The sequence below is a fragment of the Heteronotia binoei genome, chromosome 9, assembly GCF_032191835.1.
Source record: "Heteronotia binoei isolate CCM8104 ecotype False Entrance Well chromosome 9, APGP_CSIRO_Hbin_v1, whole genome shotgun sequence".
Taxonomy (NCBI): Eukaryota; Metazoa; Chordata; class Lepidosauria; order Squamata; family Gekkonidae; genus Heteronotia; species Heteronotia binoei.
The window spans coordinates 79,349,873-79,421,961 of NC_083231.1; the positions used below are offsets into that span (position 1 = coordinate 79,349,873).

The following is a 72,089-nucleotide window of genomic DNA, read 5'->3' on the forward strand; positions in this document are numbered from 1 at the left end:
TGGAAACAATGGGAAACAGGAATGCCAAGTGTTCTGGGACTGGAATGACAGCCCCCAGCGTGGAATGACAGTCCCTATGAATAGCAAAAGTATTCTGGGAGTGGAATGACAGGCCTCAGGGGGAAAAAGTGTGTGTCCAGGTCTTTACAGCATGATCCTAAAGACATGTTGAAGAAAGCCCATCGTTTACCACCCTCAGTCCATGCAATTGTATTGGAAGTAAGTCCCACAGAACTCAATGGGTTGACTTACTTTTAATCAAGTAAATATAAGCAGGACAGTCATACTTAACAAACAAATCAGCTGGTATCGTAATGCCCCTGTATAAATCGATGCTGTGGTCTCATTTGGAATACTGTGTACAATTCCAGTCACCACACCTCAAACAGGATATTATAGCATTGGAAAAAGTCCAGAAAAGGGCAATTAGAATGATTAAAGGTTTGGAACACTTTCCCTATGAAGAAAGGTTAAAATGCTTTATATATATAGGCCACTGTGTGACACAGAGTGTTGGACTGAATGGGCCATCGGCCTGATCCAACATGGCTTCTCTTATGTTCTTAAGCAGAAGTGTGCGATTTTGCGAACAATGGGAGCCGCTCAGTGCAGAAACTTGAGTTAAAATATTCTCGAGTCCCAGACTTTCATCTTGAGTATGATTCAAGCCACCCCCGCCAATTTGGGATAACTTGGGACAGGGAGGAGCTGCGTTGTCAAGTCAGAAGCCAACGTCAACGCCCCACCCTGGAGCACGGCTGGCTCTAACGGAGAGTAACCAGGGGCGTGGCTAGAGCCAAGGGTAGGAAAAGCCGAGCTCAGGGTGTGGCAGGCAACCGCAGCCTCGGGAGTTTCCTTTGGTCTTGTTTCTCAGCGCCCGTAGCAAGAACCGGCGAGCTGTTGTTTGGTCGGCATCACTATCCGCTCAGTTACTTCGGTGAGTGCCTGGGGGAAGGCGGGCGAAGGGCGATCAGACGCTGGGGCTAGTCAGAGTCCGGGACTGGGGGCAGGAAAAGGCTCGGGTGGTACGCAGCAGCAGAGGCCAGCATAGGAAGTTAAAAGCTTACTAGGCGTTTAATACATTGTTGCTCTGGTGGAGCGTTTCTTTCGGTCTGGCACTGCTGGGGTAAGCGGATGTGAAGGGAGCCAGCCACCGGGGCGGGTTCCTGGATTTGGGATGTTGGCCCAGGACTCTCGTCCAGAATCGGAGTTTCCCAAAGTTGGGGCGGGGACTGGTATTGTCAAGTTTATCTGCTTTGAAACGTGCCTCTTTCTGACGCCCAGAGTGTGCGGATAAATTGCCTAAAAATTTGCACCAATTTGAGCTCTCCCTTAGTAGTTTTTCTTGTTACGGTTTCTTGCAGCTTCTTTTGCCTGATCAACCTCCCTGCAGCCATGGCGAAGGTGAGTCAGATCTTCCTCCCTCTCGCAGGGCAAAAAAGTGGTCTTTTATTTTGTTGGCGCCATTTTGCAGGAGATCAATAAATGGCAGTGTAATCTCGTCCTTCCTCTAAATAAATTACGTCGGCCGCCGCAGTTTTGCCTTTCCCAACAGCCCTGCTGCGAGATAGTATTTAAGTGGATTTGCTTTAAAACAGTATGGGGGTTGGTGGGTTATGATATATACCTCGTGCATACAATGACCTAGTACTATAACTTCGGCCAATTTTCGTTCATTTCCCTTCCCCAGCGGTTCTGGAGAGGGAAGATTGGCCACTGGCTTCATTGTCTAGACAGGGCTTGCAGAGTTTTGTGGGTGGGTTTTTACTTGCACTCTTGCTTTCCCCCCCCTCAGAAACTTCATCCAGATGCTTTAAAAGTTATTAATGCAACCTCTCTGTGAACTCATCCTGGTCATGTGAAGGCTACGTCAACTTTTTCTTTTTTTCTATTTTCCACCCCTTAAGCCAAGTTTCCTGCACAGCAAATTTGTGCTGTGAGTGGGTGAGCGTAGCAGCTGCTAGAGAAGAACTAAAAAGGGGGAAATTAACTCGGTGCCTCTCCTTTCCTCCAGCATTCATTCCTTGTGGGTGGGGCTTCTTTATCCTTACACACTTTTTGTTTTTTTCTTGGTAATATCTTTGAGTTAGTTCTTTATGAACTTGAAACTGTATTTGTAAAAATAACAAATTACAAAGAGAATATAGGATATGGTTGAGAGGAGTGTGTAGATTATGATCAGAATGGATATTAATTCAACTTTTCTGTGCACCCAGGATAACTTTTTCCTTTTACAACCTAGTTCTTAATTCAATTACTATATCGCATATTGAATTACTATATTACATACTTTCTCACTAAAGGAGTTTGCTGAATAATAGTTCCAATTCATGGAGAAGTTGAAGACTGTTTGGAAACTGGAGTTGGTACAAGAACGCTATCCATTTCTAGAGAATAATACCCTAGCTATAGTTGTTCTTATTGCTTATAATTGCACATGGGGAATACTTTTACTACGCTTTGGATGTGAGGGGAGAAGTATAGTTTCTCGCTTGTTTTATCCCCATACTATGGTTTGAATGCTATGAGATTGTGCTGTCTCCCCCAAACCTCCATATCTGTCTTGAGGGAAAGCATCTAGAGGGTGCTGGAGAAATGAATAACTATGCATTAGTGGAATAAAAAGAGGTTCATTTAAGAAAGCTCCTGATCTTATTTCCCATTTCTATAGAGAGGTTTAGTGCAGCAATTCAGAAATTGTCTTGAACTGATCTCGATATAGCAGTATTATGTACTTGACAAGTATACTGAGACATTTACAGATGATTGTGTAAACTTCCTCCACTGGAAGTTATTGAATTGGGTCCAAAGAGCCAAAAGCAGAACTCTGCTCATGGAATGGCTCTGTCCTGCTTTCCTCTATATTCTGCAGTCTCCTGAAAAGCTGCCTTCTCCCAAGGAGTAAAAATATAGGAAGAATTATAAAGAAAAGTTGTTGCCTTTCATGATCTTTGGCTGCTGAGCCAGCTGCAGCCATTCTTCAGCAGGAAAGATCTTTCCACTGTGGTGCATGCCCTGGTAACATCTAGGTCAGATTACTGCAATGCACTGTATGTAGGACTACACTTGAAGACTGTTTGGCAGCAAATGTTGGTACAAGAATGCTAACTGGATTGGGTCATAGGGATCATATCACTCTAGTCTTCTTTCATTTTATTCTGTTTTACAATTTGCTTTTGGGCTCAACTCAGGGTGCTGGTGTTCATGTTTAAAGTTTGTATAGCTTGGGACCAGTATGGCTAAAGGACTGCCTACTCCCATGTGAACCTTCCTGACCATGCCAGTCGACTTCAGTGGCCCTGCTTCTGGTGCCTCAGCCACTTGTTTCAGATGGTGACCCAAGAAAAGGGCCTTCTTGATGGTTGTGCTGGAACTCCCTCCCCAGGGAAATTTGTCTGTCTTCATCTGTGATTGTCTTCTGCCAGTGGGTAAAGAGTTTTTTTTGTTGGTTTTGATGTTTCTTCACTAAATTGTATTCATCCTCCTCCACCCCTTTTGAAAAGTATATGTTTTATTAAATTGTTTTACATTGCAGCAGAACGCTTATATCTTAAGTTCAAGGTTAAGGTTAATAAGGGTAGTAACAGTTGAACAAAATTTCAATTTTTCTGAAGGTTGCAATGCTCTGTGAAAACCCATAGAGGATAAGATTGATAGAACTGAAAAGTGGATTTAGGGGAGGGGTGTGTGTTCTCTTTAAAGCTGAAGGAAGTCCCTGATTGCAGAAAAAATTGAAATCACAAACAAAACTTCAAAACCCCCAGGGTTAAAATTCTCCAAAATAACAGAAACAATGCCTGTAGCTTTAAGAAAATAATGCCCACTGAATTGTCAGTGGTTTTGCAGGTTGCTAGGCAACCACAAAACTACTACCAGGTCATGGTTTCTGTAAAGCAAAATTAAATTTAGAATCTAACAGCCCTAGAGACAGGCCCAGTGGCGACTACCGGAAATTCGCTACACACACAGTTTAGCCCAGCCTGGTAGGCATGGCCACTGTACCAGTGGGCTCATTCCAACAGTGGCTGGGACATGCCTTAGCTGCTACCATGCAACACTGGTAGATCACTGAACTAGTGGATGGGAAGAAGATGTGAGGGAGGGAAGGCAAGCAGGCCTGCCAGAGAAGAAATGGAGAAGATACAGAGGATAATGAGATCACTCCCACTGGTAATATATTCCATGTTACTAAAGTAAGACTGGCTTTGATACCTAAGTATGTTTTGCATGGTTTTACATTTTTCCCAAAAGGAAAAAGGTAGGAAAAAAGTCTTTCTCATGACTTCTAAAGTTCTGAAAAACTTACCAGATTTTGTTCTTTTCCATTTTGCTTTGAATGGACAACAGCCCCCCAAACAATATAGACATGAAACATCTCCAAGTCTTTTTATACTGAAAAGAAATGACAGAGCAGTGGATGTGGACAACTTAACATCCCCTTATTTTATTTGCTTACAATTACTTTTCCTTCAGGTACTGCATCCTTATATTTTCCCTGGAGGTGGGAAAGCAACTGATAGAAGGCCGTTTGGGGTGGAAAATTATAGGAAGAGAGAATTAAACAGCTTCTCCCAATCTCCTTTGTTTTTCTGTTGACCGTTGCAGTGTCCAAGGCTGCCTTCCTGTGGGGTCTTTCTCCATTCAAGTCACACTCCTCTCAAGGAGGTTTTAGAAGCATGAGCATTCACACGTCTCCTTTGCAATATGTAGTTTGATCCTGTTCCAGGAATTCAGAGCAGCATTTCAGAAGATCAAATGAGAATGAGAGAAGATAGCAAGCAAGATGTGACAGAAAGTTAAGCAATACAATTCTGAGTCTCCACTCAAATTGGGATATAAATGAAGGAAAAGTAAAAATTCAGTTTTATGGCAGATAACACCGGATGACACATTATAAAAGTTACTGACACTTGTTCCCTTTTCAATGCAACCCTATGCAGTTTTACTGCATATTCATTGGGGCTTGCTCCCAGATAAGTATCAGTAGGATTGCACAACTAGTCTTTTTCCACTGAAGAAGTGCCTGCCTCTACCTGCTTGGTTTGAACAATAGCTGTAGTGCTCTGTCATAGCACAGTCACCTGAGGTTTAGGGCAGCCTCTGAGTTGCAGTGCTTACCGGCTTCCTCTGTAATTGGAGGAGGTATCTTGATCTGGCTTGCCTTTCCTAACAGGATTGTTTCTATAGCAGCGCTGGCAGATACTGAAACACATGGTGTGGTATGCAAGTGGCCTAGCTGTAGTTCATTTTCCCTTTAGCTTAATTAGTGGCTTTACATTGTTCAGTTCTGACAGCCATCCTAGGTTATGAAATTTGGGACAGGCTGGTAGATTTTGGTCAGAAAGAAGCTGTATCATAACTACTTAGATACTGCTGTTGTAAAAACCTTTGCTTGTTAAATGGATTCTCAATTCCACTGTTTCTCTTTCACGTAGTTGTATAACCAAAATTAAGTATGTATATACTTGGATGATCAGTCCTTTAGTAATCCAGGAAGTTGAATCAGGAGGCTTTTTTATGTGTAACTCTTCACATAGAACTGAGTCTTCAATTACTTCATGCTTTTTTCTTGTATGATTTAAAATCTCTTTGACTTAGCTATGATATGTCGTGTGACAGGAGCTAAGAATTCATTGATGAACATCCACATAAGCCCTGTGTAACTCCTGTTAACTAGGTATTTTGCGAGCAACCACCAATTTTACTATTTAATAATAATATAATTGCAACTTTAAAAAGGTAAAGGTAATCCCCTGTGCAAGCACCAGTCGTTTTCGACTCTGGGGTGATGTTGCTTCCACAAGGTTTTCATTGCAGACTTTTTATGGGGTAGTTTGCCATTGCCTTCCCCAGCCTTTTACACTTTGCCCCCAGCAAACTGGGTACTCATTTTACTGACCTCGGAAGGATGGAAGGCTGAGTCAACCTGAGCCGGCTACCTGAACCAGCTTTCGCTGGGATCAGGTTGTGAGCAGAGGACTCCGACTGCAGTACTGCAACTTTAGTCATATGTAATTTTTCAAAATTAAGATCAAATATAAATGAGACTAGAAAGGTTATTGGGTACATAGTATATATTTAAAAAGTGACACTGTGATTTACTGTACCTTAGTATAGTAGTTGAAGTTAGACTAATCATAGTTAGTTTTCAGCTTGTACATTACCAAAGTGAGATCAGAAAAGATTTTAAAAATGATTCTTTATGTATTTATATGCTACTTTTCTCTCCAGTGAGTGCTCAAGGCAGCTTACATTGTTTTTTCTGCCTGCTTTTGTTTTATTCTCTCAACAACAATTCTGTGAGGTAAGTTAGGCTGAGATTGACTTTCATAGGGTCATCCAGTAAACTTCATGGCAGAGCAGAAATTTGAACCTGTGTCTTTTAGTTCCTAGTGCCATCTACTCCTGGAAAGGGTGTTCTACACCTTGTGGCCGAGGTTTGCAGAAGAAGGGAGATTCTGAATCTGATGATTTCCTTGCCCTTGCATAAGCATGAAATCCTTTGCTCCCAACTGAATACTAGATTTGAGAAAAGCACCTCACATTGCAGTCTTTAAAAGTTACACCCTTCTAAGTCCTTTAAAGCCAGTGGGGTTAGAAGAATGTAACTTTGATTAGGATGGCACTGTGAATCACTATTGTGCCTCACTCTCAAGTATGTGACTACTTTAAAAAGAAGGACCAGGGAAATGAGAATCAAACCTTTCAAGATCACTTTAGGCTGAGTGAGGATCTTTTACCTACCTCTCCTGTCAGTCAGTGTAGTGTACTGGATTAGAGTTTTGGAGCAGGAGCTGGTTCAAACCCCCACTCTTCCATGAAAGTTTGTTGGGTAATCTTGGGCTGGTCATGCTCACAAAATTGACAGAATTAAATGGAGGACAGGAGAACAATGTTGTAACCCACTTTGGTTCTCTGTTGGAAGGAATGCTGGGCAATAAATGAAGCAAAAGGTAAAGGTAGTCTCCTGTGCAAGCACCAGTCGTTTCTGACTCTGGGGTGACGTCGTATCATGGCGTTTTCATGGCAGACTTTTTACGGGGTGGTTTGCCACTGCCTTCCCCAGTCATCTACACTTTACCCCCAGCAAGCTGGGTACTCATTTTACTGACCTTGGAAGGCTGAGGCAACCTTGAGCTGGTTACTTGAACCCAGTGATGATGACTGATTGTATGGAGATCTTGTGTAATTTCTCCTCTCTCCTGAGAGATAAATTGCATGAGATGGGCCTCTACATGATTCACTGTTATTTTAATGGGGAGTTTGGTCAGAGGATGAAGGACAGCCATAATTTTCCAGTCCATAAAGTGGGCTTTATGCTCTTGCATTCTCCTTTCCTTCTCTCTGACATGTGAGCTGTTCATGAGAAGCCTGGGCAATACCACAAAAGAGTTCTGATATGGAACGCAGCAGTCTTTATAGATTGCCTCATTTTGATAGAACATTTTAATACAGGCTCTTATTTCCCATTTCTTGCATTAAATCTACTATGTTTCCTCACAGTGATTTATTAGAGAAGATGAGCTAATGCTAGAGAGAAAAAGAAGTAAAAGCAAAGGCTTCTTAATGTTTAAATATTCAGCATGTTTGAGAAAATATTTATTAGGAACAGTTTGCTGTGCAAGAGCTCTAAAACAATACATGATGATTTTTAGTACTTAATTTTTCCATGGACGTTAATGACCTGTCCTTTCTTAACCCTTGCCTGGAATTCTAGGGACTTCAGAGAGGAACAACGTCTGTTGGTAATTTGCATACTGAAAGTGTGCTGCATGTTGGGAAGAGGCCGTGTCTCAGTGGTAGAGCACCTGTTTGGCTTAGAGAAGGTCCCAGGTTCAGTCCCCAACATCTCCAGTTTAAAAGATCAGGTGGTAGGTGATGTGAAAGATCCCCTATCAGAGACCATTGTTCTTGGTGGACCATTGGTCTGATTCAGTATAAGACAGCAGCAGTGTCCATTTTGTTGACAAAACCTATGTTGCATATAGCTTGGAAAGCATTCTTATATTTCAGATTGGTCATTGTATCTTGTGTTGTGATTTTATGCTAATATGAACAAAGATGGCAGAGAGGTAATAAAAATTATTTCTTCCAGTACGCAAGAGGCACTGTGAAGGATTTCCCAAACTTTGATGCGAAAGCAGATGCGGAGACCCTTCGTAAGGCCATGAAAGGCTTGGGTAAGAGCTAGCTATTCTGCAGATTAGGAAGGTATTATCAGCATAGTCTGGTATGTTCTGGTTGCTGTTCTTGGCATCTGCTTACTGATGTTTACATGATGGTTAAAGTAATGTGGCCATTCAGTGACTAAAGTCAAACAATAACTAAATTTTTTGTAGAAAAGTTCTATTGTACTCTGAAGAGTTATATAGGAACAATTGAATCTTGTTCCAAAAGGTGTATTAATAGTTGTTATTTTACTAGAACTCATGAAATATTATTGATCCTCCCCTGACCTGGCTTCAGCATTAGAGCAGGGCAAAATGGAAACCATGTTTCATGGAAAATCTGTGCAGAATTCTCTTCCATCATTTTGTTGGTAACTTTGGAGGGGGAGGGGCTTAGGAAGGGAATAAAATGTCTTCTCATATGAGGAAGCGCTCTCATTTTGATTTGGCTTCATAACCTTATCTTATAGGCAGGTGTTATTCTTTAATAATGTAATGTCATTGGACAGGTTGTGTGATTCCTGATTAACTGGGATCGCTTCAAGAAGTCCTTCATTTAAAATAAAAAAGGATATTGAAGTATAGATTGGCAAAAGAACCATCTGTGAAACTACTGTGCATGAAAAATGGAACATTTCATCCTGGCATGATTATTCTGCAAAAAAATGTCATGAGCAAAACTTCAGCAGAGCTTTACTAAAAACAAAATAGCTATCAACAATAGTCTATGATATGGGTAGCCAACGGTAGCTCTCCAGATGTTTTTTGCCTACAACTCTCATCAGCCCCAGCCATTGGCCATGCTGGCTGGGGCTGATGGGAGTTGTAGGCAAAAAGCATCTGGAGAGCTACCGTTGGCCACCCCTGGTCTATGAGTTGGGATACTGTCTTAAACTTCTATGTGTGGAAGTGCAGCTTCCCCCCCTCCCCCTTCTGCTGTAGCCTGAAAGTCACTGAAATGCTGAGGGACTGGGGAGGGCAGGCCACCTGGATGATCAGCTTGATGGGACAAATTGAAGGGCTGCCATAGGATGGAGTAATTGGTAAAAAACACCCCTTCCTCCTTGCGTATGCAGGTCTTGTTCCTTTGACTCTGGTTTGTATTGTTGAGTAGAAAAATGTTCATGCAGTGTTTTCTCAATTGCCTATTTTCATTGTTGTTTGACTCCATCATCTAAAATACTGATTTATAATAAGAGTTAACTGTGTTTTGTTTCATTCAAGGGACTGATGAAGAGCCCATTCTGAAGATCTTAACAAGCAGAAGCAATGCTCAGCGTCAGGAAGTTGCAGTTGCTTTTAAAACCTTATATGGCAGGGTAATGGGGTTTCTTTTGGTTATAAGTTGGCAAGTATGTGTTTGTATGCATGCTCACATACTTGCTCAACCATATAATACATTTTATAATAGGTAATGATTTGCATATTTTAAGTTTTGAATTCTGTATTCTTTATGCTTCCATGTATATGCTTTTCTTCACTTTCTCAGTGTGCTAGTTTGTACGATTGAAGGATTTTGAATTTTGAATTGCTTTCTTTATGAGGCGCTCTTCATTCTGTCAATTAGGATCTGGTTGATGACCTGAAATCAGAACTGACAGGCAAAGTTGAGACTCTGATGGTCAGTTTGATGAGGCCAGCACGGCTTTATGATGCTCACGCGCTGAAGCATGCTATTAAGGTAAAATGAATGACACAAAAGGAAAATGTAAATGGAGTTTCGGTTTTTCTAGGAATGCTTCTTCTCCTTTCTTTGTCAGGTTTCCTATTATGCTGATTACTCTACTTGATTATTTATGATGATTGCTTTCATTTTAATGGCATCATTTATATTCTTATCCATCTGAATAATTTCAGAGAGACTGTAGTGATTAAGTTTTCAGTAGTCTTTTGTCTTCTCAACTAAGTACATACAATGACTGGCCAGTACTGCACATGCAATAAGCCAAGTGTTCTACTCCTGATTTTCTGGATTACAATGCGCATTTCATTTTCAATGTTGCTCTCTATTAAATTTATGATGAGGCCAGTGAAAGTTATGGAAGTTCTTAATAGCTGTTGATGGGTCTGATTTGTGCTTCAGTACATTCTGTATGAACATTTTCTGGGTAGGAAAACTAGCTAAGAAGGTAATATAGTTTAATTTATCTAGAATACTTGGAACTGGCAATGATTTTTTTGTAGGCATAATTTGCTGTTGTCTTTAAAATAAAGCACATTAAGCTGGGTTGAATAAAAACTGATTCCCCTGAATGTTCCATAGAAACCTTTGACTCATCTAATAATGCTGAATTTGTCTGCTGCTTAGTAAGTTGGCACCCACAAGACTCCCCCAGGTTTGTTTAACTTGCTGTTATTCAGCAACAGTTCCAGTGATCTAATCAGTCTTAAGCAGAGTATTCTAGCCAAATATTGACTTTTCAGCTTGGCATTTGTAAGAGGAATGGGGTTTAACTTCACTGAAGTGGCTTAGAAAACTAAAAGTCCATGTCGATTCAGGAGATGAAAATCAGTGAACTACCTAAGAGGAATGAATTGTTTTGGTGAGGTTTTTCCCCCTCCTCCTGCATTCTTTTTTGTTCACAGGTAACTTAAATAAAAATTTACATTAGTAGTTGTGTGTGTCATTCTGTGACTGAATGACCTGTTAAAACAACTACGTTGGTACATACAGTGAGTAAAAAGCTGTAGAGTTTGAAGCCGTTTAACAGTCATTGAGCCCCCTGCCTTATTGCTCGCTCATTTGTTTATTTCCTTGGTTCAAGGATAGCCCTGTGTATATGACAACGGACCCAGTCAGGAAACCCACTGGCTATCTTTCCCCCCTAGTCCTAAATATTGAAGAACTCTGTCAGTTACAACTAAACTTTTTAAAAGCAGCCTTAAAATTCTTTGTGTGCGTATTTATTTGCTCTTTGCCTTTTTACTGGGCATATATTTGTCATCAGAAAAACCTTTGGTACTGTTCTGAAGGCTCTTAAATTGTTCCTTTACTTGAATGTTGCAAGCTGTGCTAGATGAGTGAGTTTCATATATACTAGGTTCAAACTCATTACTTTTCTGTATGTGTTGGAAGAAATACTTTGAGCTCAATGTTTCCTCTGTACTCCACTAAGTTTTATATGGAATGTTCACATTTGGCAAGGCACTAGAGAATGATGGCCAAGCCATACTTCTTGAACTAAATCCAGCCAGTCAGCAAGCCTACTACAAAAATGGAATTTTTTAGTTTTGCTAGAAGAACTGTGTTTGCACAGTCTTTTATTTGAGCTGTTAAGTCTTTGCTATGGGCATCCTGTGTGACTCAGTGCTTATACATTAAATTCATGTGGCATTCAGAAGAGAAAATAGAGAGGCATGAGGATTATCAGTTATTTCTTGAATGTACTGAACTAAGGTAAAGTCTTTATTTTTGAGGATAAATGTCCTCTGCCCAAGAATTCACCCCAGTACTTACGGTAAATTATTGTGACTGCTCTCTGTCCATGTACGGAAGCCCAGGTGCATACTAGTGGCTGGCAGAAAACAGGATTTTAAGAAATGAGCTCTCAAGCTCCTAGCATGGAGCAGTTAAAGCTTTTGGTTATTCTGATGAGTCTGGCTAAAACAGGGAAATGACTTACCTCTCACTCTGCTCTCAGATCACACCCAAGGGGGGCAGAGGCTGCTAAGAACCAAATGGCTAGAAAGTAAAGTTCTTTTGGGGGCAGGAAGAGCCAGATAACCTCCTCACATAGATTATAAATTCTCAGAACCTGCAGAAGAGCGTCTCTTGTTTGCTTTCTCTTGCTGTGACTTCTATTTTGGGCTGCTCTTTGAATGGGCACAGGCCATGATGGGCTAAGCTTTTATGTAGGACTCCATGTCAGAAATAACGGAGAGAAGACCCACCTCAGGTTATGGTGGAACATCTGCACTGTCAAGTAAAACTAGCCTGTACTAATTAAACATCTTTTGGGAAGTACCTAGTGTTGGTATAGAGGACTCTGTGTGTTTCCCCTTTTCCTTTGTTCCCTTGCTTAGCCTGAAAGCTTGAAGAGTACATGTGCATTCTTCGATTTGTTTATGAAACTTCCTTATATTTTGAAAGCTATAACTCTGATCTCAAAAAACCCACACATTTAATTGGTCTTGTTGTCTGAAATATGGTAATGGGTCATTGGGTCAGCTTACCATCCCTGGTGCATGATACAGTAACCCCGGTGCAAGGTTAAAGTAGATCACCTCACGCTTGCCTGTAGGGATGAAGTGGGAGACATAGCAACGAGGTGGAGTTTTTAAATGGCAGTGCAGGTACAGAATGCTAGTCATATGACTTGTGTTCAGCAGGAGATACTCTCAGAGTCATTGGCGGCAATGGGAACCCAGTTAGTTTTTGGCACCCCTAGGGAGTGAGGGGAAAGGGCATCATTGTCAAGAGATGTGAGATTGCTGCAGAGTTTTTGGCCTCCAAGGGGCCAATCAGAACAAACAAGAAGGGCCTGAGGGGCTGTTTATTCATTATTAATTTTTTTAGATATAAAATAAAAAGAAGTGAAATTGGAAAGTTCAAAGGTGGCTGGAGAATATAATCTACTTTTCCATTCATCTGTGGCATTAAAGAAGTGTATATGGAACACTTTTTTAAACCATCCATTAATTCTTACATTACAGGGGGCAGGAACCAATGAAAAAGTCCTTAATGAAATTCTTGCATCCAGAACACCTGCAGAAATCAAGATGATAAAGGACGTTTATCAGGAAGGTAAAATGTAGCTGTTCAGTATTTGCAAAAAAATCCTTAAGGATATAATTTTTCAGTTTGGAGAAAGAGTAAGGGAAGAGAAAAATGACTATAATATAGCATCAATCTAATGCTTACCAAGTGAAGAACATTGAAAGCTTTTCATGTTTCTATGTAGATCCTGTGCATAGCCTTGCACAATATAATTGCATTTGGTCCCTCAGGCATTTCCCTTGTTGAGCAAATGAAATTACAGAGGATTTTTACAGTAAATGGAAGGGGAACGTAGCACTTACTTGAAGCATATTTTTAACTGCTTACAGATCTACTTGTACATCACATTTTTGGGGGGTCATCTGAAACCCACTTTATATTTGCCTTGTACATTTAAGAGCGTCTCAGTGTCATTAGTATTTTTCAGGAAGGAACAAAGTTGGAGTCCAGATGCACCTCTAAGACAAACAAAATTTAATTCAAGGTGTGAGCTTTTGTGTGAAAGTACACTTCATCAAACAATGGAATGGAATTAACAGCCCTACATATAGAGGATGGGCAGTAAATTAGTTTGCAAAATAGCAAAGGCGTTCTTTCTCCCACAGGAGGGAACAATAGAATCAATAACAATAAACAATATTGGCTTATAACTATTCCATTTCCTTTAAAAGGTTCTGTGACCAAAGGTCTTAAGCTAAACCAGAATGTATCAATTATCAAACATACATACATATACACTGGGCCTTTTTTGTAGAAAAAAAGCTCAGCAGGAACTCATTTTCATGTTAGGCCATGCCCCTGACATAACCATTGTTTCACACAGGGATTTTGTGTAGAAAAAGCCCAGCAGAAACTCATTTGCATATTAGGCCACACCCTGATACCAAGCCAGCCGAAACTGCGTTACTGTGCGTTCCTGCTCAAAAAAGCCTTGCATATACATTACTCACAAAATTCACAGAATTTGAAGGTTAAAGTCTAAATATTCAAATCTAAAAAGTATATTGGCTTATAACAAGATTGTACACCCATCAACATCTTTGCCTGTTCTGTCCCCTTATGTGCTGTGTACAGACATAAATACTTCTCTTCCTTCTGAATTACAACATGACTCTGCTGATAAGGGTTACTATCAGATAGTAGTAACTCTGGTTACTCAAGTATCTTCAAATCTGATGTAGCTGAAATTTTGTTCAGTGATGGATATATATATATCTTCATTGCAGAATATGAAGCTAACTTAGAAGACCATATAACATCAGATACATCTGGTTTTTACCAAAGGATGTTGGTAGTTCTTCTTCAGGTAAACTTTTAGAGCATAAAACTGGATGCAGTTTATTACTGGAAGGCTGTATGTCATGTGAAGTGGCCCTGAGCATTCTATAGCTGGAAGAAAAAGGAGATATAAATAATTGGCTGAGGAAAATAACTATTGATTTCTTGAGAGCAGTAAATATGAAAAAGTTTGCACCTAGGGTGAGAATATGTGCTTCAAAGATTTATTCCAATCTCAAGCCCAGTTTTATCCTCATTCTGTCTGTCACTTATTTTCATTGCTCCTTGGAGCCTTTGCTCCAGTATGCTAGATCTAGAATTGCAGTGTGAAGGTGCTGGTCCTTGAACCAATACCTTTTGACCAAGCAAATTGGAAAAATAAAACATGTCAAATTAAACAATAGGTTTAATTTCCTGGTAGTGTGTAAATAGGCACTGGAACATGTGGGTCTGGTTCAGACGCTCACTCCAATTAAAATGTATCAAGAAAACTTGTTTTCAAAAGATAACTAGATTTCTCTTGTAAATAAATTATCTCACCAATAACTGCTCCTATCAGGTTACAACTTCAGAGTTGCAGGAATTGCATCATCAGCAAAGTGGAAGTCCTGAAGATTCCTGAGGGTGTCTTCATCCAAGTATCTTTATCTTAGCATCAAGATATCTCCCTGCATCTGTGCATGTCTGAGCTTGAACCTGGACTTTCCTTGTAGTAACCCAGCTGTCATTCCCCAATTGGCTACCCAGTCCCTTTTTTACTTAATTAAGATCTTACGAGCATGGTGGATCTATCAACTGTCACTAGACCCAGATTGGTAGCTATCAAAACCAATTGATTTGACAGTTCTCCAGCTGAGGACTGTTACTTCCAAATACCAATAACTGTGAACAGGAAATGTTATTGGCTACTTTAGATAAATCCAGAAGACACTTAACCATAGGGTGTCATTTGCATTTGAAAGGTTTCAGCAACTAACATAAGACCAAACATTTAAAGACAAATGGCAGTTATACAAGTCAGTTTTTTGACACAATGGATGGTATTATTTCAAGGTCTGCATCATTTCAATAGTTTTTCATGTTTATTATGTTGACTCAAGGGTCTTCAGTGGACCTTCCAATTCATAACATCCAGATTAAAAATGCACATGGACCTGTGCATGGTTTGATTCCTTCTAGTACTCAATCATGTATTGCAAGCAAGACATCATATGAGACATCCACAGAGTGCACAAAAGACAGTATGGATAACAAAATACTGTTTGCCCCATCATGCCTCTTTTAGTGGCACTGACTTTCATATTAAATATAGCCACAGTTTTGTCTCTTTATGTTTGCTGGCACCAACTTACTTTTGCCTTTTATCTCACTTTAGGCTGGTAGAGATCCTGATGGCCCAATTAATGAGAGTTTAGTTGAGCAGGATGCTCAGGTAGGTGAAGATTCCCTTAATCCCTTTGTCTCACCACTGAAATGTATAAAATGTGTTTTAAGTATATTGAATAAAGAAAGCAAGAGGGATTTCCCTTGAGGGAATGATTCCATTGTGGAAATATTTGCTGGTGGTGAAATTATGAATGTTTCATGAACCTTGGAGATAAACAGTCTTAAAGAATAAGGAACATGCATGTGTTAGTTTTCTTGTACTTTAATTAGTGAAACATTCAAAACTAGGCAATAGATGAGCATTGTTAGTGAGCAGTTGGCTGAATTGTTAAGAATAATTTTAAAGGGAAGGTTATCTGGTTTTAGTATACATAGTGGAGATCTCTTTAACCTTGCTATGAATCCACTTTTGCGCTAGTGAACCATGTCAAGGGTTGGTCGTGCTCCGTTGTGATGTACAGCCAACTCAACAGTTCCAAACAGCAGGGCAGAAGTCTGGAGTTTTCAAAGGGTTTGACATGATTTCTGTCAACCTTCCTTTCATTGTTGCTGTTCATTGACAACCGTAAAGAATCCAGCTAGTATTTTAAACTTTTCACTTACCTTAAATGGGGGTGGGGAGAGGAAAGTTTCAGTTGAGCCCTGGCTGTGGGAAGATTGTGCAAAATGTGTAGCACTGATCACTTGATCGCTTGATTTTTAAACTTTTCTCCAAGGATTGTGAGATGTCTATGGTTCCTGACATTTTCATGATAATCCCATGAGGTAGATTAGGCTGAAGGATGGCAGTGGACCACTGTCCATTGGTGATTGTTGCAACTGAGTGAGGATGTGAATCTTGGTCTCCAGAATTTTAGTCCACATTTAACCAGTACATTTCTGGCCCATGTCAAGTGTCCCTGTAATCCCGTTATTCTGATAAGGATGACTCATAAGAAGGTAGAGCATTAAAGCAACTGTCGTAGTCTTTCTTTAATACGTGTATTACAGAGCTTGCTACTGCATGTGACTGTCTTAAGACTCCTCTAGGGAAACAGATGTTTTTGATGAATAACGTTTTCCGTGGTTCTGCCTTCTTCCCTTTGAGCTGCTCTACAAACAGGAAAAGGGAGGGCTAGGAACAGAATTACCACTTCGGTTGCACTGCATTTGAGATCAGACTGGCTTTGTGGTTAATTATAGTAATCTTTTTTTCAACAGAGAATTGCTTTGTCAAATATAATCTCTTTCCCTTTCAAATCATGCTTTTTGATAGAAATGTGAGTGCAGATTTCACTGAAAAGGAATGACAAAAAGGAACATAAAATACAGTATCAGTTCAAAAGGCTTTAACTGGACTTGTTCAGATTGTAGGAAATGTGTGGTGCGCATATTCATCAACTTCATGCTGGCTTCTGTAGAGTAGGTTAAAATTTCCCACTGCAGGGCCCCAAATTCTGCACTAGAAAATAACAGGGAAATTGGCAGCTAATTTAATCAGTGACTTGAGTAAACATTTCTCCCTTTGAATTGAAACTGTTTGTTTGGAGCTTTTGTTTCTAAATGAACTTTGTTTATTGGAGCAGACTCTTATTAATCAGTTACTTGGTTAGAGCTCATGAGATGTAGCGAATGGCACAACACAGTGGCCCTGGCCTTTAAAATCACATTGATCAGGACTTTTTGCATTTCAGCTTGAATTTGTAGCTAACAGCAGATTAGAGCATGCGTTGATCCATATTGTAAATAGTAGAGCTGTGGCTCCGTGTAACGTTGAGATAAAAAGGCTGAGGAAGAACTAACTATTGAAACAGTGATGAGTCCTTTTAAAAGCGGTTCCTTATTGCCCCCCCAGTCGGAATGAAGAGACAGACACAAGTGTTGGGTGTAAAAACTGGGCCGCTTTATTAAATAACTTATAACCAATAACTGGCAGGGATGGGACCTGAACCCCCTGACCCCGCCTTGTCCAAAGGGCGAGCCACCCTGCCCCCAGCACAAGCCCGCCGTATTTGGGTTGTAGCTGAGCAGCCAGGCCCCCAGCCATTCTCCACCTGGGCTAGCATCAATCCCCCATGGAAAGATCCACCCAGGTGAGGCTCCCCGTGATCTGCATTCCCCGCACTGAGCCATGTAGCCCATCTGCGGTTCATACAGACCACCGCACCAATGGTGCTAGGCCATAGGTGCTCCCCTGAAAACCCTGTGGCCAAACATCCTCCAGCCTGCGACCATATTAAAACTCCTACCACTGAACCTAACACTACCAGGCAGTACAAGGTAGGCGAAAAACACCTCCACATGGACCAATTATGTGAAGGTGAAAAAATTCCTACCTGGCCCCTAATAAGGCGACAGGTTGAAGCCTGTACTGCCAAAGGGAGGGTGGGCGGGCAGAAAGCCAAGAGAACTGCAACGTTCTGGGCGGGGCCGGGGCTTATATAGCCCCGATGCCACGCCCAGCTCAAGACCTGGATACTGGGCCTATTGCTCTGTTGCTCCCTCCTTCCGAGGGGGCAAAGACGGCCCCCAGCCTGAACGCCGGCGAGCCGGCTTGGCTGGGAAGGGGCCGGACCTTGCCCCCCCAGTCGGAATGAAGAGACAGACACAAGTGTTGGGTGTAAAAACCAGGCCGCTTTATTAAATAACTTATAACCAATAACTTGGCAGGGATGGGACCTGAATGGGACAAGCCCTGGGGTCACCCCCTGACCCCGCCTTGTCCAAAGGGCAAGCCACCCTGCCCCCAGCACAAGCCCGCCGTATTCGGGTTGTAGCTGAGCGGCCAGGCCCCCAGCCATTCTCCACCTGGGCTAGCATCAATCCCCCATGGAAAGATCCACCCAGGTGAGGCTCCCCGTGATCTGCATTCCCCGCACTGAGCCATGTAGCCCATCTGCGGTTCATACAGACCACCGCACCAACGGTGCTAGGCCATAGGTGCTCCCCTGAAAACCCTGTGGCCAAACATCCTCCAGCCACCGCCAATGCCAAGCCTCTGCTTAGGCATTAGTGCCGCAACGGACGGCCCAGAGCCGACCGCAAACCCTGCCGTATCTCTTCTAAAAAGGCCTGGTTGCCCAACTCAGAAAGACGAACTCCATCCGGCCGATACAGGTCCGCATTCTCAACCCATATGGCCGGATGTGGGAGAAAAATCCCCAAGCCATCCTCCATGGCTTTCTGAAGGGCCCTATTGGCCTTGTGCCTAGCATGCTCAATCCCGCCAGGTGAAAGGGCACACCTCCAAACCCTGCGTGGCAGCATTGCTGACCACACCAAGATCACTCCCGGTCATCTCCGCTTAATTTCCTGGAGATCGGCCAGCGCCTGCTGCGAGAGAGCCTTCCCTTGCAGCAGCCCCAAGTCGTTCCCTCCCAAGTGAACGACTAGAATGTGTGGGGGAGGTGCCACCCTTTCCCTAAACAGCAGGGGCATAATCTCAGGCCAACGCAGGCCCCGACGACCCAGCCACTCCACAACTGCCCACGCACTGAGGCCCAGCTGGGTGCCCACTGGAGACCGCCTGGCGTGATGGGAAGCCCAGAATACCATGTTGTGCCCGCAGATGAGAATACGACGCCTCTCACCACGAGCCCCAGCACCTGAAAAAACAAACTGTCAGCAACAGATAATTACAGAAGGCAACAAACCGACGCCCGACCACCGACCCCTTAGGTGACCAATGGGCGCACATAGGTTTTATAAGCCGCCGACCGCCACCGGCCAATGTGCCGGATGGTGGAGGGCATGTAACCCATCGTAGCAGCTGTGGAGGCCGCTCCAATTCGGAATGAGTGCGTCCCAAACTTGACGCCCTTTAAACCCAACCTAGCCAGGGCCCTGCTTGTCACGGCCCAAAACTGATATTTGGTGAGGGGGGATCCCTCATCATGCCTAAAGAAGGGGCCCCCAACTTCGCCCCTAAGCCGAGCATTATGCCTGACAGCCTTAACCGGACACAGTTCTGGCAAGGTGCGCTGTCCGATCGTGATGATGGATCCCCTCTGCCGTTGATCAGTCTTGGACCGCCGAATTGTCAAAACAATCTGACTCTGTTCAATTTTGACATCCCCGGCCTGGAGCGCCCTCCCAGAAGTATCAGCTTTAGACTGTACTACCAGCTCGCTAATACGCAAGGCGCTGAAAAAGGCCAACAACGAGGCCGCGTGAAAGTGCCGCCTCGAAAGGGGAAGAACATACACTTGGCCAACTCCCAAACAACCCCTTAAGAACAGAAGGGGATATGGGTTGCCTGGCGTCCACCCGCGGACCGTGCTCCCTAGCCCGGCCCTCCAACATCTTCCTGACCCTGAAATCGCCCATATTCTCCGCAAACCCATGGGCTTTACTAACAAAGGCCAATGCCGCCAGCTGGCCCCTGATAGTTTTCAACCCCAGGCCTCTCCTTTTCTGGTACATGCTAAACTGCATGATGTGAGCTGTCGGAATAGGCCAACAATCCTGCAGTGCAGCGGCACTCCTAAACTCCCGGAATTGAAAAACTGCTCTATCGTATGTCCTTCTGGTACTAGGTGCTAAAGCCAGCTGAATGGCCCTACCGGCTTCTGCTTCCCAAGTTGCCAGAGGTCCAAGGGCATTCGCGCCGGCCGCGGGTCTGCTTCTGGGGCCAATCGCCGAAAACGCTCCATCTGTTGGCGAGATAGAGCGTCTGCCACCCCGTTGCAGACTCCGGGTACGTGCCTTGCCAGGAATAAAATATTCAACAGGAGGCAACGAAGAGTGAATGACCTGACCAGGTTCATTACCAACACTGACTTGGAGGACAAGGAGTTGATAACATGTACTACAGCCATGTTATCGCACCAAAAGAGCACCGAATGGTTGGCAAGCTGCTCACCCCAAAGCCAAATGGCAACCAAAATAGGGAAAAATTCTAAAAATGTCAAATCCCTACAGAGCCCACTTGCCAACCATTCCGCGGGCCATTGCTCCGCGCACCAGTGCCCCCTAAAGTATACCCCAAACCCGCTAGCTCCAGACGCGTCCGAAGAGATCTGCAGCTCGGCTTCGATCTTCAGATCCTCCCTCCAAAAGGAAATGCTGTTAAAAGACTCCAAAAACCCCTCCCAAACCTCCAGGTCTGCCCGCATTCCAGCGGTCACTCGGACCCAATGATGAGGGAGCCGCAACTGACTCATAGCGTCACAAAGACGCCTCAAGAATGCCCTACCTGGCGCCACCACTTTGCATGCAAAGTTAAGGTGACCCACCACCTGCTGTAATTCCAACAATGAAACCTTCCTCTGCCCCCTCAGGGTGGCTAACCGGACCTTAATATCAGCAACCTTATTCTCCAGCAGCCGGGAAGCTTGCTGATGGGTGTCGAGCTCAATGCCTAAAAATGTAAGCACCGCACTGGGCCCCTCGGTCTTCTCGTGTGCCAATGGCACACTGAGTTCGAGGGCTAATTCTTGGAAGGAGTGTAACAACCTGGTGCATTGTCCTGAGCCCGCTGGATCGACGAAAAGGTAGTCGTCCAGATAATGCACAGTATCACTAAGCCCCGTCCTGTCCCTCAACACCCATTCCACAAAGGAACTAAAGCGCTCGAATGCGGCACAGGATACCGAACAACCCATCGGTAGGGCACGATCCATGTAAAATTTCCCTTCAAAAGAAAAACCCAGGAGCTCGAAATCCTCGGGACTGACAGGCAAGAGGCGAAATGCTGACTTGATGTCTCATTTAGCCATCTCAGCCCCAACCCCGCAGCCCCGCACTACTTTGACCGCCTGGTCAAAGGAAGTGTATCGCACTGAACATAATTCCTCAGGGATGGCGTCGTTCACAGACGCCCCCCTGGGGTAAGACAGGTGGTGAATAAGGCGATATTCCCCAGGCGCCTTCTTAGGCACCACGCCCAAAGGAGATACCCTCAACGTGGGTACAGGCGGCGTATTGAAAGGTCCTAAGATCCTGCCCTCATGTCACTCCTTAGCTATCTTGGTCTGAACTACGTGCTCGAGACCCACCACCAAACGGAGGTTAGGAGCTAAAAAGGGGGCCCTTGTCCCCTGGTAAGGAATCCGAAACCCAAAAGTAAACCCATCCCGCAAATACCGGCCATCCGCCTTATGTGGGTACGTTCTCAATAACCTATTGAGTACCTTCAGACAAATGGGGCTGGGCCCCTTTACCAGGGGGCTGCTGTCCGCCGCCGCCCCCGGGGCGCTTACCCCCGGCCCTAGGCTTTGACCTGCTACAGGCGGAGAGGGCGTGAGCCCCACTACAAAGTGGGCACTCGTGTTTAAACTTACAGGGTTTCCTGGGACACACTCCCTTAGATGCGAATTCCCAGCATAACAGCCGGGTTTGAACCGGCTGGCCCGCAGTAACGCGGGCCCCTGTAGTAAACTGTTGTTGTTGCTGTTTTTGTACCAAATGCCCACTATCGGACCTGTCCCCCGCGTTTGGCTTTGCCGGAGACATCAACTGCAGCCACAGCTGCTGGTTGATCTGGTCCCATGGCAGCTCCGGGTTAACGGCGGCCCTCATGTGGAAGGCCTCGTCGTATTGCAGCCATGCCACACCGACGAAATCCGTATATGCCTGGTAAACAATGTCTATGTACTGGAACAGCGTGGCCGCACGGGCCGGCTGCACCCTAGCAATGACACCAGCGTAAATAAAAAATCCGGGCAACCAGTTTGCCCACGTCCTATCCACCTTTCTACGTTTTAATTTTTCTTTTTCCTTTTCATCGAGCTTGTCCTTACTCTTCTTTTCGAGCTCCCTGAAAAGGAGGCTGAACACGTCAACATACTCCCTACGTAGGATTTTTTCACGTGTAACAGCTGTTAAATGATCCCCCAGAGGCAACGAGGTGTCGCCATAAGGAAGGATGTAAAAAGGAATACTGGCATAAGGGTTTGGTGGGTAGTACCACCCACCACCCGGGACACCAGGCCACACCCCCTGCCCTTGAGCATATTGTTGCCCGCCCCAGGGCAAAACGCCAGGGGTGGGCAGGGCAGCGGGGACTGCAGGTGTCGCCACCAGGCCCACCTGCTGGCCAACGGGTGGGAAACCTGAACTACCATGGGGGGCTGCTCCCTGAAGACCCCAAGCCCATGGCAGCCCGGAGCCCCGCTGCTCGGACATCCCGATCTGCCCGATGCCCCAAGCCACTCCTCCCGTTGCTGGCGGGGGGAGGTGCATTTGTATAGGGTCCCACGGCCACCCCTGCACCGGCTGAAGAGGGAGCTTACCACCATCACCCGGGAACACTCCAGCCCCTTCAGGGGTCTGTCGCACACCACCTCCAGTCGCGCTGCCGCTCATCAGCTCTCCCGACGTACCCTCCTCTGGGTCCTCCTCCTGGTCCGGTTCCGGCCGTGGTTCAGGCCCAGGTGGCCCATCCTGTAATGCAGATAAGCGGGCCAGCACTTCTGACTCAAAAGTCAGCCACGCCGACCATCCGGAGGCATGGCGACGCCCCTCCCAAATGGGAGCGCCCATAGCCACCCTTTCCTTCTCCAGGGCCTCCAACTGGTTCATGAAGGCAAGTCGCACCAGCTCCCCTTGCCCCGGCTCCTCAGCAGGATTTATTTGCTGGCCCCGCCCCTGGGATGGGCGAGCGGGCTGCTTTCCTTTGGATCTGCCCTGCCCCTTCTTAGGCACCAGCAGGATGCCCTTATTCAGCCACCAGGCCACGACACTAGCAGCACTTGCCTTCCCCGTTGACCAAAAACTCCCCCAGCACACTCCCACAGAACAATGAAACAGTAGACAAAGGGGTGCTATAATGGTGAGTCAAACCCCTATCCACTCGCCCAGCCCAGGGAAAAGGAAAGCCCAGTCCAGCCCTGAGCAGCCGCCCAGAATCCAACAGGCTCAACGTACTTAGCGGGGGGGGGGGGGGCGCAGAGGAAAAACTGACTGGCAAAACACAAGCTTCGGCACTGCACTGCACACCTTTAAAACAGGGAAGGTGAGCTCAGGCTACCCTGGCCTGGTGGGGTGGGGGTGTGGGGAAGATATTAACCACCCCCAAGGACCCCGCACTCCAGTTATGATTACTAAAAGTTGTAGGCCCAGACTCCTTGGAAGCAAACAAAATGGCCACCGCGCGCTTTTAAACTCCCTTGCCGCCCAAATGAAAGGCAACTGTCTTAAAATGGCCGTTGCATGCGAACTGCCCGTTTAAAACCCGCTGCGCACTTCACCCGGTCCCAAGGGACGAAGAGCAGCTGGCCAGCGCTCGCGCTACTCAGCAGCCGCTTGCGCTCCGTTGCCGCCAGCGCCACACAGCCTCCCGCTCTTCCGACTCCCCCCAGGCACCGTCCACGCCGAAGGCCCGTTCTCCGCGCGATACACACGTGGCTCTCCGATCAGAGACCCAAGAGAACTGCGATGTTCTGGGCGGGGCCGGGGCTTATATAGCCCCGACGCCACGCCCATCTCAAGACCCGGATACCGGGCCTATTGCTCTGTTGCTCCCTCCTTCCGAGGGGGCAAAGACGGCCCCCAGCCTGAACGCCGGCGAGCCGGCTTGGCTGCGAAGGGGCCGGACCTTCTCTCTGTACCATCACGGGTGGAACACTAAGAAATTAAAGACTTCACCCACGTCTTCATGAAGTCCTATTTGAAGAGGCTGTTATTCTCTGGGACTGTTGAGAGACTTTGTGGGAAAAATTTCAAGAATATTCAGAGTTCTGTTTTTGTTTAATTTTACTAAAAACGCATATTTACACGCTTTGCGTGAAAGTTTATTGCTTGCGGTGGTTATTTTATATCGCTTGTCTTCCTTCTATTGGCTGATGCTCCTCCCCCTCCTGGTCCCCTGGGGAAGGAAGGACAGAGCCAGAGCTTCCTTTGCCTAATTCCCTGGATCCTGTGAAGCACCTTTAAGCCCAATGTGTTCTAATGTTTTAAGCATGTTTTATTTTAATTTTTCTTTTTTAAAAAATCCTCAATTGTGTTTGTCTGTGTCCTTTATAAAATTTGTTTCTCTTCTACCTGGCATTAAACTGTATGACACACATGGCCCAGCTTGACAAGGTCTCATTTATGTCAGATCCGGCCCGCATAACAAATGAGTTTGACACCCCTGAAGATGCTGGGAATTTAATCCTGCTAGCAGGAGTTGGGGTAGATGATCTTAATGTATCTTTTCAAACCATACCCAGGACAAGCAACATTAATTTGGTTATAGATTAAAAAAGGATCATGCAATTGGAGTCAAATATAAATATGCAGTCTTTTTGGTAGAGCATTCTATTAAGAAAAGAGACACAACGAGTCATTGACATTTATGTGTGAACCATTCCTATGTCAAGAAACAGGTTTAATGGATGGTACTTGGTAGATAATAATGTATTATCATTCATAAATAATTATACTTATAACTGATTGATATCCACTTTCAGCCATTCAGATTAATGGTGTGCATCAGCAGTCATTTGGTATTAGAGGCAATACAAGTTAACAAAGTCGATTGTAGTTTGGGAAAATTGAAATCTGAAGGGGAAAAATGAAGTCTGGAGTTCTAGATGTGACAGTTTCAGATGGGTGTTTTAAACTTTTTATAACCTCCAAAACATTAACATCTGTGGTTGTTGCCTCAGAGAAAATATATTCTATGCAAAGCTTATGGTTGATTTGGTTGATTTTTTTCATTTTACCAATACCTGGTATTTCATTTGGGAAATCATATTGTAATTCTAAACAGAGGAGCATGAATGTTAATCTTGACTGACCCATATAACCAGGAACCCAGAAATTGGTTTCCCATGGTCTGTCTACTAAGCTTGTACAGCTGCAAGAATGAGCCATTCCTTGTCTATAAGTTGAAAATGGGTGAGGGAGTTGATTCTTACATACAGCTTCAGAGGTCCAAAGCCATTCTTCCCAAAACTGGTGGAGGCCAACAAGTGGCTCACTCCTCTTCAACTTACATTTGGGGAGAAGGTGGAGAAGCTTATGCATAACATCAGAAATGATATCTCAGTTCTCAAGGTTATGCACCATTTTGATCACTATCAAGGCCAGCCAAAATTTGTGGATATGTATATAGCTGCTAGGAGCACAGATTTCAAGATTTGATGCTATCCTTTTGAATATACTGTATTGTTCAGTTGAACATGTCATGTATTTTAGAACGGACGGCCATGAAAATTATTCATTATCTATGTTAACTCCATTGCAATTCAACCAAGATGAATTCAAAATTGCAGCAGTTTAATATGAGCAAACCAAAATGTTGGTGGCAGCTAACTCCTGTTCCTCAACAACTACTGATGATAACTGGGATAGAAGTAACCTGGCAGTAATAATATTTCTGTGTAAAATAATTCAAGAATGGTAGCTGTGTTAGTCTGTTACGGCAACAACAAACAAAATGTTGACTTTTAAGTTGCCACAAGATCACAGTTTTGTGAGGCTATAGAATTTTTTTTGCATAAATACAGTGCGATTGGTGGATTTAGGCTTTTTTTTGCCACCCATTATAGATATATGGTACAGTTATTGTTTAATCTGTGATCTACTTTATTAAAAAGGCAGTGTTGCACAAACCAGCAGTGCCAAGAGTTGAGTCCCCAGCCCAATTTAAGAGACTCAACAGCCAGAGTTCTAGGTGAGGTGATCTGGAGATCCTTTTGTTGTGTATTGATAGCAAAGATGAAAACCAACTCTTGTCTCCCTATACCAACAATCATCCCTGACTTTTTCCTCAGCTTTCCTTCATAAAACATAACATATTTATACAATTTTGATAACAAAACAGGCCTAGTTGATTGGTCACGAAGTTCTAGCTTCTAGTCTTTTGGTGCACCTCATTGGTCCAAAGGACGCTCATCTCTGTTCTTAGAGATAGATCACCCAGGATGAGATCATTCCCTGGGGGGGGGGGCTCCTTTGATCCATACGCCAATGATAGTTCACTGGTATTAGGACGGAACTTTGTGGTTTTCTAAGTCAGGGATGTTCTTTGTTTGGATATTTGGCCCAGTTCCAGAAAATGTGTGAAAAGCAGAGCTTCTACCATTGCAGGGTTGTTATGACCTTTCAGGCTGGGGTGTCTCTCTGGAGGTAGGGAGATTGTTTTCCTTTACAGAGGATGTTTACAGAACATAGTCTTCCATACTCTGTCTAGCTTCAGCTAATGGAAAAATTCAGTTCTTTATTTTGAAAAGGCTTTGTAATATGCTCAATAAGAAATCATATCTTTCTTCTGGAAGACTTAAGGCTAAGATCATAGCCCATTCAAGTAGGATAGAATAATACTGATTCATGTATGTTAAGGCGGGCTCTATGATTAGAGTTAGTATAGTATGTTTGGCCCCCTGTGCATGTTCTAGTGCAAATCTGAGTCGACATTCTACAGCAGCTTCTGTGTTGTGGCTGAATATTTTCACTCTGTCAGTAGCTCTATTCTGAATACACAAAAAACTTCCACCTGTTGTTTTGACAAAGAAAAATTTTGGATATTTTTCCTTTGGATCATAACAGGAGCTGTTTAGAGCTGGTGAGCTGAAATGGGGAACTGATGAAGAAAAGTTCATCACCATCCTGGGAACACGAAGTATTTCTCATTTAAGGAAGGGTCAGTAGAACGAAATTTTGGACTGCTTGACAGAAACTGTGGCCTTCTTGGTTGGTTTACTGTCCTCTGATGGGCCAGCTATACTACTACTTGTTGTCTTCTGTTTTTTACAACCATTTCACACATTGCAGTGTAAGCATCAATGTTGCCACTGAGTGTATACTCAACAGAATCACAGTCTATCCTAGCCCTTCAATGCATGTCTGCTAAACATGCTTTCAGAGCCTTTTTTTGATCACATTCACATGCCACTTTAAAAAAGCTTAAGGTGTATATCAAAATACTGTAATGTATGGTAAGGTCCTTTTGTGGGACTTTACCACTCCAGTGGAGTTAGGGGACTGCCAATTTGAATGCCGTCTCACCTCAGCAGTGGCTATTGAGATGTAGCTTGACATTTAATTATGTGCTTTATTGTGCTTGCTTGGAGAAGCTGAACAAGAGTAACTGTAAATAACCAGCAAAAATACCTGTTTGTTTTTCAGTCTTTGATAAATACATGACCATTGCTGGCTTTCACATCGAAGAAACTATTGATCGTGAAACTTCTGGGGAGCTAGAGAAGCTGCTTCTGGCAGTTGGTAATGAATGCTCATCCTACCTATGCACTGTGTTTGTAAAAACTGCAAGTGAGGTTTTGGAAGAAACTCCAGTATGATGTGTCCATTGAAGGAAAAATGATGTGCTGTCTTTGGTAACCTGATTAACGGCCTAAGTGGAGGAGATGCTTCCTTTTTAAAGCTTGTGATCTTAACGCCTACTCCTAGCCATCAAGATGATTAGGTCTGTGTATGTTTGGCCATGTGACTTGTAACTACATTTAATCTGTGATTGGATGAAATATCCATTTCTGGAAACTCTGAAAATGATAGAAAAGTTCTCTCACTTGTTCTGGTACAGAAATGATGAAGCAGCTTGCAGTCTTTTATAGCAATATTTCACTATGCTTTGCCTCATAAACACAAATAAATTTTTTAATTCCCCCAGTGAAGTGTGTCCGAAGCGTTCCTGCATATTTTGCTGAATCGCTGTTTTATGCAATGAAAGTGAGTGACTTTCTTTTTTTAAAAAAGGGAAATGTTTGTTATATTCACATTTTGTTTTCTGTTGTCTAGTGCTCATCCAAACTAATCTTTTGGTTTGTTTTCTTCTATCCGAGTATTTGAATAGCTGATTCCTATGTCTGTTTACTTAGAAGCACATCAGCCAAGTGTACGTAGGACTATTGCTTTAGTTTTCTACTGGAAATACCAGGAGAAAAGTGTGTGTATGACAAATATTAACAGAGAATTCCAGTTCTATTTTATGTGTGCAAGTACAGAATCAGAAAGTGATAGTTATTGATAATTCTGAAATAAAATGACGTGATGCCATCAGCAATAAATAATGTTTTGGAGGATACCAGCAAGAGAACAAGCCCCAGATATGTTGATATCTGGATCAGTGCCTTCTGCTTAATTTGTACCAGTTTCTCTTCCTTTCTTCCAATTCTTAATGGACAATCACATGTGTAGCTTCTACTAATTCATCTCCTTGGAGTCTGTCTTCATTTACTGACAGTTGACTAACTTTGATGCAAGTATTTTCATCTGAATGATGAAATACTGCCCTTGAATAGAGCCTGCCAAGGTTCCAGTCAAATATTTTGCTTGCCATGGAATATTAATAAGATGTTTATTGACTGGCAGCAGATAGTCTGTTCTTCTGTGTGAGAAATTTTTGTTTTCAGCTCATTCATGCATTCCCTCCCCCTCCCCCCAACACTGGAAAAACTTTTCACCACTTGCCAACAACATAATTATAAAAGAGATGCTGCTAAAAACCCACTGAAATCTGTGAGACTTGGCAATGCATAGACTAAGTTGGGTCATAACCTTTAGTGGATGGCATCAAATGGGACACCCTTTGTTTTTTTCAGGGAGCAGGTACTGACGATGACACCCTGATCAGAATCATAGTTACAAGAAGTGAAATTGATCTACTGGACATCAGGCAGGCTTTCAGAAGAGATTTTGCAAAATCTTTGTACCATGCAATTCAGGTTAGTCATTTATAAATAAAATTGATGATTTCAGTTTCTAGCAGTTAATACTGTCAGTCTATGCAGCCATTTTCTCTCTTTTTTTGGCTTTGAAATTGTCACAAAACCATTTGCAAAAATAAAGAAGGTATATCACAGCATTTGTATTGGTGCGTCCCCATCTGCAACACTTAATGCTGATTGAGATCCATTTGCTATGTTTGGGGTTATATCATCTTACATAGAAGTACTCTGGCTTGACTGATTTGTGGTAGGCTTCCCAATCCCCAGGTCCCAGCGAGGGATTCCCCAGTTTTACAGGCTTCCCCCCCACCCCCAGCCAACTGGCCGGAGGGGGCAAGCCTCACCCCCCACAGACACCATTTACCTCTAGATCTCGGACAGGTTTAGAAACCTGCAAATAGGTTCTGTTTCAAAATGTGTGCGGGTGCCGTTAAATAAGAGCAGGAAGCAGGAAGTACTTCATTGGGAAGGGTCAGCAGCAGACCTCGTTAAAGCAGAGTCCCTCCTTTTGTTTTGCTTTCCTCTTTGGTTTCAGAGCAAGTAAGTGTGTTAGGGTTGCCAATCCCCAGGTGCGGGCAGGGGATCTCCGGTTTGGAGGCCCTCCCCCCACTTTAGGGTCATCAGAAATGGAGGAGGGGAGAGGGAAATGTCTGCTCGGCATTTCATTATTCCCTATGGAGACTTACTCCCATATGAAATAATGGAGAATTGATCTGTGGGTATCTGGGGCTCGGGGGGTGGGGGGAGGTTGTTTTTTGAGGTAGAGGCACCAAATTTTCAGTATAGCATCCTGTGTCTTTCCCCAAAATACCTCCAAGTTTCAAAACGATTGGACCAGGGGGCCCAATTTTATGAGCCTCAAAAGAAGGTGCCCCTATCCTTCATTATTTCCTATAGAAGGAAGGCATTCAAAAAAGATGTGCAGTCCTTTTAAAAGTGATGGCCAGAACTCCCTTGGAGTTCAATTATGCTTGTCACACCCTTGCTCCTGGCTCCACCCCCAAAGTCCTCAGATATTTCTTGAATTGGACTTGGCAACTCTAATTTGTGTGTTGGGCTTCATCTTTGGAATGGTCACTCGCTAAAGGTCGGGTTTGGAAGTATATAGTCTGTAAGTGAAAGTTTGAAAGTATATAGTCTGTGATATGGTTCTCTGTATTTTTGTATGTGTATTGTAGACAATGAATCACTTGCCAGAGACCTTTTAGAAACATTTCTGAATGGATAGTCATACCAATGGATTTCCTGTGATGGAAAAGCTGTTATTTGGCAAGAATTTTCCTTGGGATTTACTGATGACTCATTGCCATTTGATCTTGTGTTTTATTTGTAGAAAGATACATCTGGAGACTACAAGAAAGGCCTTTTACTGCTCTGTGGTGGTGAAGATGACTAAGGACAGTGGACAGAAGGATAGCATCTTATTTCCTGCCTTTTGGCACTTTCCCTTTCTACAACTAAACTGTATACTTGCATTTTCAGTTGTAGCTCCCTTTGCATTCCAGTTACTATCCTTATTGCCAGATTCAATGTATATTAATGTTAGCAAAGTGACCACCGCCTCATGCTGAACCTCCCCCCCATCCCAAGACTGCCATTTTAACTCACAGTACTGCCTCCCTCCCATTTGCTTCAATTACAGAAGTCTAGATTTTACATTTTATTAAGAAGTTCATATGAATATCCTTAACCTCAGGGGTGGTCAAACTGGCTCGAGAGCCACGTGTGACTCTTTCACACATATTGTGTGGCTCTCGAAGCCCTCATTGCCCTGTCAGTTAGCTTGGAGAAGTTATTTGTCTCTTTAAATTGCGTCTCCAAGCCAGCAGGTGAACCTCACGATTCAAGCCAATCTGCAACATTTTTAGCCACACAACCTGGTGGCTTGGAGAGTACATTTAAAATTAAAATCCCTTCCTTTCCACCTCTCCCCATCTATTTGTCTTTCTTCCTGTCTTGTGACTCTCAAACATCTGACATTCATGTCTTGGGGCTCTCAGACATCTGATGTTTATTCTATGTGGCTCTTATGTTAAGCAAGTTTGGCCACCCCTGCTTAATCTGGGAGTTCATATGAATATCCTTATCAAAAAGACATTTTTAAAAGTGCCTAATAAATGTACCCTTTTTTGTATAACTTAAAACCATAAACATGTTTTTTTTCATGTTCACAGAGGTAAAACACATTCCATTAACCAAATCCAAGCACTTAGTAATTTGAGCTGTAGTTTCAGTCTTTATTTATAGCTTCTACTGATGGCCTTACAGATGTGAACTATGCATGACCTGTCTCAATGTATTGTATTTGGTGCTGTTAAAAGAACTAAAGCAGTAACTGAGTTGTCATTTAAAATGTAAAGGACCAATAAAATAATGTGCATTGTAAAAATCTGTAATTTATTACGCAGTTCTTCAAAGTGTCTCATTTTTTGCATAGATTCTTGTTTAGTTGTTAGTTCAGCTCCAACCAATAGAAATCTTATTTATCATCCTGTAATTTATTGAACATTTAACTTCTGTATTTCAACTCAAAAGGTAGAAATTGAATTTATTTTTTTAAAAATCACACTTGTTTAGGATGCTCAATTCTTATCACATTCTGCTTTTTTTGTACTTTCACAGAATTGTATTTAATATCCAGTCTGAGTTACTGGAGCCCAGCATAGTGTTGTTAGTGACTAGGAATCATAATGTTTGTAGTTCTGACACTTTTCTAGCATGGATGTGCTTCTGAGATGCAGGTACCTATTTGCTTAACCTCATTTTAAACACATCTTGGGCATTGAATCATTCCGTGGAGCATTTATATTCCTTGATATCTGGCCCTGCACTATTATTTGCCCAGGGCGAGACTAAATACTGCAACAACTTTATGAACAAGCATGTTAGGTGGTGTGGCACACATTCTTGCCAAAGAATTCTTTGGAAGGGTCACAGATGGGAATTAATACCCTTCAAAGAATCCAGGTGCAGTGGCTGTCAGATACTAGAAACTGGCCTGTAGAATTATTCTTAAACTTGAGGAGATGAGATATATTTTTGAAAGCTTAGGTGGTGGTTAGTCATTTCAGGTAATGTGGAGAAATCTAATTGGCAGTTGTTTAGTCAGCCAAAGTCCTTGCCATTCAGCCAAGCAATACGTTTCAGCCCTTGGGGAAATATTTCAACTGTCGAATCAGTATCTACCCAATGATTGAGTTAATAGACTTGCTGCAATATTCAAATTTCATTTGTGTTTTGGTTTTACAAATTCAGGCTTTTGGAGGTCCTTTTAAGGCTATTTTGGGTTATAGCCAGTTTGTATGTATTAGAATGGCTGCTTAGTCCAGTTTTTTGAGCAGCTTTATATAAACCATCAGATTGCTTGGATGTGAACATCTGTTTGTAGGAGTTGTTTGTGCTCCATCTCACACAGAATTGATTTACAAGGTTGTTTGAGAATGAAATTTAATGGTACTGAATTGGATCTAGCTATTTACATAGCATAGAAGTGGGTAAAATGATTGAGGGAAGGATCATTCATACACACACCAAAATACTATTTGAAGAAGAGGAATTGGTTTTATACCACATCCTTTGCTACCCGCAGGAGTCTTGGAGCAGCTAACAACCTTCCCTTCCTCTTCTCATGACAGATAAACAGTGAGGTAGGTGGGGCTGAGATCTGTGACTGACCCAAGGTCACCCAGCTGGCTGCATGTTGAGGGGGGTGGGGAAATCAAACCTGGTGCTCCAGATTAGAGTCTACTGCTCTTTACCACTACACCACAGCTTTGATTTCTAGGCTTATTGTTTTATTGGCTTCCATTTTAATGAAACACGCAGACTCCATGCCAATAATAAATCCTCCCTCAGGGGTTTTTTGTTTATCTGTAACCTAGACAATCTCCAGAGAAAACCAGTCAGTCTGCATGAAGAAGTGTTAGCTAGGAAGAGACATTTCTCCCTTTCTGGAATGTCAGTGAAATAAATGCTGAAGTCTGTGTCCTGGGAGAAGTTTGCTCAAGTGCATGATGCAATTCTGCCCTTGCCTAACCTTGACAGGCTTTTTACAAGCAGGCTCTTGTGCTCTTTCTCGGAATGATTTGTGTCTTGGATTGGCAACTCTGGTTTGGGAATTTCCTGGAGATTTGGAGATTGTGCCTGGGGAGGGTGAAGTTTGGGGAAGAAGCTCAGCTCAGCAGGGATGTGATGCCCTTGGTCTGCCCACTAAAACTGATGTTTGCTTCAGGGCAATTGATCTGTAGGAGAACTACCTTCTGTACACTGCTGGAATTCCTCTTGGATGGTAGCTCAGAAAATACATGGTGGACTCCATTTTGAAAATTTCCAGATATTGATGACATCAGGAACTTGTACAAGATGGAGCTCTGTCTGGTATTTTATATTTTCTGGCTAGTTTCCTGGTGTGTAATCTGTATTTTGGTATTTTTCTTTAATGGCTGGAACATATTTTTGTCTTGAAAAGCATTTTTCCTGTTGACATACATGCAGGGAGAGAGTGTGCTTAAATTTGCTTGGTTTCATGCTTGCCAGAAAACGTGATGCAGATGCAGCTGTGTCTCATTTGATTGTGGAGGGGGCAGCATCTGAGCCAAGAACAGGAATCTTGGCTAATGGACTTAAAATGCTGTGAAGTCTTTTACTAAGAACTTTACCCTCATTCAAGGAAGTTAAAAAACTGGTAGGAAAGACCTCAAAGGCTTTCTCATATAGCTTTACCTGTTGGATCTGCAAACAGATGCGACTTGCATAGGATTCTGGTGCCATCTAGTGGCTGCTGACATGATTAGTGTTCTGAAACATATATCCATAAAATCTTTTGAATTAGCAACATCAGTAGGATTTATTTTTGCCACATAATGCCAGATTTTTAATGTCAGAATACTTGGTGAACAAGAACAATACTGTGCTTTAAAAGCTGTCTTTCTTTTGAAATGGCAAGGATGATGGAGAATAGTTGATAAGCATATATATCAAAGTTGTACAGCAATACTAGATACTTTGCCATTTGTTCAGCATTATTATCATCTAGTCATGTCTGATTTCTTGAGTTCCCTTTCTGGAATGGCACAGAAGCAATTTAAAGATACAGGAAGCAAGCTATCTAAATTCAGGATGACTTTCTTAAAATAATGACTTTCTTAAGAGGAAGAAGTATGTGAATGGAATGGAGTGGGTGGAGAGAAGAGCAATGAGGATGGTCAGGGGCCTCGAGAGCAAGCCCTATGACAGGATGTCGAATGTCCAGCCTATGGGCCAGAACCAGCCAGCTCAGGGCTTTAATCAGGCTTGCAGCTCTTTTTTCCCTCTCCCCCTCCTGTCCTCATCCTTTGAAGCTCTGAGGCTGCCAGAGTTCCCTGCTACTTCTGCTTTGTCTTGGCCTGCTACAGCAAGAAGCTCTTCTAGGCTTGCAAAGCTGCAAAGAAAATGCAGAATGGATTTTCCATTAAGGACTCTGGGCCCAGAGACCTTAATGGATAAGCCATTTCATGTTTTCCTTGCAACTTTGTGCTGCAGTGTCAGCTGAAGTTGTTGCTTCCTGGAGTTGTGCCCTTGCAAATAAAGGGCAAATAAATATTGTGTCCTTGCAAATATGCTTTGAGCCAGCTTGTCTCTGCTGAATGGACCTGAGAACTGGTGCCTAGCAAGTATTCTACCTGGGGCACCCACAGCCGGAGGATATTATATTGGAGAGCCATTGCCACTCTTGAGTAGACCCAGGTGGGGGAGAAGCTTGTAATGCCCCAGCCATTTCATGTTTTCCTAGGCTCAGAGCATTTTATATTTTTAGTTTATAGTTTCTGCTGTGAACCTTGTGCTTTTCCTTGATATTTTAAAAATGGCATTGCCAAATCTCACTATTCTCCCACCTTTCCATTTTAAACAAAATACAAGAATTTTAAGCATGTTTGTATTTTAACATATATGTGTGTGTGTGTGTGTGTATGTATATGTATATATCTTTGTGTTTCTCTGTATACTTAATACAGTTTGTTTCCACTACCTGGCATTACATTTTACGACATGCATGGCTTGGCCCCACAAAGTCCCATTTATGTCAGATCTGGCCCTCATAACAAATGACGCCCCTGTCCTATGAGGAAAGGCTGAGGGACTTGGGAATGCTCAGTCTGGAGAAGAGGAGGTTGAGGGGGGGACATGATTATTTGAAGGGCTGTCACTTAGAGGAGGGCAGGGAACTGTTCCTGATGGCAGCAGAGGAGAGAACTCATAAGGGGTTTAAATTAAGGGTGGGAATGTATCAACTGGATATTAGGGAAAACTTTTTAATGGTAAGAATTGTTCAAAAGTGGAATCAGCTACTGAGGGAGGTGGTGAGCTCCCCTTCACTGGCAGGCTTTAAGCAGTGGCTAGACAAACACTTGTCAAGAGACGCTGTAGGCTGGTTCTGCACTGAGCAGGGGGTTGGACTAGATGGCTGCTTCCAACTCTGATTCTATATGCAGAAGGAGAAAGTGGGCATGGAAAAGAGGACTGAATGCGTACATCTCTGACTAATAAAGAAGCTGAATTTTTAAAATTGGCCACCAACTGTCACCAGAATTGTCTTTTTCCAGCCTCCTACGGTTAGGTCTTCTATAACACACCATCTGCTTTCTCAAAGTGCTGCATACACCCATCTATGTTGGTTAACAGAAGGTAATGTGTATCCATATATCTATGCTGCAAGTGACGCTAGAGATCCTGTTAGATGACTCACAGTGGTATGTTCATCACAGTATTAGTGGATAGCCATGCCTGGTTTGCAGGTGGCTTCTAGTGTGTCCATGGAATCTCTATATTGGTCTTCCTTGCTGAGTCAAGATGATAATGTGTGTACAGTGTGTTCTTACTGAATATATATATGCTGGATGTCCTATGCTTGTGTCAGCAAATACAAAATATGGACTGATTCTAACAAAACATATCTGCAATATTGACTGATACAATCAGATGTCTCCAGTACATTTTGCTTCTTTGCTAGCAAACGTTTGAGAACAAATGGCTAGGATTGACTAGGAAGAATCAAAATGTTCTTCAACTTTGTCCAAAGAGTATGTGTTTCAAAAGGGTATAATTTTCTCCTCTCAAAATCAGTTCTCATTTGAATTTTCAAAAAATTGTCTAATGAGGGCTATTCTCTACCACATTTCAACATTCTTCAGCTATTTCAGTGCCTGGGCTGACTTTTGTCTTGTTTACAAGAACACATTACAGTGAGGGTGGTTTTCTTTGAAAAAGTCATTTGTTCTCAAAGAAAAGAATTCATCCATTTTGACTGACTTTCCAAAAGGAAATAATGTACTGTATTTTTTGAATGAATGAAAGGAAAATTTGAGATTAAATGAACATCGTTTGAAAAGTCAGTAAAGGCCTTGGGAGATGGTCTTGTTTTTGGCAGTATGGAAGAAGGCAATGTGGTCTAAGATATTAAGAAATGCTGGCTTCTTTTAGGTCATATGGCTGCTTAAAAGGCAAACCTTTCAGTTTCATGTGCTACAAAGGAACTCAATAAACATGAAATACCTGGAAATAAATAGAATGTGTTCATGGGTGCTTATCTGTGCGGCAAGATTAATTTCTTAACATTAGTTCCTTGCATTTGCTATGATGGTGAGAAAGCAATTTGTTGTTTAGTTGAAAAAGGAATGGCATTTCATTTTCACATGCTGCTTTTGGCTCAGCAGCCTCTTGCTAGCTGTGCCAGGTCCGAGTGTCTAGTTCTGTCATCCTTCTAAGCCTTATAAGGGACTCTGACCCCAATTGACTTATGGAGACCACAGCAATGGGCTTGCTCATTGAGTGAGAAGCAGAGGTTGTTTCCCATTCTTTCCTCTGCAGAGTCATCCTTGGTAGTCTTCCATCCAAATAACGAACCTTGCTTAGCTTCCAAGACCTGACAAGACCGGGTTATATATACCATGCCACCTCCCTCCCTCTAAGCCAGGGGTTTCGAACTTATTTGTTATGAGGGCCAAATCTGACATAAATGAGACATTTGTCAGGCCAGACCATGTGTGTTATAAAGTGTAATGTCAGCTAGCAAAGATATAAACTTTATAAAGGACACAAACACTTAAAGATTTTTTTTTAAAAAAACTTAAAACATGCTTTAAACATTAGCACTCCATCAATATTTTGTTTATGTAATAGTCTCTGATAACTGACACCACTTGCTTTGAATTATTGCATCAGAATCTGGAGACAATGTGTTGTAGCAATCTTCAGTATGCTGTTCAGGTGTGTATCTGTAAGTTGCAAACCTAATTCTGATTTATTGTCATTCATTACAGAAATTTCATGGTCAATGCTCTGTGCCCTAAGACCCAAGGGAAAACATGAAATGGCTGGGCATTGTGAGCTTTTGTACCTAAGTTGCTTAGTGTGCTGGTCAAGAACATGTGAAGGCACCATGACACAGACTGAGGGTTATGTGTTTATCTAGTAGCTATAGTCTTCCTCAGAGAAATAACTCCTATGAGGCGGTGCAAAAATAGAGAAACAGCAATCTATAGTGGTCAGTATCAGCCTACTATATGGAAAGCCTAAGTTCAAAATCCCTAGTCCCTACCTCACTGGCTTTTTGTTATTCCTCATCTAAACAGTTCATATTACTTTCCTCCCAAGAAAGATTGGTCATGATGATGTGAATACAGTGAAAAGGAGGAAGGAACCCAGATGCACCCAGGAAAGCCCAGCTTAACAAGACACAGAAAGAAAAGCAAGGCAAAAAGCTCTTACTAACCTTGAACAAAAATATGTTGATCTTAAAGGTGCTTTAAGGCAGCTGAGGAAAGCAGCTCTCTCTTCCTCAAGGGAGGGGGAGGGAGGAGGAGTCTCAGATGATGGAGGAGCTTGGCTGTAGCTCTGCTGTATGATTGTGAGAACCTGGCGCAGCTTGAGCCTTGATTGGGAGAGCTGTAGCTGCACCAGAGTATCTCACACAGCAGAGCTACAGAGTATCTCACACAGCAGAGTTCGTCCATTGGCTGAGAATCCTCCCTCCCCCTCGGGGAAGAGGGAGGGGGAAGAGGGAAAAAGCAAGGAGAGGCTGCTTTGCTGGCTGCCTCAATCCCATGGAGAAAAAAATGGCAACAACAGAAACAGGCACGGGAGAAGGAAGCAGACCATGGCGGGCCGCATAGAAGCCCTCTGAGGCCAGATTAGGCATGCGGGATGGGCATGTGACACCCCTGCTCTAAGCCTCTACAATTTATAACCCACCCAGTCAAAAGTATGACAGAGCTTATGTATTGTTTACAACAGCACCTCAACTTTTTAAAAAAACAAACAGAAAAACTAGGAGTTTTATCACATATTGTTAACAGGAATTTTTTGTAGCAGTACTCATGGCACCTTTGTGTGTGTGTGTGTGTGGGGGGGAGACCTGAGGGAGGAATTGGTGGAAACCTGTCCAACCTTGATATGAATACAGGCGGCTTTTTAAAAAAGCAGTGTCTGACAGAGAATTATATGATAGGCTTGTTGGGTCACAAGTTGGCCAGGTCTGTCAGTAAGTTCAGAATTACTTTTGTTATTTTATAACAAATTGTGCAATTGTACTTCTTCATTTTAGAACTGAATCTTAAATAGGTAGAAAGGTAGGTAGATTTTTTTCAAAAAAACCCTCCCCAATTGCTTGGTGTTCCTTTTCAAAGGGAAAAGATTCAGTTGCTTCTTCACAAAAGCCTGTAGTGCTATTTGAAATCTGATTTGCACCTGTCACCATGTGAGCCAGTCAAGTCCACAATACCTCTTGGTCTCCGTCGTAAGAAAACAAATTTCAGACAGACTTTGGACTTTTCTATAATACTCTGAAACATTCCCCCCATACTTTCTGTACTTACTTTAGAGGCTAAAGAATTCTGGGAAATTTGAAAGCTTGTGTTCACTATTTTGTAATATTTTGACTAGCTTCAGTAAAAACAAAAAGATACTACATTACTTTATCAACAATGTTGTTTCTTTCTGTTCTGTATTTTTCTTTCTGTTGTAAATTGGTATAATTATGCGGTCAAACTGTAGAGAAAAAGAGCTCCCTGAATAATGATATTAACATCATAATTACTTCTGCTTTTCAGGATTCCATTTGTTTATGAGAATATTTGTACCCCACCTTTCTTTTCATGATCAAAGTGCAATATTCCCATAGTGAATAATGATGACCAGGGACATGATTCTGTGGTTTCTAAAAGCAAATAATCAGTGAAAGAAGGGAGACAGATTCCTCAGGATAAAACCAGCCAGCATTTTCATTCAGTCTAACCCAATTAAGAACATAAGAGAAGCCATATTAGATCAGGCCAATGGCCCATCCAGTCCAACACTGTGTCACACTGCGACAAAATATATATATATACACACACACACACACACACACACACTGGCTAATAGCCACTGATGGACCTCTGTTCCATATTTTTATCCCCTCTTGAAGGTGGCTATGCTTGTGGCCGCCGCCACCTCCTGTGGCAGTTCCTGTCCTAATAATTCACTTATTACAGTCCCTATCTTAATTGGCTTTTGTTCATGCGAGTTCCACAATCCCCCCCATCAGATTCTTTCTGATGTTTAAAGAGGACCCTTCCTATCTTTTGTCACTACCAGGAAAAAAAATGATGGGCTCCAACCCTTAGACTGCAGACATTAGGACAGGAACCTAACTAAAGGCCAAACTACACAAGTCTGTGGTAGAATTGCTATGAGATCTCAATTTGTTAAGTTACAAACAGTGGGAGTGGGAAGGCAACCTGAGTTGGGCAAAGGCACGGAGGGAAGTGGGATTAATCCTCTCTGAGTCAGTTGCCCAGCATTTAAACTAAATTGTATGGGGGGACAAGACAATAATTCAAGCCTAGTATGATGCCAATAACTAAAGATAAGAACGCTAAAGTTTTGCAGGAAGTGGCACATAGACTAGGTAACATTAACTCACAGGTATGTAAGGAAATGAAAACCTCCAGGTGCATAAAACATGGATTCCAATGTCTCTGCACATTCCAATGTGCAGAGTATAGGAAACAAGCAGGAGGAACCTGAAGTCTTAATACAGGAAGGGAACTATGACCTAATAGGCATTCCTGAAACTTGGTGGGATGACACAATTAGAATATTAGGATTGAGGGCTACAACTTATTTAAAACAGACAGACAAGGAAAGGAGGAGGTGTAGCATATGTGAAGAAGGTATATACTTGCAAGGAAATTCCACCAGAAGCACAGACCCAGGAAGGCTGAGTGGGGGCAGCGCAATGGCAGGTGTGCTTGGAGGTGTTTGGCGCCTGCTCTCCCTTGCCGCCACGCAGAGGCCTAGGATGCCAAAAGCCCTGGTGCCCGCCCTGAGCCTAGCCCTTCTGCATATACACCTACTCAACTTCAGGCCATTTCATTCCTCTGCTGAAATACTCTACAGCTTATGGAAGTTAATGCTACAGTATGTGTAGGTCTTTGAGATGTGTCAGAACTTATTTTTGCACTAAGTTACTGAGAAAACTCACAAAAAATCCTTTTGTATAGGAACTTTCAATGTGGCCCAAATAAATAGATAAATCTAATGCTTTCCTATGCCCAGTGGAGGGTGCTGGTGGATAACTTTGAAAATTTAAACTTAATTGGTTCAGTAGAGACACATGAAAGACAATTGCTTTTTGGTTTCAGAAGTAAGTCATAGTTTGTTCAATGGGGCTTACTCCCAGGAATGTGCCCCTGGGACTGCACTATAAAACTCTGAAGCTATGCTTGGCGGGGGTGGGGTGAGCACAACTAATCTGGAGTAAATTTTTACCTCAATTCATTTCCCAATATATTTTGGGGTGAAAAGACTTTTATGGTGAGATCCAGCCCTGAAATATTTTTATACCTTATGAGTATATTTCTCTGGATGGAGCCTGGGGAGGACAGGGACCTCATTGGGGTACGATGTCATAGACTCCACCCTCCAAAACATCCATTTCCTTCAGGGGAACTGATCCGTGTAATCTCGAGAAGAGCTGAAATACTGAGGTATTCCAAGGTCTCACTTGGAGTCTGTGGTGAATGGAAATGTTTCCCATGTTATCATAGGGTCATCAGGAGGCAAGTTTGAGCTGTCACTTCTTCAAATATGGTTGAAGAGTCCAACAAGCAGGTTAAGTTATTTCTTGCAGTCTTGACTTCACATGGAAGCAGACCAGTTCAATGTATTTGCAAGGCAGATTGCACGTACTGGTTAATAAACTATAGAATTTCCTCTTCCTTGGCAGAGGGAAGCTAAGAGGCAGACTGACATCTGCATGGTATTGGCTCCGGTGAACTCTAATTAAGGTCTGGGAGATTTGTGGAAAATTTGTTAAATTTATCAACTAGTAGATTGACAGTTTCTGGCTCCATAATTCTCTCTTTATGAAATAATATATTTTAAATGAAACTGTTTCTCTGCTAATGTCTCCCACATTGTTGGGAATGTATATAACTTTCTCTTTAATATCAAAACCATTCCTTCCTCTTCCAGGAAAATAAAAATCTTGCTTTTATTACTTCTGGACTTGTTTTATTTTTGCAAGTGGGTTATCCCTTTTATTCCTTCTGAATTACCTAGATAGTGGAAAGATGGCATGTGCATTTACTGTACACCTGTGGAAAGCTGTGCTTGTAACCATGCTGGGGTACAAAACGCAGCCTACAGAGAATTTACAAAGTAATTTTGGCCAGTTCCTAAATGCCTTTCTGGCCACTTGGTTATTTGGATTTACCCTGAGACAGAGAGAGAGCCTTCAAATTTCCTGAAGGATCAATAACATGCTAGGACAAATAATAATATTGGTTTTTCATTCATTGCTGTATCCACTTAAATATTAACCCTCTTCTGCCCTGCCGATACACCTGCAACATTAACCAGCTGACTGAAGTCTGAAAACTGGGATGAATAAATGAAGAGATTTTCCCCTTTGTTTTAAATTTGTATTACTGTTGTTTCTGTTTCTTCAAATTTTCTTCTGTAGAAAGCCTTTTATTCTGGAAAATATGTGGCTACAGAATTAATGGACATGCAATCAATGTATATGTTTGTGTTTGTGAATAGTATTTTCTAAAGATACTGGATAACTGCCAGCTTACCATTTGGGAAAGTTCAATCATTTCTTAAATGTGTACTGAGGTGTTGCATTATAGATTACTGTGGTTGTTTTATAGTATTCCGAGGCTGATGTTACTTCATCCAAGCTTGTTCTGTTGTAATGGAAGGAAACATGCTGGTTTTGCCAGCAGAAAATTTGTCCTGATACAATTAGAAGATAGAATGTATCCACTTTGTGAGAAGAGTGACTAGCTTTTTCTACCAACGGAGAGAACCCACACAGCCTCTTACGATTTTAGGGAACCAGGTTTGTTTTAAATGGTAAACTTTCCCCTCAGTTATAAGATGTTCTAAGGGGAATAAGTATAAAGGCTTTGGGTTTGCTGCAATGAGGCATTGCTGCCATGTCCTACCTTTGATCTGGTGGGGGATCCTCCTGGGTCCTTCCCAGGGTTTTCTGCTGTGTGCATGATGCAGTGACGTTATCTGGAAGTGATATCATCATGTTCCTAATATTGTGTGGTGATGTTCTAGATTTTGGGCAAAATTCCATGGTTTTAAGCCCAAATCTACCATAAAGTGGTGTCCAAAATCTAGAGCATCACTGTGTGACATTGGTGGTATGATGATGTCACTTCTTGGTTAAGTCACCATGCCATATTCTGGGGCATTTGTGGGTAGAGTTTCAACAATTGTTGAAAATTAGAATTTGGATTATGATCATTCTGAGAGTAGAAGATTTAGTATAAACTCTCCCACTGATATCTTTCATTTCTCACTTCCTAGAACACTGCACCTTTTATGACCAGACATTACGGGTATTATTTTCATCCATTACAATGACAGTGCTAAGTGATTGCATTGAAAGCAAAATTGTTGATGTTTCATCATGACATTCCTGAAATGGTATTATTTTAGTTGCAGCATCTCCCTCAGTTAGACACACGCAGATAACACGTGAAATGTGTCTATCCAAGCACCATCTGCACTCCCCATTTGTTGGCTAGTATAGCAACATCTTCACAGGCAAAGACTGCATTTTTTTTTCTGGGCCAAAAAGTTTGCCCTTGGGTTATATCATATGAATATTCTGAGTATGTTGATCAGCTACTTTGTCAAATTAGTAATCCACGACTGCTGAAGAAAAAAGGAGAACATGGTAGAGGCTTATAAAATTATGCTTGGGGCAGAGAAAGAAGAGAGGGAAAATGTTTTCTCCTTGCCTCATAGCACTACAATTTAAGGGCACCCAGTGAAGTTGCTGGGAATAGTTTCTGGTGAGACAAAGGGGAAATACTTCTTAACTCAAGAAGTAGTTAAAATATGGAAGTCACTGCTGGTGGACATGGTGATGGCCACTAGTATAGACGACTTTAAAAGAGTGATTCATGAAGATATGTTCATCAGTGGCTACTAGCCATTGTGAGTAAAGGGAACCTCCATATTCAGAGGCAGGAAACCTGTGGAACACAGTGCTAGGCGACAACATCAGGGGAAGGCCTCAGCCACAATGCCCTGCTTGTTTATTTGTTTATTTAATCAGATTTATATCCCGCCCTCCCCTGATGGGCTCAGGGCAGCTAACAACAATTAAAAGCAACATAAGATATTAAAAAACAAAATATTGGCCTTCCTGGAAAACTGGATTCTGTGAAAGACGATGCTGGACTATTTGAATTACTGGTCCGATCTGGCAGAGATCACCTTGTAGTCTAAATCCTTGGATCTTAGCTTCTAGATAGTGTAAATGACCACATCTGGGTAGTTCGATACTAGAGCACAACAATTTTTTAAAATCTGTATCTAAGTTTCTAATCAAATTTACTTAAAATATTTATATCCTATCCTCCTTTATAAAACCAGGGCAGCTTGCAATGTTATAGTAAAGATTGAAAAATAAAATAATATGCATATACAATGGAAAGTAAACTAAAGTAAAGTAAAGGTCCCCTGTGCAAGCACCAGTCGTTTCTGACTCTGGGGTGACGTTGCTTTCACGGCAGACTTTTTATGGGGAGGTTTGCCATTGCCTTCCATAGTCATCTACACTTTCCCCCTAGCAAGTTTGGTACTCATTTTACTGACCTCGGAAGGATGGAAGGCTGAGTCAACCTTGAGCCAGCTATCTGAAAACTCAGCTTCCACCAGGGATCAAACTCAGGTCGTGAGCAGAGCTTAGGACTGCAGTACTGCAACTTTAACACACTGTACCACGGGTATTTTCATGTATTCGTATTCTGTTTCCTCACTAGGGTCATGGTGGTTCAGTTGAACAGCACTTGAAAGTGACATAGCATGACTGTAATAGATAATTATGGCCAATGTGACTTTCACACTGCCATCTTTTTGACAATTTGACATATCAGCCAAGGGCGAACCTTCTAATTGGCTGAGGTAAATTCTAAAGTCAAGTTACAGGGGAGTGTTTTTCTAGCTGCTAATTGGATGATTGACTCGGCAAGATCTCTTGCCATTATTTGATTCCAGCCTATGTTCTCCAGCAAATAAAAAGACAGGGGCAGTTAACTGACTTGTCATTGGGTCTAAAAAACAGAACCAAGGCACATATTACTGTGTAATGTTTTGCTTTTTAAACATGTGTAATGTTTTGCTTTTTAAAATTGTGTTTTTATTTCTGTGATTTAATGTGGGGTTTATGTTTATATGTATGATTGCTGTGGTTTAAAATACAGGCCTCTAAGGTAAGAAAGAGGAAGCTGGATGTGTGAGTGAAGTGTATTGGATGGTAGCTGTGCCTTAGTGGTGGAGCTGACTGGTTGGTTCAGAGGGTTTGTGTCTGAGAGAAAAAGAGGGAGTTCAGTCCAAGAAGAGACTGAGTGTGTACTGTGGAGAGTGAGGCAAATTTGTGTTCTTTTTTGGGAGGTCATTAGCCTAATTGGCAAATGAGTAAAACAAGCCTGGGAGGCTAGGTCTATTTAGGGAACTTTAGAGAAAGGAGGAGATCTGCACCTGTCTTACAACCAAGAAGGTAGTACTATAAAGGAACCATTATGCTTTTGAATCACACTGAAATAAGTTTTATTTACTGCACAGCCACTCAACTGATCCACTGACTATTCCGTCATTCTGCTAAATATAACCAATACCATTCTGCTCTTCGAGTTAAACTAAGAGTTTAAAATGAGAGCCTTTGGTGGCAGCAAAAATAGTTAGGGAACGCTAAGTAAATTACTCTGATCTGGATAGTCAAAGCTTGCTTGATCTCATCATATCTCAGAAGCTAAGTATGGTCAGCTCTGGCCAATATTCGGAAGGGAGACAACAAAGGAATACCAGGCTCAGGATGCAGGGGCAGGCAATGGCAAACCACCTCTTAACATCTCTTGCCTTGAAAACATTGTCAGAAGTCAGCAGATGGCAAGAAAGGGGGGGGACGAAATAAAGGAGGCAGCATAATACACATCATTTCAGAGCATTACAGACAGGTGTCATTACAGGTGTTAAAATACAAGTGGTTCCAGGGAGAGATGTCTGTGCATACACACTTGCAGGCAACAGTTCTGTGGCAATGTCTTCTTCTTTTTTTTAAATAAACTTCCATATTCCATTTTCCTTAGATAGCCTTAAAGCTCATGCAAAGCACACTTTTCTCTGTCAATGTATAGGCTATGGAGTGAGTGCCATCAGCCAAAATGTTTTGTCTGCCAGAAATTTAATCCCAAATGCAGTAGAATACTGGGTCCCTGACCCTGTATATTTAAAAGAATGTAGAAGGGCTCATTCTTTCATATGTTTCCCACTGGGGCAAATAGCTCACCAATAACATTTTCAGAGCAGGAAAATAGCATGGGAGTTGGGGCACCCTGAAGCTCCTTCTCTCACATAGCTCCCAAATTGAATAATGTCTCCATTCTCCTGAGAACCACAAAACTCCCAGAAGACATGTGATCCTTGTGGTAGCCATGAGGATTTTTAAGACATTACACACCTCTTGAGCATCATGGCAGGTGAAGTTTGCCATGTTGGGAGAGAAAAGATGTTAAGATTGATTTTTTTTTAAAAAATGTACAAAAACCATTAAAGTACAAATGCCCTGTCTACTTTTGTTCCTGGTCATTCCATTTATGGAAACAGCAGATGGCAATATCTGTCAAAGTCAACTATTATGTATGAATGAGCATCCCAGGGGAGTCATTATAGCCAGGCTAACTACATTCGGAGAGTAAAAGAAAACGACTAAAGAATAAGTAGAATGAAACATCTGTACAGGTGTCAGACCAATAGTATATTCAGCCGCTACCCAGTCACAGCATAGGTAACCTAAAATTTTCTCAAATGAGATATTATCTCTTAAAGGTACAGCAACGCTGTAACTGTACAATAAATTAATTTATAAAAAATGATTATCTTGCATGTTTTCAGTAAATATTTCTGAGCCTATTTCCAACAAAGATCCAAATACAAACAATTAAAACTAACTAACTCTGTAGAAGGCTTAATAGTGATTTTTAAAAATTATTTCTGCCTCACATTTCAGATTTTCACATTACCTCCTGTGCTGTTCTTGAGCTAAAGAAATGTTGCTTAAATTTATCTTACAATTTTTATTCCTAATTTTCCCCATAGAGCCCATACAAGCAGAATACACACACACACAGACCCAAAGATCCCCAAATCAGGGTTAGGGCATGAAACAAAGGAGTACCTGTGTCCCTTGACACAGGTACCTCTTTGTTTCATGGGTTGCAGGCCAGATAGGTATGCCATACACATGTGACCATAAACCTCCATTTTTCAATGTCCTGTGTCTGACCAGAATGCCAATGCGTGATGGACTGTGAAGGCTTAATTCTTCACAGATCCAGAGGGCCTTGAGTAACAGGATGCTCTGAGCAATCTGATTGGACAGCATCAGCTGAGCAGACACAGGCCCTTTCTGCTTTTGTGTTTACTATGGTTCTCACCTCTCACTTCCACTTCCGTTGCTTCAAAAACCTGCTTCCATATTCACTTGCACATTCAACTCACTCTCCCATCAGATTTTTCAATTCCTTCCACATCCTTTTCCTAGCATTCTGCTGTCACTCTGCTGTATCTCCATAGTTTCCAGAGTATTTTCCCCTTCTCTTCTTAATTTGCTTCCAAGCCTTTAAAAGTAGAAACATTTCCTCAGATTTTTCCCCTCCCCTCCCCTAGCAGGCTAATTGGTCAGTTTCACACTACACATGTTTTTTGAAATAGGAGATTAGGAAAGTAATTGCCTTCGTCTGGCTCATTTGAAGGAACATCAAGTTAGCTTGGTTGGTTAAGATGCTGAACTATTGCAAGCAATAGTTTGATTCTTCTTTGGGGAAATTTTGCATTTGAAAAAAAATTTCCTTTTAAATTGACTCTGACCACAAACATTTCAAATGTGAGAATGCTGCTGCGGAAACTACTTTGTGGTAGCAGCAGCCTGTTTTTTTTTTAAAGTCTGGTCCATCTCAACATATCTTTTTCCTCTTTTGTTATCTCATTTATAAATAACAATGGGGGGAACTCAGGCTGCAAAGCACTGATGTCTTCACCTCCCCCCTCTCTCACTAAATTCTTAAAGCAGTGTCTGCCACTGTTTTTTTTTCTCCAGCAAATTCCTTAACTACTGATCAAAGGAGGGGGGCACTAATGGCGAACCCACAGTAAATTCAACTGGAAGAATCTCCTATTTCAAAAGGCATGCCCAGTGTGAAACTAGCCAATCAGGAGAAACCGATCCCAGAACACTACCCAGGTTTTCTCATTGGTATCTAGAATATATATACCATAATTCTCAATACAAATCAGAGAGAGAAAAAAAGATGTAAAATGCAGGCACAGCATTCGAAGTCAATCTCAACTTCAGTGAAAATCAGAAGAGAGCTGCGTATGCAGAATGGACCACAGTCTTGAGAGAGCTAGAAACGGCAGAGAGTCAGTCAGATTCATGTCTTAACTGGAGAAAGAATTCTGCCTTGACTTGAGAGAGTCTGATTTCAGCCATAGCTGAGAGTGCTTTAACACAGACAGAAGAACTGGGGGAAAGTGGCTAGGAGGTCTGGGAAATATACAGAAACTTCCATTCAGGCCAAAGAAAAGGGAAAGATCCTCCAGGGAGAGAAGAAGATTTTGTAGCCAATTCAACAGAGAAAACTACCAGGCCATTTCTTTGTTGTGTTGGCACCAAAAGAATAGCTTGGCAGCACATGAAGATTTGCCAAGAGAATTGGTTCCAAAACAACAAAGCGACCTTGAGGAAGAATTTGATAATTTGAAATGCTCTTCATATTTGGATGGGTCCGTTGGCCACAGGTGCTGTATGAGTTCCATGAAGAAAACAACCTGTTATGAAATTAACAAGGGACTTTTCACTTTATTATTTGATGGATTATGAATACAGACAATTTGATTCATAATAAGGCTTTACAGTCCTGTGTGTTTTGTTTTTCTTTATGACCTGTAGTCTGGCAACCCCACTGTTCCTCTCCAAGAGAAGAGATGTTACCTGTGTTAATATATGAATTATATCATTTACTATATTTCTATAGTATATATACTATATACTATAGAAATATATCTGAATGCGATCTTCTTCGTGGTCTCTGTACAGTCCCACATATGGGTTTATCTGCCAGGATCGGGCCCACCTCGGAGAATTCAAAGCAATCCTTAAGCAATTTTAGCGCGCCTTTCCCCTCGTCCCGGGGAGGAGGCACCGTCTGCGCATGCCTAGACGAGGGGGAGGCGCCCAACCCACTCAGTTTCTTCTTTACCGCCGTCCAGAGAACACCTACCTCGCTGATCTCCCCGTTTCATTGCAGTCCTTTGAATCTCTACTTTCTTCCGCTCTCTTCATGTCCTTTGCTCCTCTTCATTCTTCATCTGGTATCGTTAAAAAAAAAAATCTTTCTCTATCTTTCATTTTTCGCCCCCCTCTTCCCCCCCTCTCTCCAGGCGGATGGAAGGGAAGGAAAAAAATAACTTTCAAAAGGTGCGTTCGCTGTGCTGCGAAAATCCTGTCCACTGACGGACATTCTCTCTGCCTTTTTTGCCTTGGTGAGGCACACCAAACAGACTCCTGTGTGCACTGCAGCCAGTTCGGCAAACAGGCCAAGAAAAACCGCGCGGCAAGACTCAAAAGCCATTTGCTAGAGTCATCACTACGCCCAGTAATGCCGCATGCATCAGGTTCACAGACCTCTCCGTCTTCCCTGACTCAAACGGGAACGGCTCAACCGGTTGCTTCTGTGGCTCAGGATCCCAGTAAGCATAAACCGGTAAACACCTGAAGAAGTCTGTCGAATCAAAAAAAGGGCACCGTATCAAATCGACCTCGAGAGAGCCCTCGGATCGGAAGTCTCCCAAGAAGCCGAAGATGCATAAAGCTCCTGACTCGGCCTCGACAACCAGACCTCCGACGCCTCACCCGACTACAACCATGACGACCTCGATTCAAACTACTCCAGCTTCGAAGTCGACTTCGACCCCGGCCATTACACCACTGGAAATTGTCCGCATCAGCTCCAGATCACTGTCGGTGCACGAGTCGCTGCCTGATCAGATTCTAGGTACCGAGTCTCCGGTTACTACTAAGAGCCAGCGCCTTAACATCTTAGACGCACACTCCTTTCAGGAAGTCTCCAATCTTCGGCAGACAATTACGACTCCGTTACTGACCAGAGCACCTTCGACTCCGAGAGAACCCTCCCTGCACCTTCGAGAAAGAAGATCCAGGAGCCGTCACAGAGACCGATACTACTATTACACTCCTTCGAGGTCGAGGTCACCATCTCCTCGTCAGTACCGTAGATATCGTAGGTCGCCCTCTCCAGGCCTCTACAGACATCGCACCCGAGAGCGCTCTCGGTCCCGTGAAGACTCTCGACTCCGAGGAGTGGTGTATTATCGAGATCGAACTCATGAGGACATCCGCCCTCGCTATCGAGATGCCTCTCCGCGTCGTCAACACTCTTATCACGACCACCACCAACGGTACCGTGAATATGTCGCACTACCAAGACAACTCTCTCCAGCTGCTTCTACGGCTGTCGAACCCGACAAACAACGGACTCTACTCCCTGCACCAGAACAAGTCATCAAGATCCCAGAAGTCGCTACCCTTGACGATTCAGAAGCAGAGCAATCCATATCCTCTCATTCCTCAGCTTCTGACCTTCATTCTCCGGCATCAGATATAGCCAAACTGGCTGACCTTTCTCCTTCTGAGGGACCTAAGTCCTATTTAGACTTGTTATCTAATATGGCTAACTCCCTCAACGTGAAGCTAACAACACACGTGCCTAGGGTCTCAGACGTAGTCTACGACCTAGTACATGCAGACCTCCCGGTGGGTTCATCATTTCCTATGCTTCCAGTACATCTGGAGACATTGAAAGAAGCCTGGGACAAACCTGCCTCTGTACCACCAACGTCTCTGGTCGATTCAATACGGTGCCATTTTTTTGATTCGACAGACTTCTTCAGGTGTTTACCGGATTTATGCTTACTGGGATCCTGAGCCACGGAAGCATCCGGTTGAGCCGTTCCCATTTGAGTCAGGGAAGACGGAGAGGTCTGCGAACCCGATGTATGCGGCATTACTGGGCGTAGTGATGACTCTAGCAAATGGCTTTTGAGTCTTGCCGCGCGGTTTTTCTTGGCCTGTTTGCCGAACTGGCTGCAGTGCACACAGGAGTCTGTTCGGTGTGCCTCACCAAGGCAAAAAAGGCAGAGAGAATGTCCGTCAGTGGACGGGATTTTCGCAGCACAGCGAACGCACCTTTTGAAAGTTATTTTTTTCCTTCCCTTCCATCCGCCCGGAGAGAGGGGGGGGGGAAGAGGGGGGCCAAAAATGAAAGATAGAGAAAGATTTTTTTTTTAACAATACCAGATGAAGAATGAAGAGGAGCGAAGGGTGTGAAGAGAGCGGAAGAAAGTAGAGATTCAAAGGACTGCAACGAAACGGGGAGATCAGCGAGGTAGGTGTTCTCCGGACGGCGGTAAAGAAGAAACTGAGTGGGTTGGGCGCCTCCCCCTCGTCCAGGCATGCGCAGACGGTGCCTCCTCCCCGGGACGAGGGGAAAGGTGCACCAAAATTAACGCTTAAGGATTGCTTTGAATTCTCCGAGGTGGGCCCGATCCTGGTGGATAAACCCATATGTGTGACTGCACAGATGACCACTCGAAGATCATCAGTTACAGGTAAGAAACCTGTCCTTCTTGCAGATGTGGAATAACTGTGTGGTACAGCAGAAGCACAGTACTGGAACTCAGCTGGGATTACCTGAGGTCAGATTGCAGTTGACACACAAAGAGCAGTGGGTGATCTATTTTGGGCCACACTCCATCTCTCAGAGTTCCTCACAGGCATGTTGTGTATAATGGAAGAGAGGGAACCATGTTTAAATTAAGCTTCTTGGAGGAAGGGAATAATAAAACATAATAAGCAAAAAAATGGGCAGAAAAGCACATTTTATTCCCTGCTTTCTGGTAGACACATGAAGCTAGTGCAGGAGATCATATGAGAGAGCCCTCTCCATAGAACCGGAAGAAATATAACTGTCTGTGCATGATGGATGAGCTCAACCCATTTACTCAGTCTCTGTAGGGGAAGGGTACGTTCCTGTCATTATAAGGAGTGATGTTTACTTATTTATTAATAAATTATATTTTCATCCTGCTTTTCATCCAAAGTGTGGCTCCCAAAGCAATTAACATTCAGTGCATGTTACTTAGATTGCAGTCCTAAGCAAATCTATATAAGTAAGTCCCATAATGTTTAACAGGGATCTCACTCCCAGGTAACTACATAGCTTCCAGCCTTAGGGGTGGGATTCACATTTACTTTCCCACTGTGGTTGTCTGAACAGTGGGTTAATGGGAGGTCATTTGCTATAAATAAAATTCTTCATATATGTTAAGAGACAAAAAAAAAGTTATATTCAGCTTTGAACAACAAAACAGGCATTTCTGGGAAGTAAAAAGTGAGCCCACAGCAAAGATGGAGGGGCTAAAGGTTAGTGCCATTAAAGTAATTAAATTAATTAATTAAGGCTAGTGTGATATAATTAATTGTGTAGAACTAGTCCAGATTGGCATTGCTGCACTGATGTTCAGGCTGAAATTTTAAAGGAAGAAAAACTTGGCAGATTCCAAATGAGTTTTTCATGCTAAGTGCTTTTTGTGCATGATTAGATTGAAACAGATGACTTTTAAGTTCAATTTAATATGGGATATTATGCTTCCAGGGAGAATAGATATTAGTTAGCTAATTAGCAATTACAGCAATATTTGCAAATTGTTCTTTTCAGAATTCATTAAAATGTAGAGACTGCTTCTTCTAAATGCTACTTAAAGGAGATTAATTTTTTTTACACTTCAGTGCTCAAGAGCCAGTTGTTATACAAGCAGTGAGCCTGATTACGCAGGATGGCCACTTTAAAGCTGTTTTGGTACACGACAGTGGTCATTATAACCTAATCGCACTTCCACCACAATTATTGCATGGAACTATGGAAAAGGACATGTGACCTTATTTAGCAATAGGATTGTCCCTAGATGAAGCTTCCTGAAAATCTGCAGAGGGATTAAAAAACTACCAGTGCTCACTCTAAAACTATTAAAAAGGTAAAGGTAGTACCCTGTGCAAGCACCAGTCGTTTTCGACTCTGAGGTGACGTTGCTTTCACAACGTTTTCATGGCAGACGTTTTCATTTGGTTTGCCTTCCCCAGTCATCTACACTTCCCCCCCCCCCGCAAGCTGGGTACTCATTTTACCGATCTTGGAAGGATGGAAGACTGAGGCAACCTGGAGCCAGCTACCTGAACCAGCTTCCACTGGGATCGAACTCCGCTGGGATCGAACTGGGCTCTGACTGCAGTACGGCAGCTTTACCACTCTGCGCCACGGGGCTCTTCTAAAACTATTTAAAACCCTCAAACAAAAGATCAAATTATTAAAAAGGGGTTCAAGGCAACCTTGAAACTGAAGACTCACTGCTTGAATCAGATCTTGTAATCAATTATTATTTTGACCATTCACATCCTGCATTCTTTGTCCATGCCTGCTTCTTGAGCAGACTTACAGTAATAATTTAAAAATGCAAGAACGAAGTACTGTTTTATAGTGCTGTCCTAGACAGAGTTGCACATGGAGTATTCTGTGAACATGGAGTCACAAAAACAGGGAAATAACTCCCCTTCCATGTTGCATCAGCATGGAAGACTGACTGGGTGGTGGGAACCAAGAGCTTCCCTCATCCTGCAGCTACATTCTGAGTTGAAATGGTCTATACTCTATTTTAAATAGCAATTTCCTGCAGCTATTGGGTGGCTGCAAGGAACCTGAGTTGGGTCCAGTGAACCCAATTCTTTTAAAAGGTAAATGTTTCATTTGGGTTTTAGAAGGGTACAAGTGGGGACATGCAAGGACTTGTGGGAGGCATCTCATTCTCTCCCCCCTGCCACTATTTCCTCTTTCCCTTTCCTGAAAGCCCCCATAGACTCACCCCTTTTCCTAATTCCTTCTTTTAGGATTGCCAGCTTCAGGTTGGAACATTCCTGGAGATTTTGGAAGGAGCCTTGGGAGGGTGAGATTTGGAGAGAGAAGTGACCTCAGCAGTGTATAATGCCTCTAAAACAGCCATTTTCTCCAGGGGAACTGATCTCTGTCATCTGGGGAGCAGTTGTAATAGGGTTGCCAGGTCCTTCTTCTTCCCCAGTTGGAGACTTTGGAGGATGTTCCTGGAGGGGTGGGACATCCCCAATGCAATGATGATGTCATACTAGAAGTAACATCATCACTAGAAGTAACATTGGGGACCAGCACCCTGCATGCCTGAATTCCAAGCAGTGAATTCGCCACTGGAGTTCAGGTGCCTGAACTCCAAGCAATGATGAACTCCAACCAGGTGATGTCAGAAGGCTAGGATCTCCTGGCAACTCTACCTCTCTATTCATCAAACCCTGCCTTCCTCAGATTCCACCATAAAATCTCCAGGAATTTCAAAGCTCGAAGCTGGCAACCCTAGTCAGGCTTGGCCCAAAGAGACCTCCCACAAAGGTCAAAATAGGCCTGAAAGGATCCTGTCCCCTCTCCGGGCCTTTTACTGATAAAACCAAGACTAGAATCAGTGGTTGCCTAGCAGCAGCCACTGAGGAAGTCAATTGCTTAAAGCTAAAGGTGAATCTTTTATCATTTTTGTGTTTTTTAAATCTCCCAATATATTTCTTGTGTTTTAACAATTTATTGATAACATATGGTTACAAAACTTAATTATACATTTCCTGTACTAACCCATATGATATTTCAATCCCCCCTCCCTCCCTTGTTTGACTTCCCCGAAGTTATATATTTAAGTTCAATACTAAAGGTATCAGTAACTAATCAAAGTTCAATATTTTTTTTCCCTCATCCATACTAAAAAATTGTCCAATGTCTTTTTACATTCCACTCTTTCTCCATATATCCTTTAAATTTCTTCCACTCCTTTTTGAATATATCTAGATCATAGTCTCTTAGAATTCTAGTTAGTTTGTCCATCTCACTCCATGATCCAATATATTTCTTTAGATTTCAATTTTTTTCTGCAAACCTGGGGCCCATTTCAGGTTTATAGAAAGATCTGTCTTATCCGTTCACAGTTTCAATTACAGAAATAACAGGAAAGTTGTACGCAAAAGCACCAGAACAAGCTCGAAGGCAAACAACCACAAAAAGCTGCGTAATATTTACAGCACTTAATGACAAAACTTAAAATTTATTACATATGCTGACTCCTTGAACACCTTCAATTTGAGCACTATACATAGAGCTTCCACTTCCAATATTACAAAAGCTCAATAAAGACTTAATAAAGTCAGTCCTTGTCCAAGTAGGATACAGACGTTGTTCCATAAGAATCCATGCAAAGTCCCAAAGTCCACCCTAAGATGTACCAGCGCAACAGTACACCGGTAAGTAAGTCAGGTGCATGCGAACTTCAGGGACTGACAAGCTGTAATTCACAATAATAATACATATTTCAAAATACATGCATCGTAATCAATACTGAAGAAACCACCCAGGCTTCTGGAAACACTTATTCAAATCTGGTATTTACACGATTTGCAAAGAGTCCAATACTCTGTGTCACACAGTGGCCTATATATATATATATATATAGTGAACATAAGAAAGGATATATAAACATAACGGATATATAAATAAGACTAATACCACATCTAAACAAATCAGATGACAGATTTCACAATTGCTTCCCCAGTATCAGACTTCTGACCACCTCGCAGGGAGGGGGGAAGAGGGGTAATGCAGGTATGGAGAACAAGGCAGGGTGCCAGCCAGAGTGGAAACCGTTGCTGTCCTCAATCAAAAGCCTGACAAAACGTCTCTGCCTTACAGGCTCTGTGGAGCTGAATAAGATCCTGCAGGGCCCTGATGGTATTTGGCAGAGAGTTTCACCAGGTTGGGGTCAGAACTATAAAAGCCCTGGTCCTGGTTGAGGACAGCCAGATGTCTTTGGGGTTCTGGGCCACCAGCAGATTGCTATCTGAAGAGTATAGCTCTCCCTGGGAAATAGGAACTTTGACTCCTCATGACTTTTCTACTGATGCTAGCAAGGGAGGATGCACAATACATAATTTGTCAAGCAGTTCTGAGAAGAAAGGCTCAAGTACACATGGCAGATAAAATTAAAAGGAAATGCAAACTGATACAGGTTGGAGGTGGAAATCTTAATTTCACAGAAAATGCTGGGGGTGGGGGGTTGACCCAGGATGCCACAAAGTTCATTGCAAATATGTTTAAAAGTCAAACTTAGCAGGTTCAACTGTGATGATCAAAGTAACACTTAAAGAAATCATCCAATGCTAACGTAATATGATAACAAGCAGGGCTTTTTTTTTTAGCAGGAACGCACAGAAACAATTTTGGCTGGCTTGGCATCAGGAAGTGTGGTCTAATATGCAAATGAGTTCCTGCTGGGTTTTTTCTACAAAAAAAGTCCTGATAACAAATGCAGTGTGTGTACAAGCTAACATAACATTATTTTATATTTTGGGTGGTATTTCAGTTTTGAGTTTGCATAGCAACCACTATATCCCCAGCAACGCCTATTTATTCACAGTTGTTGGATTCTGTTGTGCACAACATAGTATAGCTGAATTCCTTTGAAGAAAAGTTTGAGCAAACAGAGGGAACTATGCTGAACGTAAATTATTCTTCTGTTAGTTTCACAATATCCTGTTTAACAGATACTGACTTGCCCCAACATGACTAATGTAGGGTTTGAATACAGGCTCAAATTCTAGCCTGCTAGATGAGATTAGCTGTGAAAAACGCAGCTCACTTCCCTGTAATGAATAGCTAACCTTCCTTCTCCACCCTTGCTAGCCTAAGAGTCACCCTTCCAGTCCAATCTATCCCTGCCAGTTAATCTAACCTAATAGTTAATTAATATTAAGACCCCAACCTCACTAATATCTACCCAAATTACTAAATTCAATTAATTCTAATGGCTCATTACTTCTAAAAACCCACCCAGTCTGAATTTAATACACCCCTAATTAATTTGCCAAAATTACAATAAATTACAACAGATAGCCAATCAATTAAACAATCCTTTCCTAACTCAGTTTAATTTACCACCCAAATTAATTAACCAATAATAAACAATCAATTTAGCAGCCTATGATCTCAGTCTTAATCGATTATGGACACAAAGTCAGATCTTATAGGCTAACAGTTGGAGACAGTTGGAGACAGATGTTTATAAAATATGGAGCAAGATAAAGTGCTGCAGTGCTTTATACTAGGTGCAATATCTTTAAAGTGCAATGTGTTAATGCAAATAGCTTTAAAGTGCTACAGTGCAGAAGCCTTTGCATCCCAGTGCTTCCCAACATAGTACTGTCATGTTCCAGTCATCCTTATTTCATAAGCATAGCAGACTCGAGGAAGATAGAGACCCTCCCCGCGTCTTCTGGCTGTGCAACCAAGTTCTTTGGTGTCAGGGTGGGCAGCAGGCTGGTAGCAGCGAGCTGGGCAGTAGCATGAGGCAGTAGCACCGGCAACTACCTGAACAGCCACCAGTGGAACTCAGGGGGAGCAGCAGCAGCAATAGAGGAGGCTTCTAGGCTATCCCACAGTTTCCGTCTCGAGATAGAATCAAAGGCTGCTTTCAGATCAACAAATGCGGCATATAGTGATATTGGGTCTTTATAAGAGTATTTTTCAATTAGATGTTGAATAATAAAGCAATGGTCCAGGGTTGATCTGAACTCTCTAAAACCAGCTTGCTCTATCACTATCATGTAATCTTGGGCCAGCCAATTAAACTTTTCCAAGAGATGTTTGGCATAAAGCTTGCTGCATATGTTTAGCAGACTAATGGGTTGGTAATTAGTGGATCCATTCTTAAACCTTTTTAAAAGATTGGAACCACTATCGCTGTGTTCCAATAATCAGGGATGTCCCGAAGAATCAATAGAGGTAAATAAGTCTGCAAGAATAGGTGCCCACCAATCAATATTTTCTTTAAAGATCTCAGATGGCAATCGGACCCTGGTACCTTACCAGTTTTCAATTGGGCAATATATAATTTAATTTCATCTTGTGAAACAGGAGGCCAAGAAGGGAGATCCTTAAAATCATCAGCTGTAACTGAGGGCTGAGGAAGGTATTTATAAAGCTGGATAAAAAAAGCAGACCATTTACCAGGTGGAATTGGGGGATCGATTTGGCCCCGCGGTACTGGTTTCTTGCCAGATACCAGGTTTTCTTGTGCTTTTACAGCCAGCATCAAACCAAGGTTTAGAGTACTTTTTAGAAGTTAAAGGATGAACTTTAGATTCATATAAGATAGTTTGTATTTCTTGTACTACTGTGTTATTCTGCATAAGAGGGTTGCTCTGTAAATTAGTTCCCAAATCATTTATTTTATAAATTTGGGGATCTTCAGCATCAAATACCACATGAATCTTCTGAGAAGAAGAAGAAGAAGAAGAAGATATTGGATTTATATCCCGCCCTCCACTCCGAAGAGTCTCAGAGCGGCTCACAATCTCCTTTACCTTCCTCCCCCACAACAGACACCCTGTGAGGTGGGTGGGGCTGGAGAGGGCTCTCACAGCAGCTGCCCTTTCAAGGACAACCTCTGCCAGAGCTATGGCAGACCCAAGGCCATGCCAGCAGGTGCAAGTGGAGGAGTGGGGAATCAAACCCGGTTCTCCCAGATAAGAGTCCGCACACTTAACCACTACACCAAACTGGCTCTCCCTATGAGACCACCTCACCCTATGTCTTAGTACTTGTGAGTTTTTGTATACTGAAGATTGCTTTGAAGCTTGAGTTAAATAAGTTATTTTAATCTGCAAAAATGAAGGGAAATGATCACTATCAATATAAGGCAGCACTTTAAAGTTGGTTATTAGAGGAATTAGAGAGGTACATGCTACCATGAAATCAATAGTGCTGGAGCGCTGACCGGACATGTAGCTGAATTCAACAGGGTAATTTTGAGGGCAGGAGCCAATCAGAACATGCAATCCAGTTTAGAGGCCACTTTAACTAGATATAAACCTGTGAGATTGGAAGCTGAGTCCTTAAACTGCCTGGGTAGAAGAAAGTATTTACAAAAGTCCTCCAGCACACCAAAAGGTTTGTTATACTTAACTTTAAGATTTACATCATCAGGACCCAAATGGGCATTAAAATTCCCAAGCAGAAGAACATTCGCCTCAGGGTGGTCTGCTAAAAGATTTACTATATAGCGTTCCAGTGACCTCCAAGTTTCAAAGGGTGTTAAAAATGCAGGCACATCTGCCATATTTTGCATTTGGAAAGCACTATTGTAATATTCATGTGTTTACTGCAACCATGTACAACATTATGAATCTAACGCATTCTAATTTCATTGCTCATTTGTCTAACAAGAGTTTATAAAAATAACAGAACCAAGCAGGCCTCGGATTCAGCAGGAGCTCACAGGAGCACAGCTCCTGAACCTTTCTGAGGGTTCCCCCTCCTCCTCCCCACTTTGTGCATTGAATAGTAGGTGCAGCTGCATAACATTCCCTGGATGAGCTCCACCACCTATTTTTCTACAAAGCGACCCCTGGAACCAAGTATGTTGAAGTTAATGTGGATCTAGACCAGAGTTTTTGGATCCCTAAGGCAAAAACCTCTGCTCCTAAGCAGTTCCTTGTATTCAAAGTTCTGATCTGACAAACTTGGGTGAGCTAGGCATTAGAGTTTTGGTTAGAATTCAAACTTTCTGGGGAATAGAAACTGAAAATAGGAAAGCATATATAAAAGAAGTAGTCTCTAAGTATTCTGAAAGCCTATCAAGATGGAACAACAGCTGCAAGAAGAGAGAGGTAAAATACAAATGTGGATTTGGCTGTTTTTGTCTATAGAGTAAAATAATAAGAGGTTTATCCACAGGGGTCCAATGAAATTTGCAGTCCTCAGTGGCAGAAATCCTGCAGAATGAATCCAGCAAATATTCCAAATACAGCGACTAACTGAATTTACTGCCAAATCTTGGGAGCTGCAGCACAGAGTATCATGTATTGTCCCACCAACTTTCTGCTTTTTTTTTTAAATGAGTGGGTGGACATAGCTGTTGAATACAATTACTTGGAAATTTAGTGTGCTCTAAAATCCTGAACGGCAGAATGTTGTCACTCATGAGTAGCTGTTGATTGAGTCTGGTTTGTAATACAAATATATTTTCTACATTGGCCAAATTGCTCTTTTGTATTATAAATGCCACTCTTCCTCCTGAACAATGAACAGGCATTAATATAAAAGTATGAATGAATCTGAACAGTGACTGAAGTTTAATTAAATGAAAAGTCTCTCAGTTTAGGCTGGTAGGAAAGCACAGAAGTACACTGAAATGTGTTATGCAGCAATAGATTTGGGTAATAAAATGCATGAGATAAACATGCCAGTTATTTGGGGCTGGTTTTTTAATGTTTATATGCTTCAATTTTTAAATATTCACATGTCTCTCTGTAAAAGCATACTCCTGCTAATCTCTGTAAAAGCATACTCCTGCTAATCCACCTGACTCTTCTGGAATTACAAATTACAGAGATCCATTCCACTGGTGGAAATGTCAGTTTTGGAGGATGGATGCTATTGAAGTACAATGCCACTGAGCTCTCTCTTCACTCCTCAGACTTTGTTCACCCCAGGCATCACCCTTAAATTTTAAAGAATTTACTAAGCTGGAGTTAACCCTCTTTTGCAGTCATGTTTTCGCTATAGGCTTGCCAATCCCCAGGTGGGGCAGGGTAAAGGTACAAAAACCTCAGCAAAAACCAGTTTCAACAGTAAAGAAATTTAAGTGTAATTTACAAAATACTTATAACACAACTAAACATATCAAAAGTGAAATAAATCATGACAAATTAACAAGAACTTTAAGAGACTATGATTTAGAAGATTTTAAAAGGGAGTGGAAAAAATTTAGAAGTTATGTAGAAGACGAGTGGAAAGTAAAAGGACTTTGGACAATTTTTGATAATGATTAAACTTTAGAAGAAAGAAGAATATTAATTTTAGTTCTTAGTAATTAAGGGTACCTTTTAATGTTAGTATTTTGAGTAAATAACATTGGCGGGGGTCAAGTAACGGGGGGAGCGGTGATTAGAAAGAAGCATATGGGATAGATGAAAAGAAGTTATTAATGGGAATTGTTACCATAGGTTATCAATAAGATTGTTTAAAACAACAAAAATGAAATAAATCACAATTTAAAGTGACAGAACACTGACCACACCCATATCCATAGTACTTAAGTCTTTAAGCATGAAATTTCTTGAACTGAAGATCCGGGCTGTAGTGAAAAAAGGTCGATATTCAAACGTTTGATATGTTTAGTTGTGTTATAAGTATTTTGTAAATTACACTTAAATTTCTTTACTGTTGAAGCTGGTTTTCGCGGAGGTTTTTGTACCTTTACCCTGCTCCACATATCTGCGTTTCTCTGTTGTGTTGCTAAATCCCCAGGTGGGGGCAGGAGATCCCCTGGTTGGAGGCCTTCCCCGCACTTTAGGGTCATCAGAAAGTGGGGGGAGGGGGACAGAAGTTCTGCTGGGCTCTCCATTATTCCCTATGGAGACCGATTTCAATACAGTATAATGGAAAATTGATCCACAGGCATCTGGGGCTCTGGGGGGGGGGGTGTTGTTTGAAGTAGAGGCACCAAATTTTCAGCATAGCATCCAGTGCCTCTCCCCCAAATACCATCCAGGCTTCAAAAGGATTGGATCGGGGGTACAATTCTATGAGCCCCCCAAAAAGGTGCCCCATCTGTCATTATTTCTAGTGGAGGGAAGGCATTTAAAAGGTGTGCGATCCCTTTAAATGTGATGGCCAGAATTCCCTTTGAGTTCAATTATGCTTGCCACAACCTTGCTTTTGGCTCCACCCCCAAAGTCTCCTGGCTCTGTCTCCAAAGTCCCCAGATATTTCTTGAATTGGACTTGGCAACCCTATTTCACTACTATAGCTGCCTACCATTCAGCATCATATGCCTGAAGTGGTTCATAGTTCTGTAGCTATATGGCTGCATTAACATGAGAGGTTTATTGGATTTGTAGCCATTTTTAGGTTTCCTGCATGTGGCAGATAGCTTCCAACACTCAATACAGAAGTCGTATCAGAAAAATACAGAAAACTTGGGTTGCCAACTCCCACTTAGAAATTCCTAGAGATATGGAAGTGGAGACTGGGGTGGGCAAAGTTTGGCGAGAGGAGCACCCTCTGTGGGCATATTTCTATAGAGCTCACCCTCAAAAGCCTCTGTTTTATCTAGGGAAACTGATCTCTATTGTCTGGAGATCAGATGTAATCTCGGAGATCTCTATTTGTCACCTGGAGGTTGGCCCCTCTACAACCCAGTCCTTGGATTTTGCTAATGTGCTTTTGATTTCAGCACATCTTATTTGTGCAAAACTCAGCATGAGGCTGTATCACTACTCTGTTAAAAATAGATTTCTGGGTTGTCTGTATAGAGCTAAATAGTTCAATTTATGTCCCACAGGTCAAGCTAGAGGTATCAGCCAAAGGTAAGGAGCACAATTGCCTTTTGTACTCTTCATAAACACACAAAGCTATGCAGCTCCACTTAGAAATAGAAAACTTTAAGGGAAAGAAGTATGTATCAAACCAAGTAGCTAGGAAGCAAAGGCATTTCCTATGTTGTTTTGCCATTTACATTTATCTATCATTCCGCAGGGCCTGTAAGACGACCCTCTTCCGGTTAGCCTACGCCTAGCTAAGATGAGAACTCAATGTAGCTTGCCAGACGTCTGTTTTATATGTAACTGGAATGTTTATTGGTTTTAAGGTTTTAACTGTTTTAAATATTTAATTGCCTATATATTTAAAAGTGTTTAATTTTATGTTGACCAATTTTTGGAAGCCGCCCTGAGCCACTTGTGGGAAGGGCGGGATATAAATCCTAAATAAATAAATAAATAAAATAAATATCTAGTTTTGTTTCCACTTTTCCCCTTTCCTTTACAGGAATTCTCAGTCATATTCCAATATCACTTCTAATAGTGTTTCCTCTAAGCTGAGTTAATGTGAGCTAGCTCACAGTTTTTTAGCCACTGGCTCACACATTTTTGTCTTGACTCAGGAAAAATGGCCCCAGAGAAAACTAATTTATGCAGTAGCTCACAATTTTAATGCCAGTAGCTCACGAAGAAGAATTTTTGCTCACAAGACTCCACAGCTTAGAGGGAACATTGCTTCAAAGTAATTTTTGTCTTATTATTAAGTTACTGCATCCGGGAGTTTCATTCTGGGTGAAACAAAGATGCAACTGCTGACTTGGTTCAAATGAAACTCATACAGCACGTTTGAAAAGAAAATGAGGGAACAGGGCCGGTGCATGGGAGTAGGCCAAGTAGGCAGCTGCCTGGGGCGCCACCTGGCCTAGAGGTACCATGAGGTGCCCCCTCTCCTCACGCCCTGTGCCCGTTGACTTCGCTAAGGTTTAGGAAGCCTCGGCGAAGTTGAGGGCGTGGCCGTAGGGTTGCCAAGTCCAATTCAGGAAATATCTGGAGACTGGGGGTGGAGCCAGGAGACATTGGGGGTGGAGCCAGGAACAAGGGTGTGACAAGCATAATTGAACTCCAAGGGAGTTCTGGCCATCACATTTAAAGGGGCAGCACACCTTTTCAAATGCCTTTCTTCCATAGGAAATAATGAAGGATAGGGGCACCATATTTTGGGGCTCATAGAATTGGTGAAGTTGAGGGGGCATGACAGCAAGCACGCTCAGAGCTGTGCCCTGAGTGCACCTGCTGTCATGCTCCCAACTTTGCAGAGGCCTTCTGAGCCTCAGGAAGCCTCGGTGAAGTGGGGGTTTGTGTGAGGTCATCAAGGCTCATGTGCAAAGCATGTGTGAATAAAGCACTTGGGGTGGGGGCGTGGTGTTGGGCCTGGGGCACTGGAACCCCTAGCGCTGGGCCTGTGAGGAAGTAACCTCACTTCGTTACATCAAATTTTGATTTGCAATTTTGGCAGGTCTGGCAAACTTAACACTGTCCTGTATTGCTGACTTTTAATTCTTGTTTATTTTAATAATATGATTCCATGAAATAGGAGATATTCCTGATTCACATAAGGATGTTTGAAGCCCCAGATACCCAACTTCTTCTGTGAAATTTTGTTGCTTTTCTCACTTGAAGGTGGAATTTGTCTATAAAATACAGGCATAATAAAGTATGTCAACTCACAACTGACTGTTCTAAGGCATTTCTAAGTTCAGAAAATGTATATAACATACAGTAAAATGATGGAAAGTTCTGAAAGGTTAAATTCTTTTGTTACATTTGTGCCCCAGGTGGAAAATAGAATGGGAGATGTTTCAAAGGAATTATAATCCAACACAACATCCAGAGGTTACTCATCTCTTGTATGAAATCCACTGGGACAGAAACCCCAAGACTTGGAGGCAATGGTGTACAAGCAATCATAACCAACATGCAGAAATCAATTTTTTGGAAAACCACTGTGAAGTGATAAATCACCGGAGAACCAGGCCATGCTCTGTCACTTGGTTTCTGTCCTGGAGTCCTTGTGGCAGATGTAGCCACTCTATAATTGAGTTCTTAAAAGAGCATCCTAATGTAACACTGGAGATACTATTCTCTCAGCTCTTCAGGCATAATGATAGGTGGAATTGGAATGGTCTCAGGGCCTTAGCTAATCATGGAGTCCAGATATCTGTCATGCAACTGCCTGGTAAGTTAATAATTCTGTAATATTCCCATTTATTCAAGGAAGTCTACATACTACATAGGCTTTTAGACAAAACAGTAATATAACAATAATTGAAATATCTGAGCAAAAAGAATATTGAGAACATTAGGAAAGAGTAAATATCGGATACATAATTTAAAATATCAGATGAAAATTTAAAAATAGCCACAGAATCGATGCATATTTAACTAGGCACTGATTCAATGGCAGTAGCTCAAATTTTTAGTGCAGTCAAAATATTATTCTGAAATATATGTAGAACATAGATAGTGAATGAGGGGTGTACACAGTTGAACTGTTAATATAGTTCTGACAGAGAAGACAAATAATATTTATTATTTATGAGGCACCACCAACATTTAAGTGTGTGCAGTACAACATTAAAACATAAGACAAATTACTTCCTATCAGATTACAACTTAAAGAGACAAAAAAGAGGGGACAATAGATAATATATAAAAGGCCATCTTCCCCCTGCTAAAAGTAAAAATCTTCTATAATAGTTACCCAAAATAAGAGAAAAGAAGTATAAAGAACTTTGTGTTCTTAAGGATGTTATGGAATGCTGATTTATCATTCATGATTTTTAGCTTTCAGTTGTTGATTATAGGCACAGCAATATACCACAGCAGTGTGGTGATCTTTTCTTTAGTTTATTGTCTATGCCTGAGATTGGTTCTCTTATTCTTCCACCTCTCTCTTTCCATTTGGAGATTGGAAGGGCTACCTTGAACTGTTTGGGGCTATTGTCAAGCCTCACATTCTCTGAGCTTGATCTACCAAGCCTTCTGAGAACCAAATATAAGACCTTCTTACTCTGAAGTTTCCTGTAGTTTGGACTAGGGATGTGCAAAAAAAAAAAAAATTGGAATTACACGGATTCGGACGTATTCGGGGGGAAAAAATTTGGAATCCCGTATATTTGAAGATATGAAGAAGATATGAAGCTGCCTTATACTGAATCAGACCTTTGGTCCATCAAAGTCAGTATTGTCTTCTCAGATTGGCAGCGGCTCTTTCTCCAGGGTCTCAAGCTGAGGTTTTTCACACCTATTTGCCTGGACCCTTTTTTGGAGATGCCGGGGATTGAACCTGGAACCTTCTGCTTCCCAAGCAGATGCTTTACCACTGAGCCACCATCCTTCCCCTATGGGATATAAATCTTGAATACTTTGTTTCAGATGACCATATTACAACACAGATAGGAAGCAAAGGAAGAGATATCGGAGAGAGGCCAAAAACAGGGAACAGAAGAGTACAACTGAATGGCATTGCGTTCATGAGAAACAAGAATGAAAAGTTACCCTTACCTGCCCCCCCCCGGATATTTTTAAAAGACATTTAAAAACACAGAAGGGGGCCAAGAGCTAACTGGACCATAGGCAGAAACTGGAAGGAACAAAAAGAACAAGAGAGACAAAACTGAAAGAAAGAACAGGCCCAGAAAACTCCAAACCAGCAAGGGGAACCAGAACAGTGATGTCTTGTATCATATCCAGATCAAACAGAAACAAGGACTGCTTAGCTTTTTGGCCACAGAGAGCAAAAGCAATTTTTGTGAAGCATCCAGGAGTCAGAGAACTTGCCACACATCAACAGAGCAATCTGCACAACTGGCAACCAACTTCTGTCAGCTCCCGACTTTCAAATATTTGCATGTAAGAACCAAGACTAGATGTCGTTCAGTTCTTTTTACAGGACTTCTAGCTTCTGAACACAAAGGTTAAAGACATTTTGTGCTGCTGATCTTCTCATCCACTGAAACTTTTTTTTTAAGGAATACCGAAAGTTGACACACTGAAGCCCAATCACCTTACCTGTGCACCAAGTTTTTCCCTCTAAAGGAATTCTTAATACAGCTGAAGCCATACTCACCTTTGCAACACCTGCTCTGGTGGACCTGGCCTCTAGCAGTTCCTGCCGTCGTGGGTCCAGGCTATGCAATTCTTCCATCATATCTACTGGACTGGCTGGGCTGGGCTCCGCTCCTACCCGGGGGAGAAGAAGAGATGTGGAGGGAGGGAGGAAGGAAAGGGGGAGCGTCGGGGACCAGCGCCTTCTCCTCCTCCTCGCAGGCGGGGTAGGCCGCAAAAGCCCCGGCCTCACGTAGCTGCTGCGGCCGGCGAGGGGGGCCTCCTCCCGGGGAGGCTGGAGCGCCCCTCCCCCCGAAGGGCAATTTCTGAATTCCGTAGTTGGAATAGCCACATACATGGTAGATGCGCGGCTATTTCCGAATATACGGCCCCGTTATACCCTATGGGCCATTGAAATCAATGGCAAATAGGGTATATTTGAAGCCGCCTGAAAAGGAGGGGGTTTGAGGGAGAGTCCCCAAATTTGCAGGGGACCTGCAGGAGACTCTCCCCTACAAACCCTCCAAGTCCCAAAAAGATTTGGCCAGGGGGTCCCTGTCTTTGGGCTCCCCAAAAGTCCCATTGCCAACAATGATGGGGAAAGCCCAATTAGCCACTTCCTCCACTATAATTGCTGTGGGGAAAGTGGCTCTGGCCAGAGGGGAGTTTGAGGGAGAGGCCCCAAAACTGCAGGGCAGCTTCAGGGGACTCCCCAGCATGCAACCCCCCTGGCCTAAAAAGACTGCACCCATCTGTGGGCACCCCAAAAGGAACACTGCTCCCAATGGTGAGAAAAAACCAATTCGAGCCACTTCCTCACTGTAATTGTCGTGGGAAAAGTGGCTCTGGGGAGCAGGAGGTTTTGAGAAGAGTCCCCCAAACTGCTGTGCAGCTTCAGGGCACTGTCCCACACAAAACCTACAAGGCCAAAAAAAAAAAATTGGACCAGGGGGTCCAATTCCTGGGGCACCAAAGTCAAACCTAACTTCACACCAGAGAATCTCTATAGGACCTAAACGCACTACATCCCTCGATGTACTCTGTGAACCCTGCAGGCCTGGAACCAATATAAACCCAGTTGCCAATGTCACTGCCACACAAAACACAATCTGCTCAAGGTCTGCTCTGCACTGCAGACCTGGCTGCAGCAAACCCAGATGCCAGCTCTCCAGCCCTGCCCCAAACAACACGGGGAGAGCTGGCCAAGCATAACAAGCCTGCTGGTTCTGGGTCTCTCACCTAGGTGCCAGCTTCCCTGCCACAAAACACACAATCTACAGATGCCAGCTCTCCAGCCCTGCCCCAAACAACATGGGGAGAGCTGGCCAAGCACAACAAGCCTGCTGGTTCTGGGTCTCTCACCCAGGTGCCAGGTCCCCCCCCCCAAAAAAAAAACCAGAACCAGAAAAAGGGACAACAGGAGAAGGCCAAAAAACTCAACTGTTTAAAAAGTGGCCTTTTAAACAATGAAAATTAGGCCAAACAGCACCCCCCCCCAAGAACCAAAACCAGAAGAGAAAAGTAACAACTGCAGCACAACACAGCAGCAACAAATCAAACACAGATTCTTTTCAAAACAGTAAAAAACTTAACAATACAGGAACTTTACCAACTCCTTCCCCCCCCCAAAAAACCCCTTCACCCTAACCCTAAGAAATCCAAGCCACCCAAATCAGGAAAAGTAAAAGGACACTGCACTTTTAAAAGTTCTCTCACTAAAGTAAGATATGGGCAAATTGGCAAAACCCCCCCACCCCAGGCCCCCTCCCCAACCAGAAACCCCTAACCCCCTAACCCCAAATAAGCTACCCACCACCACCACCCAAATCTGGATAAGTAAAGGGACTCTGAATCTTAAAAAGTCCTTTTACCAACTAAAATAAAAACAAAACCTCAAGACTGTCTTACCTTGTCTTCTCTACTCCAGGGAAGTCTGGTAAGGCTGGGAGAGAGAGCAGCAGCAGCTGAGACCAAGGGCCAGCCAGCAGCAGAGCACAATCTCTCACACCAACACAGCAGCACTGCTCTGTGATTGGCCAGACAAAAGAACAACATTGTTGCTGATGACTGGAGGATCAGCTACACAAAAGCCCTTCAAAGCATGCATTTGCAATGCATTTTGCAAATGCATGCTTTGGATTGGCTGCTGGGGCTCCTCTTCCCCCTCCCTCCCCTGATCCCAGGGAGGCTATGGGAGAGGCGGGAAAAGGCTACCAAACACGGGAAAGGAAGCAAGCAGCTCCCCTGAGGCTGCAGAAGCCCCTTTCCCGCCTTTTGCATTGAATTCCATATACTTCCAAATATATATACGGAAGTATATGGGGAGCCGTACTTGGCTCCCGCATAATGGGCCCCAATTGGAATTGGCTGCAGGTGATTCCATATACAGCTGAATCAGTGGTGATTCGGCGGCTGATTTGGTTCGGCCGAACCGAATGCACACCCCTAGTTTGGGCACACCCATTCACACATTCTCACTTCCCCAAACTAACAGGATTTTATTTCTGTAGATTATGCCAATTGTTGGAAAACATTTGTGTTGCATCAAAGAAGAAATTATTGGCCAAGGAGTTTCTGTCCCTGGATACGTTTTTATTCCCAACAACTTGACTCTATCCTTGCGTGAGTAGCAGCTTTGAAAAAAATTTCTGACATTTTAGTGGAAGAACTTTTGTGTTCTAGACTACTACTGAAATATATTTATACTAGGAATAAGGCCTGTTGTGGAAGACAGCCCTGGCGCATGGGGTTCTGGTGCCTGAGGCAGAACCCCAATGTGTCCCCCTGGGAGAAAGTTTTTGCATGCACATGATGTGATAACATCACGTGATATAATCACATTGGGCACTTGGCGCTTCACTTCCCCAGCACCCTCAGATAATGCTGGGGAAGGGAAGTGCCACTCTTCCTCAGCTCTGAGGAATTGGGGAAGCTCCTCTGATTCCTCAGAGCCAAAAGAACACTTGGCACTTCGCTTCCTGAGCACCCTTGGAGGACACTGAGGAAGGGAAGTGCCACTCTTCTTCGGATTGGGGGAGCTCCTCTGATCTCTCAGAGCCTAGGAAAAATGAGTTGGAGGCTCAGGGACAGTGTGATTAGGGAGGGGGCACTCACCCCCACCCCTGCCTAGGCTGGTGTCCTAGGCAATCCCCGAGAGCCAGTTTGGTGTAGTTGTTAACTGTGCGGACTCTTATCTGGGAGAACCAGGTTTCATTCCCCACTCCTCCACTTGCACCTGCTGGAATGGCTTTGGGTCAGCCATAGCTCTGGAAGAGGTTGTCCTTGAAAGGGCAGCTGCTGTGAGAGCCCTCTCCAGCCCCACCCACCTCACAGGGTGTCTGTTGTGGGGGAGGAAGGTAAAGGAGATCGTGAGCCGCTCTGAGACTCTTCAGAGTGGAGGGCGGGATATAAATCCAATATCTTCTTTTTCTTCTAGTTCGCCGACTCCCATGCGCTAGCCCTGGTGGAGGAAAAAATACAATGGGCTCTAGAAAGAGGCTCTGGGTGAGTGCCCCCCGCCCTTTCTGTCTTCCCACCCACCCAAGTGAAAGCATTCATTCTCCCACCTCAAGGGGAGCTGATCTCTGCCATATGGAGAGCAGCTGTAATTCTGAGTGATCTTCAGCCCTGAACTGGAGATTGGCAACTGAGGTTCCCCTGGAGAAAATGGCATTGTACCTGTCTGAGGTCCCATCCCTCCTCAAACCCCACCCTTTTCAAGCTCCACACCTTAAATCTCCAGGAATTTCCTAACCTGGAGCTGGCAACCCTATCTCCTTCCCTATCTTCTTCCCTCTGACTTCAGCTTTCCATTGCCTTCCCCCTTCCTGCAGCCTCTACATAGGAAAAGGACAATCTTTCTTCAGAGTGGGGGGGGGACCAAAACAGCTTGCATCATTCTTCTCCCCCCCCCTTTGATCTGAACAACAACCCTGTGAGGCGGGTTAGGCTGAAAGTCTGTTACTGGTCCAAAATCACCCAGTCAGCTTCCACAGCAAAACTTGTGTGTGGCAGATGCCATGCTGCAGCCCTAACTCTTATGCCCTCCTCAAACTCCACCACAGAATCTCCAGGAATTTCCCACCAACTTGGAACTGGTGGCCATAGTCAGGACTGGCCCCAATGAGTTCTCCCTCAGAGGACTTTAAATCAACAGTCTGTCTCTGATAACATAGTTGGCCTTAAACACATGACTTCAGTCTCTCTCTGTGTCTCGGTTTCCCTCCGTATCTCTCTCTCTGTATCTGTCCACCCTGCATAGCAGCCATTTTCTCCAGGGGAAGTGATCTCTGCCATCTGGAGATTAGTTCTAATTCTGAGTGATCTCCAGCCCTCACCTGGAGATTAAACAAACAAGAATTTAATATAATAAGAATATAATAAATGTTTGCATAGTATTTTTAAAGTTCACATCAAATCTCATTCAACAATTCACACAGCAATTCATAAAGTATGATTATGAATGTGTATGAAAGCTTACATTCTGAATAAAACTCTGTCATTCTTAAAGGTGCTACTGGACTCCCACTATGATCATTCTCTGTGTAACTTTCATTGCCAATGTGAATACATCTGTATCTTCACTGAAAAAAGAATACCTAAAGGATAGTTCCCCCTGCTTTTTCCTTGACTCAGCCCCCTGCAGCTGCCACTTCCAGGACTACTGGAGAGCTCTTCAGATTGGGACAATGGTGTGCGGTCAGGGTTTCAAGTCTTCTGTGTTGCACTATTTCACCTCCTTGAGTCTCTATTTGGACCTTTGGAGAAACATGCAAGTTCAGATATTTTGTATAGGGAGAATAACATCGTAGAAATACTTAACTCTTACTGCACTTGCCCTGCAGTCTCAATCTAAATCCTCAGCACACCTGATTTATAGGGTTGCCAACCTCCACGTTGTAGCAAAAAAGAGAAAGAACATGGTGAGGTTGCAACCCGAGAGATAACTGTGCAGAAAACACAACGCTTAATGTACAAGTTTAACACAAAGTCATGATTCTTAGATGTTATGTATATTGGTTTCAAATAGAACAAATCAACATAGTAATGCCACTAGTACCATTCTCACCATAAATTACAAATATAGAAGTGTACAACAATATTGAATAGAAATTTTCAACAATACTCATGTGAGTCCATAAAGTCCACAAAAGATGACAATTCCTTAGTGCAGTACACAAATTCAGGAAGGTGCTGACGATGCTGTTGTTGTTTCCAATAATATGAAGATGTTGCCTTCAAGAATATTATGTGACATGCTTCCAGTAATTATGTGTGTTTCGGTGTGACTTTTGTCTGACAATTAGTCCATTAATATCTGGAACCGATGCTCAATATAATATGAAAGCACGAGTCAAGTCAATTTCGCAACAGCATGGTCTGACCATCTTCATATTATTGGAAACATCAGCATCGTCAGCACCTTCCTGAATTTGTGTACTGCACTGAGAAATTGTCATCTTTTGTGGACTTTATGGACTTACATGAATATTGTTGAAATTTTCTATTCAATATTGTTGTTATTAGTACAGTTCTATATTTGTAATTAATGGTGCGAATGTTTCTAGTGGCGTTACTATGTTGATCTGTTCTATTTGAAACCAATATACATAGCATCTAAGAATCATGGAAAGGAAAAGGAAAGGTCCTCTGTGCAAGCACCAGTCGTTTCTGACTCTGGGGTGACTTTGCTCTCACAATGTTTTCACAGCAGTCTTTTTATGGGGTGGTTTGCCATTGCCTTCCCTAGTCATCTACACTTCCCCCCCAGCAAGCTGGGT

General features: G+C 42.7%; 2 protein-coding genes across 2 annotated transcripts; both read left to right on the forward strand.

The window, feature by feature from the left end:
- Positions 1-1,344: 1,344 nt before the first annotated feature.
- On the forward strand, positions 1,345-31,530 carry ANXA5 (annexin A5). Its single transcript, XM_060246840.1, has 12 exons — positions 1,345-1,404; positions 8,096-8,180; positions 9,393-9,487; positions 9,736-9,849; positions 12,822-12,912; positions 14,112-14,191; positions 15,539-15,595; positions 27,004-27,097; positions 27,583-27,678; positions 28,085-28,143; positions 29,016-29,138; positions 30,475-31,530. Exons 1-12 carry the CDS (start codon positions 1,396-1,398, stop codon positions 30,535-30,537), a joined length of 966 nt encoding a protein of 321 aa, XP_060102823.1. The 5' UTR covers positions 1,345-1,395; the 3' UTR covers positions 30,538-31,530.
- A 23,574-nt stretch (positions 31,531-55,104) lies between these two features.
- LOC132577590 (C->U-editing enzyme APOBEC-1-like) lies at positions 55,105-68,935 on the forward strand. Its single transcript, XM_060247380.1, is given in 4 exon segments — positions 55,105-55,128; positions 62,226-62,250; positions 63,998-64,438; positions 68,820-68,935. Coding segments are annotated over 4 exon segments (606 nt in total).
- Positions 68,936-72,089: the final 3,154 nt, after the last annotated feature.

Bases quoted from the DNA above. Each gene is read 5' to 3' on its own strand.
- ANXA5 (XM_060246840.1), top strand. The intron at 8,181-9,392 runs GTAAGAGCTAGC...GTTTCATTCAAG, and splicing joins TAAGGCCATGAAAGGCTTGG to GGACTGATGAAGAGCCCATT. The intron at 9,850-12,821 runs GTAAAATGAATG...CTTACATTACAG, and splicing joins CGCTGAAGCATGCTATTAAG to GGGGCAGGAACCAATGAAAA.